This window comes from Eleutherodactylus coqui, chromosome 1, assembly GCF_035609145.1.
Source record: "Eleutherodactylus coqui strain aEleCoq1 chromosome 1, aEleCoq1.hap1, whole genome shotgun sequence".
NCBI classification, from domain to species: Eukaryota; Metazoa; Chordata; class Amphibia; order Anura; family Eleutherodactylidae; genus Eleutherodactylus; species Eleutherodactylus coqui.
In genome coordinates, this window is record NC_089837.1 from 188,917,814 (window position 1) to 188,978,761 (window position 60,948).

Below are 60,948 nucleotides of genomic sequence, written 5' to 3' on the forward strand. Positions count from 1 at the left end.
TATAAATACATTAGGGGAAATTACAAGAATCTCTCCCATGATCTGTTTATACCCAGGACTGTGATGGTAATGAGAGGGCATTCTCTACATCTAGAAGAAAGCAGGTTTCATCACCAACATAGTAGAGGGTTCTTTACTGTAAGAGCAGTGAGACTGTGGAACTTTCTGCCTTAGGATGTGGTGATAGCAAAATCCATATAGGAGTTTAAGAGGGAACTAGATGTCTTTCTAGAGCACTAAGATATTACAGGACATAGACATTAGGTGACCAGCGGGGTTGTTGATCTCAAATGTTAATCCAGGGATTACTCTTGCTGCCATTATGGAGTCAGGAAGGTTGCCTTCCTCTGGACCAACAAGGAAAGGATTGAAACAGGCTGAACTAGATGGACATTGTAGTGACGGATCTCAGTGCTGAAGAGCTGGCTGCTTACTTCAAAAAGAAAATTGATGACATCCATCAGGACATAACTTCCCAATCCCAGACTAGCCCTGACCCTAGTCTTGTCAGCACTGCATCTAGCTCCTGCTCACTGTCTGTACTCAGACCAGCGACAGAGGAAGAAGTCTCCAAATTGCTCTTCTCTGCTCGCCCCACCATTGCGCTAGCGATCCCCTCCCCTCACACCTCCTCTGTTCCTTCTCCCCGGTGGTCATCTCCCATCTCACCACTATATTCAACCTCTCTCTGACCTCTGACATCTTTCCCTCTTCTTTCAAACACGCCATCATATCCCCACTGCTAAAGAAGCCGACTCTGGACGTGACTGATGCTGCCAACTACCGACCCATCTTAAACCTCCCCTTCATCTCCAAACTACTAGAACGCCTAGTTTACTCCCGCCTTGTAAGCTACCTATCAGAGCACTCTCTCCTAGACCCCCTACAGTCTGGCTTCCGACCTCAACACTCGACAGAAACTGCCCTTACAAGGGTATCCAATGACCTACTGACAGCCAAATCGAGGGGCGATTACTCCCTACTGATCCTCCTCGACCTTTCCGCAGCATTTGACACTGTTGACCACAAACTCCTCCTCAGTATGCTACGCTCCATTGGCCTAAAGGACACTGCTCTCTCCTGGTTCTCCTCCTACCTATCTGACCGCTCTTTCAGTGTCTCCGTTGCTGGCTCTATCTCCCCTCCTCTTCCTCTTGCTGTTGGGGTCCCCCAGGGCTCGATCCTCGGCCCCCTTCTCTTCTCTATCTATACAGCCCCTATTAGACAAACCATCAGGAGATTTGGTCTCCGATACAACCTGTATGCTGACGACACTCAGCTATACACCTCTTCCCATGATAACTCTGCACCTTTACTCCAAACATCACCAATTGTCTGTCTGCTGTCTCTAACACCATGTCCTCTCTCTACCTAAAACTAAACCTCTCTAAAACTGACTTACTGGTATTTCCACCCTCCACTAACCAACCTCATCCTGACATCTCCATCTCAGTGTGTGGCGCCACCATAACTCCTAGACAACATGCCCGCTGCCTTGGGGTCATATTCGATTATGATCTCTCTTTTACCCCCTACATCCAATCTGTCGCCCGAACATGTCAGCTGCACCTCAAGAACATCGCAAGAATCCGCTCTTTTCTCACTGTGGACACGTTAAAAACGCTTACTGTTGCCCTCATCCACTCCCGGCTCGATTATTGCAACCCGTTGCTGATCGGCCACCCCTGCACCAGACTCTACCCTCTCCAATCCATCCTAAATGCGGCAGCCAGGCTCATCTTCCTATCCAGCCGCTACTCGGACGCCTCTGCCCTGTGCCAGTCACTGCACTGGCTGCCCGTTAAATACAGAATTCAATTTAAACTCGCTACCTTCATCCACAAAGCCGCCCTATATCGCCTCCCTCATCTCAATCCATCAACCAGCCCGGGCTCTCTGCTCTGCTAACGAAATCAGACAATTCGAACTTCTCATTCCCACCTCCAAGACTTCTCCAGAGCAGCACCAGTCCTCTGGAACGCACTACCAAAGGCTACCTGAGCAATCCAGGACTCGCAGAACTTCAGGAGTGCTCTAAAAACGCACCTCTTCAGGGAGGCATACCGCATTCCCTAAACAAACCCCTCTGTACTCCACCTGATAACATGCTCCCTGACCTATTGACTGCAATCCCTGCTAGCCATCATAAACCGCTCCTGCAGTCATACTGTTTCTGCCGTCACACGGCTAAATGTCTGACCATTGTCTATGTGTATAATATCGCTCACTCTCCACCTCGCCACACCGTGCACATCTCCAGCCCCTTTACCTTCTGTATCACCCCACTATTCGTACTATGTAAGCTCGTTGGAGCAGGACCCGTACCCCTATTGTTTCCATCAATTGATTACAATGTAACCGTGGTTCTGTAATGTTTGTATTGTCTTTCTGTATCCCCTCTGTCTATGTAAGCGCTGTGGAATATGTTGGCGCTATACAAATAAAGTTTATTATTAAGTTTATTATTATCATTGTCTTCATTCAGCCTAGCATACTATGTTACTATGTTACAAGGTGATATCTGGAGATGAAAGGCAGCTCATCATGCTATCAGCATATGTTAATCCTCCCCAACATCCACCACATATATGGCACCCACAGACTGTGGAGGGGTGTGGGTGACAGCAAATGCTAGCGGTGGTGGCTCTGCTACTCCCACTTTCACAGACGCAACAAAAACGCAAAATGTGGGGAAACACCACATTGTGAACTGTATTCTGCATTTGGTGTTAGGTGCTACCCATGAAATTGGGCAAGGTAGGATGGTGGTTTGTAAAGTTCAGAATGTCAGTCCGTATGTAGGCCAAGACCCACTCGGGACAAAACAATAAGTAAAAATGTAAAATCTAAATAAAAAGGGAAATTGTCCTTTCTCCCTGAAGTGTAGTAAGGTACCTCAGTGCAGATGTTGTCAGTGATGGGAAGGGACTCCAAGGAGGCAGGTTGAACAGTAAAACAATGGAAGGCTTTTATTAGCAGAGAGAGAGATATATGATGGATAGCGCTCCAAGAAATGGATAGGAAATGGTTGCCAAAATATACAAGGAGTGTATATAAATAAGAAAAGAAACTATAAAACAATCGTATAAAGGAGGTCACTCACTCCGTGACGCCGGGCCCGTGTGTAGGGTGCCCGTGCGTCAAAATCCGAGATGGCATGTCAGTCCACAGTGAAGGTAATGATTCCTCGCACCGGTCACAAGAGACATCTTGAGGAGAGCGTCTTGGTTACTCCCAGCAATGAAAAAACACACCACGGGATAAAAGACAAGCCAGTAAAAAACAAAAAATTAACCAGCGCTCCGGTGTTTCGGAAGATGACAAATGATGCAGAAGTGAATATTGGAAAATGAAGTTGTATGGTTATGAGTAGAGATGAGCGAACGTGTTCTTAACGAACACTTACGCACCCGAACACCGGCTTTTCCGAGGACTTCCGTGTTCGCGCGTAAGTATTCGGGGGGCGCCGGGGGGCGGGGAGAGGCGCGGCGGCGCGGGCGGCAGCAGCGGGGAACAGGGGGGAGCCCTCTCTCTCTCCCTCTCCCCCCCACTCCCCGCCGCAACCCCCCGCGCTGCCACGGCGACCCCCGAACTTTTTTCGCCCGAACACGGAATTCCTCGCGAAGTTCGGTGTCCGGGCGAAAAGGGGCGGAGCCGAACACGTTCGCTCATCTCTAGTTATGAGTATTGCTTACTTTACAGGGGTGCTAATGATTAAGCACTCCTGAATCCAAGATGGCAGGCAGAATTCAGAAGATATATACGGAAATTCTTTTATTGCGACGCGTTTCGGCCGTAATCTCGACCTTTCTGAAGCATGCTTGAGAAAGGCCGAGATTACGGCCGAAACGCGTCGCAATAAAAGAATTTCCATATATATCTTCTGAATTCTGCCTGCCATCTTGGATTCAGGGGTGCTTAATCATTAGCACCCCTGTAAAGTAAGTAATACTCATAACCATACAACTTCATTTTCCAATATTCACTTCTGCATCATTTGTCATCTTCCGAAACACCGGAGCGCTGGTTAATTTTTTGTTTTTTACTGATTAGCAGACAGAGAGAGAGAGAGAGAGATTTTCACTTAGGGACAGTTACACAAGTTGCATTACAATTACTTAGGGTAGATGATTGTAATTGAATATTAGAAGCACTCCTTGACCACATGGCTTTCTATTCCAGCTTTTCTCTCTCTGGGTTGTCTATAGCATTTCTCTTTACTCTCTCTCTATCACTTGCTTTATCCTCCGGACTGTTAAATTCTTCTTTCTATCTCCTTCTTTATTCAACCACTCTCTCTTGTTGTCTTTCTGTTCTTCCCCCTCACACTTTTCTTTCCTCCTTCCCACCACACTGGCTTTCTCTTGATGTTCCTTCTTCTCCTCCCTCAAACCCTTCTCCAAGACTCTCATGACTTGACTCTCCCCAAGCTCTGCCCACTCTCACCTTTTATCTGTCTCCTCTCACCCAACCCGTGATGAGGTATGATCCTCCAATCACAGGGCCTTTCTTCCTACCACCTGACAAATGACTTCTGAGGCTTTTGCTAGGTCGTGGAAACCCAATGAAAATAGGGGAGCTGTCAATCATTAGAACAGTGGTGAAGTAGACTATGAATGGAAAAACACAACGTTTAACACTTATTTAACTCTTACAGCAGTAAACACAGTTGACCATGACGTGACCATATACAGTTAGGGCCAGAAATATTTGGACAGTAACACGATTTTCGCGAGTTGGGCTCTGCATGCCACTGCATTGGATTTGAAATGAAGCCTCTACAACAGAATTCAAGTGCAGATTGTAACGTTTAATTTAAAGGGTTGAACAAAAATATCTGATAGAAAATGTAGGAATTGTACACATTTCTTTACAAACACTCCACATTTTAGGAGCTCAAAAGTAATTGGACAAATAAACATAACCCAAACAAAATATATTTTTTTCAATATTTTGTTGCGAATCCTTTGGAGGCAATCACTGCCTTAAGTCTGGAACCCATGGACATCACCAAACGCTGGGTTTCCTCCTTCTTAATGCTTTGCCAGGCCTTTACAGCCGCAGCCTTCAGGTCTTGCTTGTTTGTGGGTCTTTCCGTCTGAAGTCTGGATTTGAGCAAGTGAAATGCATGCTCAATTGGGTTAAGATCTGGTGATTGACTTGGCCATTGCAGAATGTTCCACTTTTTTGCACTCATGAACTCCTGGGTAGCTTTGGCTGTATGCTTGGGGTCATTGTCCATCTGTACTGTGAAGCGCCGTCCGATCAACTTTGCAGCATTTGGCTGAATCTGGGCTGAAAGTATATCCCGGTACACTTCAGAATTCATCCGGCTACTCTTGTCTGCTGTTATGTCATCAATAAACACAAGTGACCCAGTGCCATTGAAAGCCATGCATGCCCATGCCATCACGTTGCCTCCACCATGTTTTACAGAGGATGTGGTGTGCCTTGGATCATATGCCGTTCCCTTTCTTCTTCAAACTTTTTTCTTCCCATCATTCTGGTACAGGTTGATCTTTGTCTCATCTGTCCATAGAATACTTTTCCAGAACTGGGCTGGCTTCTTGAGGTGTTTTTCGGCAAATTTAACTCTGGCCTGTCTATTTTTGGAATTGATGAATGGTTTGCATCTAGATGTGAACCCTTTGTATTTACTTTCATGGAGTCTTCTCTTTACTGTTGACTTAGAGACAGATACACCTACTTCCCTGAGAGTGTTCTGGACTTCAGTTGATGTTGTGAACGGGTTCTTCTTCACCAAAGAAAGTATGCGGCGATCATCCACCACCGTTGTCTTCCGTGGACGCCCAGGCCTTTTTGAGTTCCCAAGCTCACCAGTGAATTCCTTTTTTCTCAGAATGTACCCGACTGTTGATTTTGCTACTCCAAGCATGTCTGCTATCCCTCTGATGGATTTTTTCTTTTTTTTCAGCCTCAGGATGTTCTGCTTCACCTCAATTGAGAGTTCCTTTGACCGCATGTTGTCTGGTCACAGCAACAGCTTCCAGATCCAAAACCACACACCTGGAATCAACCCCAGACCTTTTAACTACTTAATTGATTACAGGTTAACGAGGGAGACGCCTTCTGAGTTAATTGCAGCCCTTAGAGTCCATTGTCCAATTACTTTTGGTCCCTTGAAAAAGAGGAGGCTATGCATTACAGAGCTATGATTCCTAAACCCTTTCTCCGATTTGGATGTGGAAACTCTCATATTGCAGCTGGGAGTGTGCACTTTCAGCCCATATTAAATATATAATTGTATTTCTGAACATGTTTTTGTAAACAGCTAAAATAACAAAACTTGTGTCACTGTCCAAATATTTCTGGCCCTAACTGTAAGTACTGTAGTGACCCTAATCCAGGTGACTACACATACAGTATGTACAGTGGATATCTGGTGTCATTGTATAAAGCAGACTCGGGAGCCAAGTCAGCTCTATATGCCGCAGGTGTTGACTGTCTTTCACAGGTGATGTCTGGCTGTGACAACTAAGGTTGGAGATAAATATGATCCTGTCAGTTAACCCTTTAGATGCCTTTGTCAGTTCTGACAGCAGTATTTAAATGGCCTGAACGTTATGCCTGCAATGAGATCTCGGTCTGCCATTAGCTTACCATGGTACCTGAAGCCTCGTAAAAGATTTTGAAAAGGTTTCCAATACGTTATATGATTAGCAAAATGATACAATTGAAAATACAAATTGTCTTGCAAGAAACAAGCCCTTGTGGATATGTCTGTAAAAATTGCAAAGTTATGATTTTTTGAAAGTGGAAATGGAAAAATGAAAACAAAAACAAAAAAAAAACACAGAAAGAAGGGTTTAAAGAGGTTGTCCAGCTGCAATCTATTTATGACCTGTTCACAAAGTAGCAGCCCAGGTTGATATTGCAGGCACTGTTCTGATCAAACTTCTCTGGATACTGATACATACAGTGTGTTGCGTGTGTGTGGCGTGCATGTATGCATATACTGTATGTACATATAACAGTTTTACATTTTATTTTGTTTTGGTTAATCTATATATTCCCTTAATTGCCTGTATAAGGAAAGTGATACGTTTTATTAACCAAAACAAAATGAAAAACCTCAAATGACAGTACAAATTTGAGAAGTAGTTTTCTGAGCCCACTCCTGTGGCAGGAAACGTACCAAGATACATCAACACCTTCTCGCTTGCTCCTGTGGAACAAGGAGCTTGAAAAAAATAATTAAATTCAGTTAGAACAAAACAATTCCAGCATATATCTTTGTAATAATTAAAAATTGAATTTTGCCTCTCTGAGACAGTGAAGTTTTACAATGCAGACTGCAATCAGTGTGCACATGCAGTTTTAAGTAAGGCTTTTCATGGTGGCCTCACAAGGGAGTATGCACAAACACATGTGCAATGGCATGATTTTAGAGATGAGCGAACGTACTCGTCCGAGCTTGATATTCGTGCGAATATTAGGGTGTTCGGGATGCTCGTTACTCTTAACGAGTACCACGCGATGTTCGGGTTACTTTCACTTTCATCTCTGAGACGTTAGCGCGCTTTTCTGGCCAATTGAAAGACAGGGAAGGCATTACAACTTCCCCCTGTGACGTTCAAGCCCTATACCACCCCCCTGCTGTGAGTGGCTGGGGAGATCAGATGTCACCCGAGTATAAAAGTCGGCCCCTCCCGCGGCTCGCCTCAGATGCCTTGTGAGTTAGCTGAGGGACAGTGCTGCTGGTGCCGGAGCTGCTGTAGGGAGAGTGTTAGTAGTGAGTGTAGGCTTCAAGAACCCCAACGGTCCTTCTTAGGGCCACATCTACCTGTGTGCAGGCTGCTGTTAGCAGTGGATATATTTTTTTTTTCCTCAAAATCGGCTGTGCAGAGCATTGCACCCTGCATTAGGGACAGAAGTGGTGGTTAGGCAGGGAGAGTGTTAGGAGTGAGTGTAGGCTTCAAGAACCCCAACGGTCCTTTCTAGGGCCACATTTAACCGTGTGAAGTACTGTGCAGGCTGCTGTTAGCTGTGTTGCATTTTTTTTTCTTTCTCAAAATCGGCTGTGCAGAGCATTGCACCCTGCATTGATACTACAGGGACAGAATTGTGTAGGCAGGGCCAGAAGACATATATTATTGATTGCATATAGTCAGTGGGCCTTTTCTTTTTTAAAAAAAGGGAAAAAGTATATTTGGCCTGCCTCTGTCAGTCCTCAGGGCTCTAGGTACGTGTGTGCTGCGCGGAGAACGTAAAAAAATCAGACGCAGCCAGCTACGTTTTACAGCAGGCTTGCGCCACTTTCTTTCCTGCCTGTGAAATTCCTTGCTCTGCTCTAGTTAATAACTCTGCAACACTAAAGTTCTGTGACACATTTGCAGGGGCACAACACAGTTATTATTCATTGAATAGACGCAGTGGGCCTTTCCTTTTAAAAAAAGTGAAAAAATTATATTTGGCCTGACTCTGTCAGTCCTAAGGGCTCTGGGTACGTGTGTGCTGCGTGGAGAACGTAAAAATAATCAGACGCAGCCAGCTACGGTTGACTGCAGGCTTGCGCCAATTTCTTTCCTGCCTGGGAAATACCTGCTCTGCCATAGTTAATAACTCTGCAACACTAAAGTTCTGTGACACATTTGCAGGGGCACAACACAGTTATTATTCATTGAATAGACGCAGTGGGCCTTTCCTTTTAAAAAAAAGTGAAAAAAGTATATTTGGCCTGCCTCTGACACTCCTCAGGGCTCTGGGTACGTGTGTGCTGCGCGGAGAACGTAAAAAAATCAGACGCAGCCAGCTACGTTTTACAGCAGGCTTGCGCCACTTTCTTTCCTGCCTGTGAAATTCCTTGCTCTGCTCTAGTTAATAACTCTGCAACACTAAAGTTCTGTGACACATTTGCAGGGGCACAACACAGTTATTATTCATTGAATAGACGCAGTGGGCCTTTCCTTTTAAAAAAAGTGAAAAAATTATATTTGGCCTGCCTCTGTCAGTCCTAAGGGCTCTGGGTACGTGTGTGCTGCGTGGAGAACGTAAAAATAATCAGACGCAGCCAGCTACGGTTGACTGCAGGCTTGCGCCAATTTCTTTCCTGCCTGGGAAATACCTGCTCTGCCATAGTTAATAACTCTGCAACACTAAAGTTCTGTGACACATTTGCAGGGCCACAACACAGTTATTATTCATTGAATAGACGCAGTGGGCCTTTCCTTTTAAAGAAAAGTGAAAAAAGTATATTTGGCCTGCCTCTGACACTCCTCAGGGCTCTGGGTACGTGTGTGCTGCGCGGAGAACGTAAAAAAATCAGACGCAGACAGCTACGTTTTACAGCAGGCTTGCGCCACTTTCTTTCCTGCCTGTGAAATTCATTGCTCTGCTCTAGTTAATAACTCTGCAACCCTGCAGTTCTGTGACACATTTGCAGGGCCAGAAGACATATATTATTGATTGAATATACGCAGTGGGCCTTTTCTTTACCAAAAAAAGGGAAACATTCAATTTGGCCTGCCTCTGACAGTCCTCAGCGTTCTGGGTACGTGTGTGGTGGGTGCAGAACGTAAACAGAAATCATACGCAGCCAGCTACGTTTAACAGCAGGCTTGCGCATATTTCTTTCCTGCCTGGGAAAAATCACCGCTCTGCTGTAGTTAATAACTCTGCAACCCTGCAGTTCTGTGACACATTTGCAGGGCCAGAAGACATATATTATTGATTGAATATACGCAGTGGGCCTTTTCTTTACCAAAAAAAGGGAAACATTCAATTTGGCCTGCCTCTGACAGTCCTCAGCGTTCTGGGTACGTGTGTGGTGGGTGCAGAACGTAAACAGAAATCATACGCAGCCAGCTACGTTTAGCAGCAGGCTTGCGCCAATTTCTTTCCTGACTGGGAAATCAAATCACTGGTAATACACCATGCTGAGGGGTAGGGGTAGGCCTATAGGACGTGGACGCGGGCGAGGACGCGGAGGCCCAAGTCAGGGTGTGGGCACAGGCCGAGCCAGTGCGGTGGCCAGGGGTAGAGGCAGGGCCAGACCGAATAATCCACCAACTGTTTCCCAAAGCGCCCCCTCGCGCCATGCCACCCTGCAGAGGTCAAGGTGCTCTACGGTGTGGCAGTTTTTCACAGAGACGACCGACGAACAGTGGTGTGCAACCTTTGTCGCGCCAAGATCAGCTGGGGAGGCACCACCAACAGCATGCGCAGGCATATGATGGCCAAGCACCCCACAAGGTGGGACGATGCCCGTCCACCGCCTCCGGTTTGCACCACTGCCTCTCCCCCTGTGCCCCAACCTGCCACTGAGATCCAACCCCCCTCTGAGGACACAGGCACTACCGTCTCCTGGCCTGCGCCCACACCCTCACCTCCGCTGTCCTCGGCCCCATCCAGCAATGTCTCTCAGCGTAGCGTCCAGACGTCGCTAGCGCCACAGTTTGAGCGCAAGCGCAAGTACGACGCCACGCACCCGCACGCTCAAGCGTTAAACGTGCACATTGCAAAATTGATCAGCCTAGAGATGCTGCCGTATAGGCTTGTGGAAACGGAGGCTTTCAAAAGCATGATGGCGGCGGCGTCCCCGCGCTACTCGGTTCCCAGTCGCCACTACTTTTCCCGATGTGCCGTCCCAGGCCTGCACGACCACGTCTCCCGCAACATTGTACGCGCCCTCACCAACGCGGTTACTGCCAAGGTCCACTTAACAACAGACACGTGGACAAGCACAGGCGGGCAGGGCCACTATATCTCCCTGACGTCACATTGGGTGAATTTAGTGGAGGCTGGGACCGAGTCAGAGCCTGGGACCGCTCACGTCCTACCCACCCCCCGAATTGCGTGCCCCAGCTCGGTGGTGGTATCTGCGGGGGTGTATGCTTCCTCCACTAAACCACCCTCCTCCTCCTCCTATGCAACCTCTGTCTCGCAATCAAGATGTGTCAGCAGCAGCACGTCGCCAGCAGTCGGTGTCACGCGGCGTGGCAGCACAGCGGTGGGCAAGCGTCAGCAGGCCGTGCTGAAACTACTCAGCTTAGGAGATAAGAGGCACAAGGCCCATGAACTGCTGCAGGGTCTGACAGAGCAGACCGACCACTGGCTTGCGCCGCTGAGCCTCCAACCGGGCATGGTCATGTGTGACAACGGCCGTAAGCTGGTGGCAGCTCTGCAGCTCGGCAGCCTCACGCACGTGCCATGCCTGGCCCATGTGTTTAATTTGGTGGTTCAGCGCTTTCTGAAAAGCTACCCACGCTTGTCATACCTGCTCGGAAAGGTGCGCCAGCTCTGCGCACATTTTCGCAAATCACACACGCACGCTGCCACCCTGCGGACCCTGCAACATCGGTTTAATCTGCCAGTGCACCGACTGCTGTGCGACGTGCCCACACACTGGAACTCTACGCTCCACATGTTGGCCAGACTCTATGAGCAGCGTAGAGCTATAGTGGAATACCAACTCCAACTTGCGCGGCGCAGTGGGAGTCAGCCTCCTCAATTATTTACAGAAGAGTGTCACCGGTCCCCAGTCAAGGCTGAGTTGGCGGGAGCACTGTAAAAGGATGGTGAGGGAGTACGTAGCCGATTGCAGCACCGTCCTCGGTGACGCCTCTGCCCCCTACAACTACTGGGTGTTGAAGCTGGACACGTGGCCTGAACTCGCGCTGTATGCCCTGGAGGTGCTTGCTTGTCCTGCGGCTAGCGTCTTGTCAGAGAGTGTGTTTAGTGTGGCTGGGGGAATCATCACGGATAAGCGTACCCACCTGTCAACCGACAGTGCCGACAGGCTTACACTCATCAAGATGAACAAAGCCTGGATTTCCCCAAACGTCTCTTCTCCACCAGCGGACAGCAGCGATACCTAAGCAATACGTAGGCTGCACCCGCGGATGGAAGCATCGTTCTCTCTCACCATCCAAAACGGGGACATTTCTGCTTCATCAATCTGTGTATAATATTCCTCCTCCTCCTCCTCCTGCTCCTCCTCCTGAAACCTCACGTAATGACGCCGAACGGGCAATTTTTCTTAGGGCCACAAGGCTCACTCATATAATTTTTCTTAAAAATTTTTATACGTTTCAATGCTCTTAAAAGCGTTGAAACTTTAACTTGAACCAATTTTTCGTTAAACTGGGCTGCCTCCAGGCCTAGTTACCACTTAAGCCACATTAACCAAAGCGATTAATGGGTTTCACCTGCCCTCTTGGTTGGCCATGGTCAATTTTTCTGATGTACATTAGTACTGTTGATACAGCAATTTTTGTGGGCCCTCGCCTACAGTGTAATCAAATTAATTTTTAGCCCACCTGCATTACAGCTGACGTTACATCCGCTGTGTTGGGCAATGCAACGGGATATTTTTATGTTGCGCCGGTGGCTTCCTGGCACCCACCCATGCTGTGGGTCCACAGAGAATTATAAATGCATCTGTTTCCACTTCTAAAGAACCCCAGTCTGACTGGGGCATGCAGTGTGGGCCGAAGCCCACCTGCATTAAGCACGGCATTACTACCTCAGCTGTGTTGGGCAATGCAATGGGATATTTTTATGTACCGCCGGTGGGTTCCAGGGAGCCACCCATGCTGTGGGTCCACAGGGACTTGTAAATGCATCTGTTTAGACTTCTAAAGAACCCCAGTCTGACTGGGGCATGCAGTGTGGGCCGAAGCCCACCTGCATTAAGCACGACATTACTACCTCAGCTGTGTTGGGCAATGCAATGGGATATTTTTATGTACCGCCGGTGGGTTCCAGGGAGCCACCCATGCTGTGGGTCCACAGGGACTTGTAAATGCATCTGTTTCCACTTCTAAAGAACCCCAGTCTGACTGGGGCATGTAGTGTGGGCCGAAGCCCACCTGCATTAAGCACGACATTACTACCTCAGCTGTGTTGGGCAATGCAATGGGATATTTTTATGTACCGCCGTTGGGTTCCAGGGAGCCACCCATGCTGTGGGTCCACAGGGACTTGTAAATGCATCTGTTTCCACTTCTAAAGAACCCCAATCTGACTGGGGCATGCAGTGTGGGCCAAAGCCCACCTGCATTAAGCACGACATTACTACCTCAGCTGTGTTGGGCAATGCAATGGGATATTTTTATGTACCGCCGTTGGGTTCCAGGGAGCCACCCATGCTGTGGGTCCACAGGGACTTGTAAATGCATCTGTTTCCACTTCTAAAGAACCCCAGTCTGACTGGGGCATGCAGTGTGGGCCGAAGCCCACCTGCATTAAGCACGACATTACTACCTCAGCTGTGTTGGGCAATGCAATGGGATATTTTTATGTACCGCCGGTGGGTCCAGGGAGCCACCCATGCTGTGGGTCCACAGGGACTTGTAAATGCATCTGTTTCCACTTCTAAAGAACCCCAGTCTGACTGGGGCATGCAGTGTGGGCCGAAGCCCACCTGCATTAAGCACAACATTACTACCTCAGCTGTGTTGGGCAATGCAATGGGATATTTTTATGTACCGCCGGTGGGTTCCAGGGAGCCACCCATGCTGTCGGTCCACAGGGACTTCACAATAGGGAGTTGTACCTGCCTGTGTCTATGAATTAAAAACCGCGGTCTGACTGGGGCATGCAGACACCTTGACAGAATGAATAGTGTGTGGCACATAGGTTCCCCATTGCTATGCCCACGTGTGCAGCTCCTGATGGCGGTGGCACAGGATTATATTTCTCATTGCTTCTGTACAGCATTGTGGGCTATCGCCCCGCCCCTTTTAAAGAGGGTCGCTGCCTAGCCATGCCAACCCTCTGCAGTGTGTGCCTGCGGTTCCTCCTCATGGCAGACGCACTTATAAATAGACATGAGTGTGGCGTGGCATGAGGGCAGCTGAAGGCTGCGCAGGGACACTTTGGTGTGCGCTGTGGACACTGCGTCGTGCGGGGGGGTTGGGCAGCATGTAACCCAGGAGAAGTGGCAGCGGAGTGTCATGCAGGCAGTGATTGTGCTTTGTTGGAGGTAGTGTGGTGCTTAGCTAAGGTATGCATTGCTAATGAGGGCTTTTCAGAAGTAAAAGTTGTTGGGAGGGGGGGGGGGCCCACTCTTGCCGGTATTGTGGCTTAATAGTGGGACCTTTGAACTTCAGATGCAGCCCAACATGTAGCCCCTCGCCTGCCCTATCCGTTGCTGTGTCGTTCCCATCACTTTCTTGAATTGCCCAGATTTTCACACATGAAAACCTTAGCGAGCATCGGCGAAATACAAAAATGCTCGGGTCGCCCATTGACTTCAATGGGGTTCGTTACTCGAAACGAACCCTCGAGCATCGCGATAATTTCGTCCCGAGTAACGAGCACCCGAGCATTTTGGTGCTCGCTCATCTCAACAGGATTTTTACTCTGCAAAAAGTTGTGCTATCGCACGTGTATCTGCGTATCTCACAGTACTTTCTTCCCTGCCGGGGACTGTTCATATTGGCCACGGACACAACCACACTGGGATTTTAAAGTCTGTGCAGCCTAATTAGTTAGTCCCTGGAGTTTTTGATTTCCCTACGAAATTGTGCAGTGCATTGTGCAGTTGCGCAGGGATCAGGTGTTACCTCCATAGCCTCCAATGGTGCCTTTTATGCGTAAATGCGCACTGTAAAAGAGCATGTCGCGTTTTTTTTGTTTGTTTGTGTGCGCAAAATGCATGGGAAAAAGTGCAGGTAAGGATGAACCTCACTGCTTTGTATGCACAAACATGCCTGTGTAAGGCCATCCTGAAGGTAAACTGATCTAACAACTTTTTTTTTTTTAATCCCTTTTTAAAAGACCACAAAATACTGATGAGTGCATGAATACAAGATGGATTCTGGAGAATTATTTTGAGAAAGGATATATGTCATAAAATATTACATCAAACTTCCAACTTTTCCACTATAATTCACTTTCTTTCAACTGCACACAAAAATCTACAATACAAATACTATGTAGAAAATCTGCAATCTATTCCACAGCAAAAATGCAAATCTGCTTCAAGATCCACACAATTTGGTCTTGTTGATATCTGCAGAAAAAAAAATTCTGCAGCAAATTCTATTGCATGGAGACTATGGTATATTGATCTTTTGCAAGGATAGAACAATCTATTGTGTTGATGTAGGTTTTTAGGTTTGCTGTACTTTGGTGCCACCTAGTGGCCAAGTTGAGAATACTTGTCTTTGTATTATTTTACTGTGGATGTTCTTATTGGCAGGAGAGAGCACATGATGGGCAGTGCCAAAACAGGAAGAGGTCTTAGGACCTGAGTTTAGCGGAAGCCGCTGGTGAGAGCAGACATATTTTGCCACCATTTGTTTGGCTCCTGCACCAGGGCCTCCAATACGGCCACTAGTCCGATGTTCAGCCTATGGACAGCCTTGTAGGAACTTGGAGCATCTCCAATTAAGAAGGAAAGACGCGGCGGTTGTACACTGGTCAGAGAACCAGTTTGTATTGCTCCTGTGTGGTGCGGCCCACCATGTGCTCTCTGCCCATACCCACAGCTGATTTCAGAAGATACAGCGCTCACCTCTGAAGTCTTCGGGTGTCAGCTTGCTCCTTCACCTGGCACCCAATGTAATTCAAATCTGATCAGCAGGAGTCTCAGCAGCGAGAGTACAATTTTGGTGCAACCCCTTAGTGACAAAGCCTGATTGCGCCATAGTGACGCAAATTTTGGAAATCTGACGTGTGTTACTTTGACATACAATAACTCCGTAAAGGTGTTGCATATCCAAGTGATTCTGACATTGGTTTTTTGACACATATTGTACTCCATTTAGGTGGCAAAAATAGTCCAATAGAATTTATGCATATTTATTAAAAGCGCCAAAATTGGGGAAATTTTGATTTATTTCACATTTTCAATTGCAATATCTCAAATATGTGCAAACGTAATATAGAATTTTTTTGCTAAGATATATATTTCTATTCACTTTATTCTGGACACACATTTGAAAAACGTTTTTTTCCCATTTAGGAGACAAATTTAAAATTGATTATTGAGGAACACTTTGTTTTCCTACACCAAGCCAAGATTGCAAAGGCTCATAGACGTCAGAATGATAGATACCCCCACAAGTGACCCCATTTTAAAAACCACACCATGGGGTGTCATGAGTATTTTTACCCCACAGTTTTTTTCAGGAATGAATGCAATTTAAAGTTTTTTTTTATTTTAAAGGCAGTTTTTTGTGCGGAAAACAAATTGACTCCCTAAAAATAATCCCCCCCCCCCTTCCTCCACGCCCTTTTTGGTGTTCCCTAGATCTTAGATAAATTTAATAATGTAAATTTTGTGGTATGTCCGAAGACAAAGGGAATTACAGAGGCTGCTTTGGATGGGCACATGGGGCAATTAAACCTGGTATCCCTCCTCCTCCCATGCTTTTTTGTAGGGTATTTCTTGACCTCATCGGCCGGGACGGGGTGTAAAAAGTGGAGCTCTGTGAGGCTTTATAAGCTTGATAAGGTGCGATGGTCTCAAACAGAAGGCGCTCAACAAGCTGCTCCTGGAACTACAGGAAGGTGAACATCCCCCGGGCGTCTTGTAAATTACGGATTACAGGTAGCGGTCTGATTAACGCTGGGTTCACACGGCCATATGTGGAATCAGCTTGCGGATGCCTGGAACGGATCCCAGCTGTGAGCCCAGTGATGGCCTTGTGTACGGCCGCGTAATGTAGTGCGCCTAACTGCGTACTCACACAGGCGGTCATGTGCAGTACACCTTTTTTTTGTTTGTATTTCCTACATCTTTGCTTAGCAATGACTCAGGTACCCGAAGCCCGTACAAAACTGCATATGGGCTGCAGGTATTTCTGCGAGCTCTATGTTGTGGATATCCAAGGTAAAATAGAACCTGCTGCATTGTTTTCTGCGAGTGTAATACTAAATCCCAACCCATTAATGTGAACGGAAGTGTGATATATTGCTACCTGTTTATCATGTGACTGGGGACCACTAAACGAGGCCACCGGTCACTGCTTCAGGCTATCAGCTACCTTTGGTACCTGCGATCAAGGAGATTTAAAATTTCCCGGGCTCCCCGGCTCCTGCAAATGTGTCTGGCATTTTGCCGACGGGTGCGTGCACAGAATCCGGGTAAGGTCCTGAAGAAGGATCACGTTGGGGTTCAAATATGGAGGCCTCCGGTAAAAAGTTTCATCTCCTCTCATCAATCGCATCGGTGAGGGTAGATGAAACTTCAACTTAGCTTTAATGTGATCACCATTATCCACTGGATAATGGCAATCATGTGTCCAGGAACTGCATATCGTGGGCCCTCGTGACATCTCCAGGCTGTCTGCTACCTTTGGTAGCCAAGAGCAGGGAGTTTTGAAATTTCCTAGGCAATCCTCGACTTTTGCGCATACGTCTGCCATTTCGCTGAAGTGGGACAAATCTAGGGGACATTAGTTACGTAATTTCATCGGGGGGATGGGGGGGGGGTATTTTCAGCTACCCCCATCGATCTGATCCATAAGGGCAGCTGAAACTTTAACTTTCTTAAACTTTTTAAAAAAAAACTTTTCTATGATCGCCAGTATCTATTGGATATCGGCAATCACGAGCCCAGGGACGGATCACTGCAGTCCCTGGTGACATTTCCTGCCTCCCGGCTACCTTCAGGAGTTTTCAAATTTGCCTGGGGCTCTTGGCCATCTGCATATGACATCATACGTCTGGCACGCATGCGCAGAAGAGTGGCATCAGGGCCCGGAGGACCAGATCACCACAGGACATCACAGAGGTGGGGTGAGTACTCTCAGCTGCTTCAGTGGATTCAATCCATCAGGGCAGTGCATCACCCTAGAGCTAATGTGAAGAGCTGGGAGGGATAAGTGCTGTCTCGTCAAGGTGGCACTTACAAGGCTTTGGTCCCAGAGGGATCACACGTAGCCAAGGCCAGAGCAGGATCGCAGGCCAGCTTCGACACCCCTATGATAGGGAATGCTGATAAGCAGGATTTGGGGAGTAGTAGTACTTATCACTCATGACGCCACCATTTCCACACACCGATATTCTATGCGGTGAAGAAATGAACACAGAGTCTTGCGAATGGCACCTCGGATCCCCAGGAATGGTTAGGGCCCGGTATAACTTTTACTGAAGAATACCTTGTATAACAGGTAATGCAGGTACAATTCACTTTAGAACATTAACAGGCTATAGCTCAAAGGTAGGGATGATACATAAGATGAACATGGTCCTACAGTCCATGTTATCTGTATGTCACCTGTCCTGGATTAGGAGAAGTCCAGAGGAGGAAGGGGGGTAGGGGTCAGTCCACAGACTCTCTGGCAGACAATTATTAAAGAAGACTGAGCCAATAGACACCCCGCACGGCAGACGCATGGGTGTCATACTTTATTGTGACACCCATGCATCTGCTGTGCGGGGTCTCTATTGGCTAAGCCTTCTTTAATAATTGTCTGCCAGAGAGTCTGTGCGGTAATCCTAACTATAGACAGCTGCACAGGAAAAGCCTGTAGTGTGAACGGGTACCTGTTTGGAACTTTTGTAGGGCTCTTTCTCTCCGTCTGTTGACGGGACTCACTCCTCTCACATCCACACATCAAACGCTACGGGATATTGCTCCTCTTCCTCCATCTTCACCTACATGGAAGCTGAAGGTGCTTCCATGCGGCTTTGTGTAAGCACTATTGTAACTCCTGAATATGGAATCCTCTTCCTGCTCTCAAACACTCTCATTTATAACCTCACTTGTACCACATGACAAGACAAACTGATACATTTACATGAAGGCAGTGATTTTATTAACATTAGCCTCTCAAGCGCCGTAGCTGTGCAACACACACTGGATGTCACAGGACAAGCTTTGCACAGTGCATCTACATAGGACAAAGCATGTACAACATTTATGGAGGGGACCAGGATGGTGTTCTGGACCACTATAGCAGCTGAATCATTTTTAAAACAAGAATGTTTAAGTAGAGGTCTCTTAGGCTGGTGACACAGCAGTGTTTTTCAATGCAATTTATGCGTCCGCAATACAGATGTGTGTTCCGACCTGACCACGGGTCTTCTGTCCCAAACTCCAAGCATCATGTGAATCTACTGTATGACGCTCAGAGTTCTGGTCAGGAGACCCACGGTCCGACTGGGACATATGCCCATATCATGGATGCATAAATGCTCCTGGAATATGCTATTATGTCACTCGATCTGTTATCAGTAATGGAGATGAGGACGAGAAGACAATGATCAATAGCAGTGATTGAAAAACATCCATTTCTTTGTCTTGCGTTAGACAGGCATACAGAGTATTACTCTACCTGGCTGCAGCATTGCAGGAATGCTACGGTCTTTAGTAATAATGAGCAAAATACAGCTTTCAGATCAATTGAAGAATAGCCAACACTGCAATTCAATAGGGCTTACTATATTACAAGTAACTTGAGGTGGACAGCGAGAATCAATAAGGAAGACAGATCATAATGGTGTAAATCATCTGCTCATCTCTTCAAGTCAATAGTATGGGAGTTTAATGAAGCAGAAACCCTGTTAATAGAAATGCTTACAATTATCAGAGTATTGCTTCCCACTAATGGCCAAGGTAAACTAAAAGGTAATATGCTTTGTGTTTTTGATAGCATAAATCAATCTGCAAATTCAATGGATTTGACTTTTGTAACTTAACATAAGAGCTAAAACTAAATGGGGAAATTTAGTTTGCAATCTCTTTGGAATATTAGTATTAACAACACTTTCTAATTTTCTTGTCCTCTATGCGTTCTTTATTTCTTCTTTTATGCTTCCCTTAGGCTGGCTTCACATGGAGAAAATTAAGCGAGATTTGTAAGTTGAGATGCACAAATTTTGCACGAATATAAAAAAAACAAATTGCGGCATGTCCTATCTTTGGGCGTGCTCTCACATTGCATCTCCAATTGTTTTCCATGAAGCTGGCAGCAGCATAGCACCATGTGCTAGAGGCATATGATCAGGTGTTGTAGTGGCCTAGGATTAATGGGGCCCCTCTATAATGTTATGTGTTTGTCCTGTGCAATGGTATTGTCAGTGTCTTCTATGTTGTATGTATTTGATGTGTATTGTACCTCTGCAGCACTGAATGGGTTAACGTCTGGGTTATGTCTGAGAAATGCATTGTGTTGTATGTCATGTAACCTCGTGATATACATGTGTTTGCAAAGTGGATGCAAGAGAGGATGAGGATGGGATGGAGTCAGCAAGAGGAGTTAGCAAAAGTCAGTCTGCTTCTAGTCAGTGAGTGAGCCGCACAGATACCCATCAGTCAGTGTGTGTATGTGAAGAATTGAGGAAGCTGAGCAATTCCCTACTGCTTTGCCAGGCCCTATGCTGCCTGGAATGTGTCAGTGCTACTACTAAGCAGTGAGTGAGGAAGGAATAGTTGCTTGGCAAAGGAAAGCACAGGAAATGTGAGTGTGTACCAGTAGAGAGTTGGAGAGAGTGAAAGAGAGTTGCCGAGAGGGGAATCACACAGATAATTGCGACTGTGGATCATCCGGATTACCCCAAGTATTCTCCCTGTCACACCACCTTCTCTTGTTGTATCTGTGCCAATCTACTGTTGAACCATTATCAAGTTACAGTAAATGGACATTACCGACCACACCCGTTTGTCCAGAAAGTTATTCTTGTGTATGGACTAAGTTATTTCCTACAAGGAGTTTCACCGCAAAAGGAAAAAACGGTGGTGTCACAAGTGACAAGAAGATTCAAGGTAACCGCTACTTACCCTTTCCCTGTGACGTCCCCCAACAGTAACTTGGACAGGTTCTGAGCTACCCTCAGGGAAAAGATGGTAGAGCCACCTGTGACAGAAATCCCTTATCTACCCCGCCATCTCCTCGGCTGTGGGCCCGCTCCTTGGACGCTTCAGTGTAATGTGGGATATCCCCATTGAAAACATTGAAAGAAACTCCCTGAAGTGATGCAAGGCAGTTTTGAGATAAAAAACGCCTTGCATCTCCGGGGAAATTACATGTTAGCGAGCACAATATCGGGCCGTGATTAACGGCCCGACATCGTAGTTGGCTATGTGAAGTTAGCCTTATTGTATAGAAATTCTACCAATTAATTTTTTGATGCCACATTAGGATTTTTTAAGATGGCTGCTCTTTACTCACCAATAGAAACTGCAGCTCGCCCCACAAAAAGCAAGTTATCACACAACAAAATCGACAAATATAGAATAGGACAAGGAGCATTAAGAAAAAGATTTTTTTTTAGTATTATAAGTAAAAAACTATATACTGTGCAATTGCGTTTTCTTCAATTTTACTCCACTTAGAAAAATTTTTAACATTTTTGAGTACATTATATGTTACAGTAAACTAAACCATTATAATCTCCTCTTACAAAAAGAGACCTTGAACGGCTATGTTGATGGAAAAATGATAAAGGTCAAATTTTTTGGGGAAAAAATGCTGTATCTTCAGACGGTTAGGCTGGGCTCACACATGTTTGAATTGCTTATTGCGTTTAAGATGTTCATGCGTATGCTAAGGGGTAATGTGCAGACAGTGAAACGCATTAACTTACGCAGTTTTGCTCACACTTGCATGTAGGAATTGCGTATTATGTAAATGCAAAAAAAACACAGTATGTTCTATTTTACCACGCATTACTCACGTAAGAGCACCATTGATCTCTATGGGCATGTTCAGAACGCAGTCCATATGCAATTTACAATGGATATAAGTGTGGGTTTTTACGCACCTTGGTAGTTGACCAGATAACAAATGGTATAAAAAGAAAGCGGGAAATTGTGATTAGGCAGTGCTAGATAGGTAATGAACAACACTTCCATTCAGCCTGTTATCTGTACTGTAGGCTATAATAGGAGCCATGACTTTTGATATAAGCGCACTTATTGCTGCCATGCAGGACTATCCTGTTTGGGACACAAATAGCTCTGATTACCAGAAGAGGAATGTGGAAGACAGGGCCTGAGATGAGCTGGCATGCTAAACGTACGGCGAGCAGTGGACCTTAGCCTCTACCAGCCGCAAAAAGGATTTATGTGAGTATTGTTTTGCCCTTTTTTCGACAATTATTTTTGATGGTTATTTTTTATTTTTGCTTAGTAAATTGTAGGCTAGCCTTCTTTACAGTACCATTAATGTAGTTGGTGTTTTCGGTGCAGAGACAGAAAAAAGATTTTTTTTTGTCATATTACATTTGGAAATAAGAGGATATTTAAATTACGATTACTGTTGTTCTGTTTATCAGAACAAATATTGCATTATGCTGCACAATTATCTATCCTCAAAGAATCTTAATAAAAAGAAACCGATCTTTGTTGTACAGCCAAGGATTGGTTTTTAAAAAAGAAAACTATATTTTTTACGCAGATTTTATATATTTACTATTTTTGGCAATCAAAAGAGAAAAGGTCAGTTGTAAGCCGTAACACTAATGTGAACAGAGCTCACATACTAATTTTAAAGCAAGAAACAATTATATCTGATTCTGGTTTGTTCTTTCTGTTGCAGTGTTTCCCAACTCCAGTCCTCAGGCACCGCCAACAGGTCATGTTTTCAGGATTTCCTCAGTATTGCCTCAGACATTGCCCCAGGTGTTCAGACTGGAGTTGAGAAACACTGCAGTAGATGAGCTCAAGAGTAAATGCAAAGTGCCTGGGACTAGTTCTGGAGGGAATACACCAAGAAGGGCAAATCTATGGCTGCCAACTTGGTTACAACCGGACTGGGTGTGGATATTTTCTCTGTTGTTTATTGCTGGAACGAATCTCTAAGGGAGACTATGACTGGTAGAAGAAAGAAGAATGGACCACACATTGATGGGGTCTAGAGAAAGGTTAAACCTCTGTGCTTTCCCTGCACGTTCGACACCATGATGTCACATCTGAATCATGAGCTACTCCATCACTCTGAGCAAGTACTGTGTGATATAGTGTCTTCTGTTTGATTTGCCCCAGGGTCCAACACTGCTGTGACCTGGTTTGTACTGGGCTGCATGGTATGGGCCTGTTATAATCCAGACCAACAGGTCAACGTACCCATGTCTTCCTCACTGCGAGCCAGACTATTCATTTCTCTGTTACCTGTGACTACACAAAGCGGAGTACAGCAGTTATATTTATTTCTTCATGTTTTCTATCTTATTCCCCTATCCCTCATAGGGTTAACTAGTGGCCGAGGTACAAGGTGAAGTTTGTCCTTATCAGGACAGTTAATCTGCTGTTTAGGCGGGTCCCCTCCGTGTTTTAGTTTATTAGGGAGAGTTTGTTCCCTTTTATGTGGTTATTTTTAATGTTTTGTACTGTTTAGTATGTAGTAGCATAGTTTTTTCAGGTTACGTATCCAGAGCATCTCGTGCAAGCACGGCAACATGTACATATATGGTGTACCAGAAGTCATGGAAAATAATAGAGGTACACATTTTCTTAGTCTTCTACTCATTCAGACCTGTGCCTGATCATCAGAATTAAGGGAGTTGAGTCCCTGTGAAGTTCTGTTTGATAGGGCCCCTGTAATAGGCCTATGTTATGTGTGCTGCTGGGATCTGTAGGGCTAGGGTTCCTAGCAGCATTGCTGCACAGGTGAGGGCTAATTGAGCTGGCTGGGTGTTGTATTCTCCAGCAGCCAATCCCCTTTAGTCTGCAGCACATAAAAATTTTATTGATGAGGATTAGAGATGAGCGAGCACCAAAATGCTCGGGTGCTCGTTACTCAGGACGAAATTATCGCGATGCTCGAGGGTTCGTTTCGAGTAACGAACCCCATTGAAGTCAACGGGCGACCCGAGCATTTTTGTATATCGCTGATGCTCGCTAAGGTTTTCATTTGTGAAAATCTGGGCAATTCAAGAAAGTGATGGGAACGACACAGCAACGGATGGGGCAGGCGAGGGGCTACATGTTGGGCTGCATCTCAAGTTCCCAGGTCCCACTATTAAGCCACAATAGCGGCAAGAGTGGCCCCCCCCCCAACAACTTTTACTTCTGAAAAGCCCTCATTAGCAATGCATACCTTAGCTAAGCATCACACTACCTCCAACAAAGCACAATCACTGCCTGCATGACACTCCGCTGCCACTTCTCCTGGGTTACATGCTGCCCAACCCCCCCTGCACGACCCTGTGTTCACAGCGCACACCAAATTGTCCCTGCGCAGCCTTCAGCTGCACTCATGCCACACCACCCTCATGTCTATTTATAAGTGCGTCTGCCATGAGGAGGAACCGCAGACACACACTGCAGAGGGTTGGCACGGCTAGGCAGCGACCCTCTTTAAAAGGGGTGGGGCGATAGCCCACAATGCTGTACAGAAGCAATGAGAAATATAATCCTGTGCCACCGCCATCAGGAGCTGCACACGTGGGCATAGCAATGGGGAACCTATGTGCCACACACTATTCATTCTGTCAAGGTGTCTGCATGCCCCAGTCAGACCGCGGTTTTTTATAAATAGTCACAGGCAGGTACAACTCCGCAATGGGAATTCCGTGTGCACCCAAAGCATGGGTGGCTCTCTGGAACCCACCGGCTGTACATAAATGTATCCCATTGCAGTGTCCATCACAGCTGAGGTAACGTGCGATTAAATGCAGGTGGGCTTCGGCCCACACTGCATGCCCCAGTTACAACTCCCTGTGGACCCACAGCATGGGTGGGTGCCAGGAAGCCACCAGCGGTACATAAATATATCCCATTGCATTGCCCATCACAGCTGATGTAACGTCAGCTTTAATGCAGGTGGGCAAAAAATTAATTGGATTACACTGTAGGCGAGGGCCCCAAAAAATTGGTGTACCAACAGTACTAATGTACCTCAGAAAAATTGCCCATGCCCAACCAAGAGGGCAGGTGAAACCCATTAATCGCTTTGGTTAATGTGGCTTAATTGGTAACTAGGCCTGGAGGCAGCCCAGTTAAAATAAAAATTGGTTCAGGTGAAAGTTTCAACGCTTTAATGAGCATTGAAACGTATAAAAATTGTTTACAAAAATTATATGACTGAGCCTTGTGGGCCTAAGAAAAATTGCCCGTTCGGCGTGATTACGTGAGGTTTCAGGAGGAGGAGCAGGAGGAGGAGGATGAATAGAATACACAGATTGATGAAGCAAAAAGGTCCCCGTTTTGGATGGTGATAGAGAACGATGCTTCCATCCGCGGGTGCAGCCTACGTATTGCTTAGGTATCGCTGCTGTCCGCTGGTGGAGAAGAGAAGTCTGGGGAAATCCAGGCTTTGTTCATCTTGATGAGTGTAAGCCTGTCGGCACTGTCGGTTGACAGGCGGGTATGCTTATCCGTGATGATTCCCCCAGCCGCACTAAACACCCTCTCTGACAAGACGCTAGCCGCAGGACAAGCAAGCACCTCCAGGGCATACAGCGCGAGTTCAGGCCACGTGTCCAGCTTCGACACCCAGTAGTTGTAGGGGGCAGAGGCGTCACCGAGGACGGTCGTGCGATCGGCTACATACTCCCTCACCATCCTTTTACAGTGCTCCCGCCAACTCAGCCTTGACTGGGGAGCGGTGACACAGTCTTGCTGGAGAGCCATAAAGCTGGCAAAGGCCTTGGAGAATGTTCCCCTTCCTGCGTTGTACATGCTGCCTGATCTCTGCGCCTCCCCTGCTACCTGGCCCTCGGAACTGCACCTTCTGCCACTAGCGCTGTCGGATGGGAATGTTACCATCAGTTTGTGCACCAGGGCCCTGTGGTATAGTATCACTCTCGAACCCCTTTCCTCTTCGGGTATGAGAGTGGAAAGGTTCTCCTTATACCGTGGGTCGAGCAGTGTGTACACCCAGTAATCCGTAGTGGCCAGAATGCGTGTAACGCGAGGGTCTCGAGAAAGGCATCCTAACATGAAGTCAGCCATGTGTGCCAGGGTACCTGTACGCAACACATGGCTGTCCTCACTAGGAAGATCACTTTCAGGATCCTCCTCCTCCTCCTCCGGCCATACACGCTGAAAGGATGACAGGCAAGCAGCATGGGTACCCTCAGCAGTGGGCCAAGCAGTCTCTTCCCCCTCCTCCTCATGCTCCTCCCCCTCCTCCTCAACGTGCTGAAATATAGACATGAGGGTGCTCTGTCTATCCAGCGACATACTGTCTTCCCCCGCCTCCGTTTCCAAGCGCAAAGCATCTGCCTTTATGCTTTGCAGGGAACTTCTCAAGAGGCATAGCAGAGGAATGGTGACGCTAATGATTGCAGCATCCCCGCTCACCATCTGGGTAGACTCCTCAAAGTTTCCAAGGACCTGGCAGATGGCTGCCAACCAGGCCCACTCTTCTGTAAAGAATTGAGGAGGCTGACTCCCACTACGCCGCCCATGTTGGAGTTGGTATTCCACTATAGCTCTACGCTGCTCATAGAGCCTGGCCAACATGTGGAGCGTAGAGTTCCACCATGTGGGCACGTCGCACAGCAGTCGGTGCACTGGCAGATTAAACCGATGTTGCAGGGTGCGCAGGGTGGCAGCGTCCGTCTTGGACTTGCGGAAATGTGCGCTGACCCGGTGCACCTTTCCGAGCAGGTATGACAAGTGTGGGTAGCTTTTCAGAAAGCACTGAACCACCAAATTAAAGACATGGGCCAGGCATGGCACGTGCGTGAGGCTGCCGAGCTGCAGAGCCGCCACCAGGTTACGGCCGTTGTCACACACGACCATGCCCGGTTGGAGGCTCAGCGGCGAAAGCCAGCTGTCGGTCTGCTCTGTCAGACCCTGCAGCAGTTCGTGGGCCGTGTGCCTCTTCTCTCCTAAGCTGAGTAGTTTCAGCACGGCCTGCTGACGCTTGCCCACCGCTGTGCTGCCACGCCGCGCAACGCCGACTGCTGGTGACGTGCTGCTGCTGCTGACACATCTTGATTGCGAGACAGAGGTTGTGTTGGAGGAGGAGGGTGGTTTAGTGGAGGAAGCATACACCTCCACAGATACCAGCACCGAGCTGGGGCCCGCAATTCTGGGGGTGGGTAGGACGTGAGCGGTCCCAGGCTCTGACTCTGTCCCAGCCTCCACTAAATTCACCCAATGTGCCGTCAGGGAGATGTAGTGGCCCTGCCCGCCTGTGCTTGTCCACGTGTCCGTTGTTAAGTGGACCTTGCCAGTAACCGCGTTGGAGAGGGCGCGTACAATGTTGCGGGAGACGTGGTCGTGCAGGGCTGGGACGGCACATCGGGAAAAGTAGTGGCGACTGGGAACCGAGTAGCGCTGGGCCGCCGCCTCCGTTTCCACAAGCCTATACGGCAGCATCTCCAGGCTGATCAATTTGGCTATGTGCACGTTTAACGCTTGAGCGTGCGGGTGCGTGGCGCGTACTTGCGCTCAAACATTTGCGCTAGCGACCTCTGGACGCTGCGCTGAGAGACATTGCTGGATGGGGCCGAGGACAGCGGAGGTGAGGGTGTGGGTGCAGGCCGGTAGGCACTCGTGCCTGTGTCCTCAGAGGGGGGTTGAATCTCAGTGGCAGGTTGGGGCACAGGGGGAGAGGCAGTGGTGCAAACCGGAGACGGTGAATGGCCTTCGTCCCACCTTGTGGGGTGCTTGGCCATCACATGCCTGCGCATGATGGTGGTGGTGGCTCCCCAGCTGATCTTGGCGTGACAAAGGTTGCACACCACTGTTCGTCAGTCGTCAGGCGTCTCTGTGAAAAACTGCCACACCTTAGAGCACCTTGGCCTCTGCAGGGTAGCATGGCGCAAGGGGGCGCTTTGGGAAACAGATGGTGGATTATTCGGTCTGGCCCTGCCTCTATCCCTGGCCACCGCACTGGCTCGGCCTGTGCCCACACCCTGACTTGCGCCTCCGCGTCCTCGCCCGTGTCCACGTCCTCTAGGCCTACCCCTACCCCTCAGCATGCTGTATTACCAGTAGTGCAGAAACAGAACGCTGTAATTAAATGTGCCGCTTATTGGCCTGTGGTTGGACGCTGACTTCGCTTACGGAACGCACAGCCGAGGCAGGAAAGAATTTTGCACAAGCCTGCTGTAACACTTAGCTGGCTGCGTATGAATTAGGACAACTACCCCGAGCAGAGACCCAGTACACTTGTGGACAGGAATACAGCGGTAATGTAAGAGGCAACACAGAGGCAGGAAAGAATTTTGCGCAAGCCTGCTGTAACACTTAGCTGGCTGCGTATAAATTAGGACAACTACCCCCAGCAGAGACCCAGTACACTTGTGGACAGGAATACAGCGGTGATGTAAGAGGCAACACAGAGGCAGGAAAGAATTTTGCGCAAGCCTGCTGTAACACTTAGCTGGCTGCGTATAAATTAGGACAACTACCCCCAGCAGAGACCCAGTACACTTGTGGACAGGAATACAGCGGTGATGTAAGAGGCAACACAGAGGCAGGAAAGAATTTTGCGCAAGCCTGCTGTAACACTTAGCTGGCTGCGTATAAATTAGGACAACTACCCCCAGCAGAGACCCAGTACACTTGTGGACAGGAATACAGCGGTGATGTAAGAGGCAACACAGAGGCAGGAAAGAATTTTGCGCAAGCCTGCTGTAACACTTAGCTGGCTGCGTATGAATTAGGACAACTACCCCCAGCAGAGACCCAATACACTTGTGGACAGGAATACAGCAGTGATGTAAGAGGCAACACAGAGGCAGGAAAGAATTTTGGGCAAGCCTGCTGTAACACTTAGCTGGCTGCGTATGAATTAGGACAACTACCCCCAGCAGAGACCCAGTACACTGAGGACGGTCACAGGCAGCCCAAATAGATTTTTTTTCCCAAATGTTTTTGGAAAGGCCCACTGCCTATATACACTAAATATGTCTTCTGTCCCTGCCTCACCACTACTGGCCCTGGACAATGTAAAATTACTGCAGGACGCAATGCTCTGCACGGCTGATACACAAAGAAAAAAAAAAAGTGCAACACTGCAAAAAGCAGCCTCCACACTACTGCACACGGTAAGTTGTGGCCCTAAGAAGGACCGTTGGGGTACTTGAAGCCTAAAATAACTCCTAACGCTCTCCCTATAGCAGCTCCGGCACCAGCAGCACTGTCCTTGATCTCTGTCAGAATGCATCTGTGGTGAGCCGCGGGAGGGGCCGATTTATATACTCGGGTGACACCTGATCTCGCCAGCCACTCACTGCAGGGGGGTGGTATAGGACTTGAACGTCGCAGGGGGAAGTTGTAATGCCTTCCCTGTCTTTCTATTGGCCAGAAAAGCGCGCTAACGTCTCAGAGATTAAAGTGAAAGTAACTCGAACATCGCGTGGTACTCGTCTCGAGTAACGAGCATCTCGAACACGCTAATACTCGAACGAGTATCAAGCTCGGATGAGTACGTTCGCTCATCTCTAGTCACTAAGAAATAGGTTCACGATAGGTTCCTGATGAGCCGATCAAACGGCTGAAGCGCGTTGAACCAAGAACCACGAGTCATTCGCACCACTTTGGACCACGAATTATGAATCATTAATACCGCTTTAGTCCTTACACTCTTTATATTAGTGTTACTCTTGGGCGTGAACCCGGTTGAGTCATTGACCTAAGAAACTGCAAATAGATTCACCTGGGCCTGAGAATTGATGACCAGTATATACCATTTTGTGTTCTAGAAGAGGCCTGGTTTCGCCTTATCTTTGGGCCCTTCTAGGTATATAAATAGTCTGATTGAAACTATACAATCCTAAAGTTATTTTGAGGAGTCAATTTGCAGGAGTAAATTTTTGTGTTTGTATGTCTTTTAGCCTAGTTCATTTTAATTGTAGACAATAAAGGTTATATTTTAGAACCATACCTGTAAAGGTGCCCAAATAGTCTTTGATTCTCCTATCACGGTGAATTATCTTATTAGAGCGGGGACTCACAATCCTTGACCTGGGCTAGTGAGCTTACGTATTCTGGCCATAATACAAGACAGTACCTGTGCATACTTATTCATATTACCATCTGTTTTCTCAGTTGTAGTATATTTGGTAAGTATTTTGCCATCTTGCTTATATGCTTGTTTGTATGCATGTTTGGTAGATGTTTTGTTGTCTGTTCAAGTGCATATTCTTTCCATTTCTGATCCCAACTCCTTTTCCTTACAAGAGTATCCAATGACCTACTGACAGCCAAATCAAGGGGCAATTACTCCCTACTGATCCTCCTCGACCTTTCTGCAGCATTTGACACTGTTGACCACAAACTCCTCCTCAGTATGCTTCGCACCATCGGCCTAAAGGACACTGCTCTCTCCTGGTTCTCCTCCTACCTATCTGACCGCTCTTTCAGTGTCTCCTTTGCTGGCTCCACCTTCCCTCCTCTTCCCCTTGCTGTTGGGGTCCCCCAGGGCTCGGTCCTCGGCCCCCTCCTTTTCTCTATCTACACAGCCCCTATTGGACAAACCATCAGGAGATTTAGCTTCCAATACCACCTGTATGCTGACGACACTCAGCTATACACCTCTTCTTGTGACATCTCTGCACCTTTCCTCCAAAACATCACCGCCTGTCTGTCCGCTGTCTCTAACACTATGTCCTCTCTCTACCTAAAACTAAACCTCTCTAAAACTGACTTACTGGTATTTCCACCCTCCACTAACCTACCTCATCCAAACATCTCCATCTCAGTGTGTGGTGCTACCATCACTCCTAGACAACGTGGCCGCTGCCTTGGGGTCATATTCGACTCTGATCTATCATTTACCCCCTACATCCAATCTCTCGCCCGAACATGTCAGCTGCACTCAAGAACATCGCAAGAATCCACTCTTTTCTCACTGTGGACAGGCTAAAAAAGCTTACTGTTGTCCTCATCCACTCTCGGCTCGATTATTGCAACTCGTTGCTGATCGGCCTCCCCTGCGCCAGACTCTACCCTCTCCAATCCATCCTGAATGCGGCAGCCAGGCCCATCTTCCTGTCCAGCCGCTACTGGGACGCCTCTGCTCTGTGCTGGTCACTGCACTGGCTGCCTGTTAAATACAGAATTCAATTTAAACTCACTACCTTCATCCACAAAGCCCTCCACAGCACAGAGCCCCCCTATATTGCCTCCCTCATCTTAATCCATCACCCAGCCTGGGCTCTCCGCTCTGCTAACAAAACCAGCCAGAGCGCCCCTTTAGTTCGAACTACTCATTCCCGCCTCCAAGACTTCTCCAGAGCACCACCAGTCATCTGGAATGCACTACCAAAGGATGCCTGGGCAATCCAGGACTCGAAAAAACTTTAGGCGTGCTCTAAAATTGCACCTCTTCACGAAGGCATACCGCATATCCTAAACAAACCCCTCTGTACGCCGCCTGATAAAATGATCCCTGACCTACTGACTGCAATCCCTGCTAGCCATCATAAACCATTACTGCAGTCATACCGTTTCTGCTGTCACACGGCCAGATGTCTGACCATTGTCTATGTGTATAGAATCCCTCACTCTCCACCTCGCCATACCGGGCACATCTCTAGCCCTTTACTTTCTGTATCATCCCATTACTTGTAGTATGTAAGCTCGTTGGAGCAGGACCCTCACCCCTATTGTTTCCATGAACTGATTACTATGTAACCATGGTTCTGTAATTTTTGTATTTTTTGTCTTTCTGTATTCGCCCTGTCTATGTAAGCTCTGCAAAATATGTTGGCGCTATACAAATAAAGTCTATTATTATTTTCCCTTCTCCTGTCATAAAATTGGTTGCATTTGTGCAGGTCATTGTTTCTACGGCCTGCACAGACATAAGAGTATAAAAGGGTTTTTCATAAATTATTTCTTATAAATAGACTATATAAATGTCCTTTTTTTTCATGCAACTTATTACTTCAGGGAAGAATAGGTTGGTACTTTCATAGGAAAGTCAGCAGCCACCTCTGGTTTTCCCATTGGTGTGCACTGATCTCTAGAACTCTTTAATGACTGTCAAACAATTGTCATGCTACATTAAAGTTGTAATGTTAGTGGAGTGATAAGTTTTAAAAAAAGTTTGCAAATCTAGAAAAAAAACACAAAAGCAATATTTAGCAAACAAGCATTTAGTTTATTATCAGATTACATTACATTTGTGTCACTAAAAGCTGAAATTTAGAAAAATGCTTGGAAAATAGTTAAACAGAATATAGACATTCATTTTCAATTGCTACATCTCTATGATTTAGATGAAGTACAGTCGTATATTAGAGTTTCTGAAGTTGAAGCACAGGTAAGATCCAACACCTTATAGCACAAGGCATTTAATTTTCTGCTCAAAAATTATGGTTTATTAAAGGCAATCCACACAAGCTGTTAGCCGGAAATTATCGGTATCAGGGCTGGTAACTGTTGGCCAATCAAACATAAGGTAATTATTTTGCGTCTATGACCTCCTTTAAGGCACATTTACATGGCACGATTATTGCTTAAAAAGGGAGGAAATTGAGCAATAATCGTCCTATGTAAATGTAAAAAATTTGTTTACTATGCATTCACTTCTCGTTATCGCTGCCTTTCTGTCAGCATGAAACACATTACTGAATCATGGGATTCTCACTGAGTGTAAATGCTCCTTGCTTCACATAGAAGGTGAAGCACTGAGCAAAAAGCCTGTAATTCAGCTGTGTTTAATGGTGATATCAGCACTCGTTTAATGGTGATATCAGCACTCGTGCAGTCGTTTAGACGACTCTTATCCCATCTAAATGGGACATTCACTTTGTTTGCGAGCTAGGATAATTGCCATACCTTCGTGATCAACTAGGTCAGTGGTAACCTTTCTAGACAAGTAATCATCTTTCTCAATGACAAAACCTGCATTAGTCACTGACTCCCTTATAAAATCTCTATCTACTGACAGAATGAAGAACTTATGCTTCCCCAGCATGTAGTGGCTCATATTCACTGCTGAGAACAGCATTAGCTGCCCTCCAGGTTTCAGACAGCATGTGAATTTCTTCAGGTTTCTTTGGTAGTCTTCCTTAGTTTTACTAACTATGTTTAATATCCAGAGACTGAGGACGCAATCAACTTTTGAAAAAAGTTGATGATTTAAAGAACTATTTTCAAAGTTATCCCATTTAATAATTCCTTTAATAGTTTTTCTTAATTGCTCTTCTTTTTCTTGCCATTTGTCTCTAAAATGAAACAAAACATTTAGAATTTCAAAGTATATATCAGAATTTTCTTCAGGATAACAATCATACAAATATGCAATTCTGTTATTTATCATTCTGAAGGTGTCAAATTTATAATCTAAATATCTACAAATCACATTGGGAAAAACAGACATAAGTATGAAAAAAGGATAATCTGAGAAACAAGGCCCTCAGACTTGGTCAGTATGTGATGCTCCAGTTATTTTGCTCGTGGTGTTTCATAGCAGGAGTAACATAATTTAATTATATTAGCTGCTCATTCACACTACAATAATAATAAAAAAAATTCTAAAACAACTGAGTATTTTTTATGCAGTTATACAAAGTAAAAGATCAACTATTTTCCTATTACAAAAAGTTTTAAAAATATTGACACAAAACATTTTTTGTAATAAAATGTAAAAATACTTTTAAATGTTCATGTGAACATTTCTGTACATTACCTACTCAGTCAGCGTTAAATGTGACTTAGTAGTCAATTGTTAGTGAACTAAAGTATTCATTCAAAAAATCCTCAAAATGAATGTGAGGGCATATTTCACATAAAAAACACCCCAAAATACATGTTTTAATGAGAGTTTTTTTTTTTTTTGTGTTACTATAAAATTTGTCTTAGGGCTTATTTACACAAGTGTATATTGCTTCTATCTACACAATTCCCTCCTTCCACTCATCAGCTATCTGCATCTCTCCTCCACTCCGGCATTTGCAATGGGAGTGGGCGGGACAGGGGCAGAGGAGAGAGGCAGAGAGCCAGTGAGTGGGAGGGAAGGGGGGAACTGTTTAGATGGAAACATCTAAAGCCTAAACCCTGGGAAGGAGAGGGGGTCTTGTGATTTTTCCCTTAAAATGCTCCTTACCAGGAGTATGAACTTTGTGGAAAGAATCCCCAGGTTGTGTCTTTAGAGGAGTAGCTAATAGAACGGCTCTACATAAGGCCTCATGTCTACGGGCGGATTTGATTTGCAGAATCCGCACGGATCACCCACAAAGAAGATCCACAAATCAAAGTGCCCATAGGGAAGCATTGGCATCAGCAACTGAGTTTAAGCATGCAGATTTGATTTGCGGACCGTTTCGTGCGGAAAACAAATCACAGCATGCTGCATTTCAGTGCGGATTTCATGCAAATTGGTTCAATAGAAGTCAAAAGGTGCGGACGAACTGCAGTGCATCTGCAATACAATTGCGATGCACTGCAGATTTGAAGGTTAAAATCAATTAGGGAGGTGGAGAAAAGGCTGGGAGGTGGGGCTGTGGATATTTTTCCCGCGGGGATGATCCGCAGTGCATCCGCGTACAGTTGCACAGAAAAACCATTGCATCCACGATCTCCGGCAAGCTTTTAAGATAGTTTGAGCAGGCCATCCACTGCGGAAATCCGCATGCAGAATGCAATCCACCTGTAGGCATGAGGCCTAACTATTAGGGCTCAGTCAGATGAGCAAATTTTTCACATATATATATAGGCGCGTTTTCAAAACAAAACTATAAGAACTAATGCTCCCCAATGAAAGCAGTCACATGTCCATTTTTTAGAAGCGGAAAAAATTCACACCTGCAAAAGATAAGACATGTGAGTGCAAATGGACCTAGTCACGTGATTGTTTCTACACATGATGTGTTTGTTTTTTTTTCCCGGGCCTATAATGCATGGAAAACTCACTTCTCTGACTGAGCCCCTAGGGATGTGTATCTCAGTCTTTTTGTGAAAATATTTTTCATTGCAATGCATATTTATATGGCTACATGCATATTACATGTGCAATATCTAAATGTGTTTTCAAAAAGGTAACTGGAAAGTAACTCTACCCGCTTCCTTCAATCTCGCAGACTTTTTGGAAGACAAAGGACCAGTCAGTGGCATCTTCTTCCTTTTGCAGCCATTTCTTAAAGTGGTCTATATTACAATCTGTGAAGTCCACCACATATATCTCCTTAAAACAGTTGCTGGCTGAAATTAACTGGTAGATTGCTCCTCCTAGGCTTATATCAAGTAAAGTGTCTCCTTTTACTTTTCCTGTGGTGGAGAATAAAACAGATAAGAAATAAGCAAAAAGACCCAGTGGAACCAGGCAGAAAAATTACACAAAATAACAAAATGCCCAAAAGGCAAACCAAGCCAACTACATTTCCTCAATAAATGTAGGGGTTGATAAAACATAACTTATTAACTTTTGTGATTGTTCTCAGTAAGAGAAACGACGTAGTCTTGTAGATATGATACCTTTTAATGGCTAACAAAAAGACATGATGTAATAATAGCGAGCTTTCGTACCAACATCATGTCTTTTTGTTAGCCATTAAAAGGTATCATATCTACAAGACTACGTCGTTTCTCTTACTGAGAACAATCACATTTTGCTCTACTGGCTAACACGGTACCAGATCTTTGTTTTCATTATTAACTTTTAGAACACCATAGAAGAAAAAAATGTTAAAAACCTATGTTGGCATAATAACTTAATTTAGGTGATACTGATAGGGTATCGTAGCCTTATGTATCAGGTCTGCCTAATTGTATATACGATGTGCCAGAGAAGAATACACAAGAAACAGACAAGATGGCTTTTCAAGCTTCTCTTCTTCTGAAGTACACGTATTAAGTACACGAAGAACAATTCATTATAACCTGTATTTTTTTTTCTTGTTACTGCTGACAGTCATTTTGTGAATGGTAAAGAGTGGCTGAAGGTATGATCTGCTTAAAATATTCTAGGTAACTTTCACACCCAGATAGAGTCCCCTCATTGTTTTATGCACCACTGTGTAGCATATGGAAATAGATATACTCTTGTTACTGCACACTGGTGTACATGCAGGGGTCACGATTGCGACCCAGCCCCTAAGCCAGGGGGGCCCAGATGGCCTCCTTTCCACATGCTGACTGATCGCAGAGTTACTTTGACTAAGGTCTCTACACAGGCTGGCAGCTTCTCCTGCACACCAGCGCTTCCTCCCAGACTCCTCCCCATCTTTTTCTCCTGCACTGAGATCATCAGAGGGGAGGAGACTGAGCGGAGGTCTGGGAGGTAGCGCTCGTGTGCAGGAGAAGGTGCCGGCCTATGCAGAGACCCTAGTGAAAGTAATTCTGTGGTTAGTGAGCAGAACGTCCTGTGTGATGGGGGGGGTGGGGAGAATGAGGAGTGTTCGGTATGATGGGGAGAGTGGGGAGGAGAACAAAGGGCATCCTGTGTGATGGGGAGTGGGGGGGGGGCAAGGGGTGTCCTGTGTGATGGAGAGTGTGGGGAGTAGAACGAGGAGCATCCTGTGTGTTGAGGGGCATCCTGTATGATGTAGAGTGGTGGGGGAAATTGGGGGTGTTCTGTGTGATGGGGAGTGGGGGGAGGAAAACGAGGGGCGATGTGTGATAGGGAGTGGGGGTGTAGTGGCCCAGAATGTATATTATTGGCCCCACCATAAATGCCATACATGTAATGTCTTGTGTAGATGAACTGTGCAGAAACTGTCTTGTCATTTGTTATGTGTATTGCACAGCTGCAGTGGATGAAGAGTTAATGTCTGTGAATGTATCCATCCCATGTCATGTGGTATGTTTGGAGTCTATAAATATGAGTGATTAAGTGTGATAACGGGTGTCTAATTCTTCTTCAGAGTTTGGTCATCAGGAATTCTTCTGAGTGCCAGCCACATGAGGATACCTTTAACCCTCATGTGGTAAAGAGAATAGAAGAAGAAAGTTATCTTCAGGACATCAATGCAAAAAACCAGTAGCGAATGAGGAGAGAGTGTGAGAGAGAGTGAGTACAAAGGCTAGCCCAGACTACGATGCAGAGGTACTATGTCCAGAGCATATCTGTGGAGAGTCTGCCCCTTCCCTTTTTCCAGAAGCAGTCCTGGACAGATAACTAGGACTGTCGGCCCGGTGTCATCCTGAGTATACCCCTTCCAGGAGTGGTTCTGTACAAGTCCTAAGGATTGTAGGTCCAGCATCATCCTGAGTTCTTCCCAGATCAAACTTCTCTGGATTGCCTGCATAAGTGTCTTACTGTACTTTGTGAAGTGTTCCAGTGATTACAGTAAAGTTTTACCCCACCCTGACTGTTCCCAGGGACTGAGGTACTAAGTTTAAAAGTGTGTGGACTCTGCTTATTACCGCTGACGTCCTTTACCGGTGGGAAAGGAATGATGGCGTCACCTATGACAATCTAAAAATCTCTGTAAATGTTTATTGGCCATCTCTATCCTAGGGTTGTCTGGATGTGGCGATATGGCCTAGTGGCACTTGGGCTGAGGTCGCGTGTAGCCCTCTGGGATGTAGACTGCTGAGTGCCGTTATGACCCGTGACAGTTTTACCCTCCCAACTCCTCTGCGTGGTCCTCGTGCCCCGAGCAGACCCTCTGGGTCACTGCACGGGGAGGACAACGAAGAGTGTTCTGTGAGATTGTATCATTGTAATAATGCCGACCCACAGAAAAATGTATCATGCCATTTATGCTGCATGATTAGTGTTGTAAAACATGGCAGAATTGGTGTATTTTCTCTCCCAGGCCTATAAAAAAAAGTGAATAAAAGTTTTACAATGCATTTTATGTACATACAAAATATACCAATAAAAAGTACAGTTTACCACACAGAAAACAAGCCCTCATACCGCCATGTTGATGGAAAAATATAAAAGCTATGGCTTTTGAAAAGTGTAGATGAGAAACCCCCAAAAATCAGTGCATCCTTATAGCCAAAATAAGCCATGCCCTTAATGGGTTAAAGAGCAGAAGGAGGGAATTGTTAGCAGTGTGTGGCGGTGTTGGGAAACCATGTAGCCAAACATGTCTGTTCTGAATTCTTCCCTAATGGTGGCCTGGAGGGCTAGAGATGAAAACTGAAAGTGACCGTCACTAGCGATCACTGTAGGTAACTGCACGGTAATCACTATCATTGGGCTGGCATTTGACCATTACATGCAGATTTCACTATTAGAGGTATACTAGAACTGAGTCGCCTTATTGATGACTAAGGGCTCAATGCCACAGCCGTAAGCGTATAACGCTGTGAGAGACCACCAGCATTTCACACATTTTCCAGCCATGCACGCTGCCTGAACTGCATATGGCTTCGTGTGGCACTGTGCATGCCTGTGTATGCACAGTGGGATTTTTTTTTCCTGCTCTGTTCAGAGTGACAATGTGTATGGAATAAATGCATTGCGTTTGGGCAGCGTATCATATGCAGCCCATACAAGTGTACAGGGCTCAGATTGTATGGTACGCAGAGAAAAAGAGCATGCTGTGATTTATTTCTCTTGCATATCTACACGCAGTCCATGGACTTTCATTGACTCAATTCACTTCGTATCATGTGTGCATGCAACACACGCATGATACGCGGTGGAAACCTGGTCGTGGACATGAGCCCCAACATGTTATAAAAGTTAGCTAATGTTGTCTTTATTGTATATATTATAATTATACTGTCTCCAATGCATGTATATATATATATATATATATATATATATATATATATATAATCTCTATCTATATGGATATGGATATAGATATATTTATTTTTTCTTTCTTGGGGAAGCCTTGAGACTTGTGTTCTGGATATTTTAAAACTCTAGCAAAACTTCTGATTACTAATGACCTATTGATGGATCATTTAAAGAAAAAAACAATGATGTAGTTAAAAGTGATGTACAAGGAGTAGCTGTGAAAAGGAGTGTTAATTATGATACCATAGGGTCAGAACACAAAGTACATTACAGTCTGCTTCATATGGGGATGCATAGTCTCAGACTCATCACTGTGCCACTCATGACTCCTGTCTACTTCTTGACATGCCTACAATGCAGACAAAATAAGGTGGCCTAATTTGAAAAATTATGTTTTATTTTCATTATCTGGATAGCCAGATTCTTGTGCATCACTTGCCTGGGAAGATATGGCAACAATATGTAGTGGAAGAAAGCAAGCTGGTGGAGATTGTGTGATGTTCTGGGCAACGTTTTGCTGGGTACTATGCTGGTCCTGGCATTCATGTGAATGTAATTTTGACATACTGCCTACCTAACCATAGTTGAACCAAATACACCCCTGCATGGCAGTAGTGTTGCCTAATGACAGTGGCCTCTTCCATCAGGTTTGAGAAACAAAAGCTTTGAGATGTTCAATTATCCTCCAAATTTAAATCTGATCAAATATCTGGGTCATGTGATGGCAGCACAAGTCCAATACATGGAGACCCCACCCCAGACCAAGACTTAAAAAGTAACTGCACTTTTTAAAAACACTTCACATGACAAGCCAATATCAACAATAATGATAACATAATTGCCCCACTCCCGACCTCACTTTGCCATCATGCCCCACACAGGTTTATGCCCAGAAATCCCTGACTATGGTGCCTGCGAATAAAACTATGTTCCTGATGTTGGAGCTGATGGCAACTAGGTGAGCTGTCGCTCACGGCTGGCACCCTGGAGGACAATCCTCATTCTCTGGGTGTTGGAGCCTCCCGGACCAAAGTACGATGTGGCCCGAGGATAACATGTCACTTTTCCTTTCAGGACTCAGTATCTGTGTTCATGACCTGTGATTTCCCTCCCGCTGGTCCTCATCTATCTCCACATAGAAACAGTAGGAAAAAGGCACTCTAGAGGATGACATACTCTCACCACTGCTGAAATGTTCCCGTCTGGAAAACGACTAGAGTTCAGCAACCCATTTCACAGAATCTATCACCAATAACACAGCAGGCCCACCCCCTGGACCACCGACTGTTAGCTTAGCTGCCCAAGACTCCTTTCCACCATCCAAGGGTCCTGTTATCATTCCTAATTTAATCAGCTACCATATCTTCTGCTGCCAACTAGACACCACCTCGCTATCTAAAACATCCTGTTTATGTGCTCTGCTAAGCAAGCTAGGACCAACAGCGATGCTCAGGGTTGCAGCCCCAGTAAAGTGCTATGATCTCTTGGCTGCCTGCGCTAACCCCCTCCCCCGCCCCCCAGGTTCCTGGTGGCACGTGGCCAGGAGCATCTTGTGCCTGCACATCTCCACTCCTGCTGCCTTGAAGTAAATAGACACCCTCTGCATTTCAAACTTGTTTTGGACAATAGACTTGAGGGACTCCAAAGCTACTCCATGAAGTCTTCCTGATTTTTAATGCTTCACTACTTCAGTGTCCCAGGTTCTATTTTCACGGATCTGGTAAAAAGAAATACGTGTTTCTATCCATTCTACCAATACTAGATTACCACTTGACATTATGGATCTGAGAAGATGTATAGTTGCTAAGAAACTATTGAAAAAATAATGAAGAAACTTCATACTAGAACAAAATTGAAGTATGTACACTGAAGCAATGCTTCTAAGATAGAATAGATCTGTAATACAGGATATTATGGAGTATGCCTAAATTGTTCTTATGAATTTGCATGGAATTCGACAGTGCCAGGGCTCTGGTTGTTAACCCACTGTACTAACCAACCAAACCTGGCTTTTAGACCAGACCAGGTATGGCTGGCAGCTGACCCCAGTGGTCAGAGGTACCGAAGCAGGGAAATCCTGGATGGATAACTTGCCCTTAGCTAAGAAGGAAGATGGGATGACCGTTGCCTATAAATGGGGTAGGCTTCCTGATAAGAACGGCCCCGCACTGGAACCTTGGGGTTGACTATCCTTGACAGGAAACAGAGACAGTGTACACAAAGCACAGAACAGTACTGACTACCACAGAAACAGGAATGATGAACAGACTGGACAGACTCACACAGGCTAAAGCATAAGGCAAAGAACATACAAAATAAACAGATACAGGTACAGGATCAAACAGACAAAACTGATCTGAAACAGGCAACCTAGAAATGCTGAGTGTTAGAGACAAACACATACCAAACACTTATCAATTCTGAGGCAAAGAGGGAGGGTCCCCAACTAACTTAAATAGAAAGGTAATTGCTATTTAAGCTGCAGCTGGGTTGTGAGCATTGAGAGGGGTTAACTCCCTCATTGTTGATATAAAATAGAACAAAGAGTACATTAAAACAGCAGAAGCAGAGCAAAGCCTGTGTCTGCCCAGAATAACAAGAAGGCGGCAGACACAGATAGCAGACAGGAAAAAAAAACGTCCGTATGCCTCTGTATGAATTTTGAAACATTTAGATGTCTTAAGACCCTCAACCATCTCTATTGGTGTGCTACTATGGCTCTGTACAATACAGCCAGTTATTTAATTTTGTGCATGTGGTCTTAGTTTCCAAAAAATGCTTGAAGTTCTAATTGACTAAAAAGTTTTCATAAATTGTGCACTCATTATACATGGTACAGTTTTACCACTGCTCTGCTCTGCTTTCCCTCTGCAATTCTGACTCTTTTGAACATACGTGTTTCGTTGCCACAGCAGCCAACGTTTCGAGCAGATATCACTTTTAGGATATAAACCCTGCATTTATATAAACTTATTTCTTGGGTACAAATGTGCCAGTCCGTACCTTTACTGTGTTGAATATTTTTGCAAGATATGTTGCACAAGATGACCAACTATTAAAAAGCATAATATTTCGATATTGTGTAATAAGTTTCCCATCCTATATCCGTGTGTATGTGGCCACCTAGTGGTTGTGATGTGTTTTACAGTCTGTTAAGGATTTTACTAGTATGTTGCCATATTGTTTTGGATTGCTTTCATGAGAGCTTAACAATTTTAAAATGAAGTGAAATGAAAGAAATACCATTGCATCATTTTGGTGGGTTTAGTTTTCACCATGTGTAAAATGCTGTAAAAATCTAAGTAAAAATGTGCACTTTATTCTGCAGATCAGTATAATTATAGTGATACAGAGTTTACAGTTTCTGTTTTACTACTTAGTAAAGATTAATATGAAAATATCAAGTATTTTTTAATTGTAAAAAATTTATTGCACCTATTTTTCATTTTTAGTCCCAGTAGGGGACTTGAAGCTGTAATTCTTTGATTGCTTGCACTATATACTGCAATATGTCAGTATTGCAATATATCATACTTTTACAGGCATCCTATTAACCATATATATTCTTTGAATGTTCCTGGATCATACCCTTCGCTCAGTTTCTGAATTTTGTATGCACTTTTTTTTGGTTGTTGACTTCCAATTCCGACCCTAATGCTATCTTTGTGACTTCATCTCTTGTATTCTGCTCCCTAGTACTGCTGCCATATGACTTTCAGCTGTGACTGTACATAAACCTTTCCTTTGAATGCTTGCTCCTCTGGCATAGTTATCACCAACTGAAAACTATCCTGGAGACCATGACCTTGGGAATACCTTGAATTTATGCAGACAATATACAATGTACTATATAATGTTTAAACAACTTTTATTTAGAACTAAGTAAACATTCTGTTTATTTAACTTTATTTTTAACTATTTTATATTACCAATTTTAATAGGTAAAAGCTATGTCCTTATAAGCTAATGAGTGAAAAGTATATACAATATGATTTTTTTCATTATAACAAAACTAAAAGAAATCAATCATTTTTATATGGGTATTTAAAAAAGGGAAATGCATAGATACCTGAACAAAACAGTTCATGCAGTACTCTTACTGGATGTATGACGCTTTCCTCTATTATAGGGACATTTCCATGAGAAAAGTAAGTCTCGTGAAGCAATTTCGGATCAAATTCTTCATCATGATAATGCTTGTGAGTGCTACAAGCCATTCTTGCTAGTCGGAATTCACTGTGGATGTTGGCTTCTGCTGTCACACTTATATATGTAAAAATAAACAATTTGAATCTCATGATTAACAATATTAGAATATCATAAGGCTAACTGTGCTAATACACATGGTACTAAGATAAACATTTCTGTGTATATTTCTATTTGCTACTCACATGCATGTGACATTTTATTGACTGTTGATCAGCAGCTCAAGTAAATGAGGTTTGGCATGCAGGAATGTGTCTCACATAGCAGGAGCATAAATAAGTTTGCAGCAGTGAAGTAGCCCCCATCAGGGGAGTAACTATAGGAGATGCAGAGGATGTGGTTGCACCCGGACCCAGGAGCCTGTTCCATATAGGGAGCCCAGTATTATGAATAAAGCATTATAGTTGGGGGGCCCGTTACAGATTTTGTATTGGGCCCAGAAGCTTCACGTTATGCCTCTGGCACCTATCATTAATTTTTAGGCTATGGTCACATATAATGAACACGACAGTACCAGAAAAGGTATTCTGTCACCATGTTCATGAAGTTTGACTCGGAGTAGAGGTGGGCCATGCCAGCATGTCCCGGTCCGCATGATGCAAACTTAAACCGCTCTCCGTTTACGTATAGGAAGACAACTGTCACCCTACATGCTGTAGGCAGGGAGAAGCTGGCTCAGCCTATCTCTGAGTCAATCTTCATGAACCTGGTGGCAGAATCCCTTTAACAAATCTCATTCACATGCTGCAAATAAATATCCGAACAGAAATTAAGCTGTGGTGCAGATTTTAAATTGGCCAATTTCTTTCAGATTTTCTCCTTAGTGTTACTTCACTGGGACTTTACCCTAGTAAGGCTTAGCTTAGGCCCAGAAAGCATATTTTCCAACATTCTCAATGTTGGCAAGAGAATCCCACAAACTGTACTGCAAAGGGGTGGGGTTTCAGCAAACGCTGCCCAAGAGTGGGTGTTTTTCATTATTCCTTCATTAATTGCTTTGAATCTGGCATAGGTGTCACTAAGTATGAGTATTGTGTTTTCATGACATTTGCTTGGGAAAGCTTTCTAGGGTCCAGGATAGGCCTATCTGAAGTAAAAGCCAAGTGAGTAATCAAATTACAGTATGAAAAAAAATACTGAGGCATCAATTTATATAATACAAGTTTATTCAAAAAGAATCACACAGATGTACAGTAAGGGCTCCTGCACACTTACGTTTTTCTTGCACGTTTTTTACATGCAATATTGCTGCGTTTTTTTCACGCGATTGTCAATGGGACTTTCTAATGTTAAAAATGCATCGCAAGTTTGTGCTTTGCAATTTTTGTGCAATGCGTTCTTAATATTAGAAAGTCCCATTCAAAATCGCGTGAAAAAACGCAGCGATATCGCGTGAAAAAAAACGTGCAAGAAAAACGCCAGTGTGCAGGAGCCCTAAAACTGATTTATTCACATATGACAAACAAAAACCAGAATCATATTAAAAGATAAAAAAGCTCTTTACATTTTTAATGCACCTTACAGATGTTCAGCGTGGGAACCATTAGTGACACACTAGATGTCAAATTGGTAGCCCAGCTGTGGTCAGACACATCACAGCATTTCCTCTGTTATCAATTCCACTTCAGCAAAGATGCTTTGTTTTAGGTTCTATGGTACTGAATCACAGAAAAATGACCATGTTACTCACCAATGTACTGATCAGTGTGGTTCACTTCTGGGGTGCAGAGTGTGGTGTCCTGCAGGTGACTGAGACACAACACTGAGGGGCTGGTAGGGTAGAGATGGCACATGTCATGGTGGCTCTACCAAACTCTTCCCCAGAGGGATGCGTATGGCCTGAGCCAAGGCAACGCTAGGCCTCTTCCAAGCAACGCTGGGACAGAAGTTACCTGTATATGTGTAATGGACTGAAGATAGAAGTTGTCACTCGTGACACCACCATTTCTTCACACCGTTAATTCTCTGGCGGTAGAAATAATCCATGCAGTGTTTACTTTAGATAACTTAATCACTGGGAATGGACAGTGACTGGAACTTTTACTTCTTGTTTGCACAAAATACAGCTTCGAACACCAGTGCAGGAAGACAGTTTAGAAGACTGTCAGGGAGGAGGACACAGGGTGAAACCAGGTCTACAGTTGAGCTTTCTGTATGACTCCGCTCCTGGACACACACACTCTGGGACATAGGAGAACACTGGAGGGAGACACAACACTACGCAGCCACTCACTTGAGATTAGTAGTTTGGACTCTGCATGGCAGCTCCTTTCTCAATTCACACTTTAAATAGGGATCCTGGAATTGGGGACATCAGGATACCTCTCTTCAGCTTCCATTCTCTACACCACATGAGAGTTGAAAGTACCCCCATCTGGCTGGCCCTCTCTCCAGGAACCCAGAAGAATAGAATGCACTGCACACAGAAGAAATCGACTCTCTCAGACTCACTCCTTGCAAACACATATGTAGGGCAACATCACGGGACTAGACAAACTTGTAACATTTTCCAGACATATCCCAGCCACTCTCAGACATTAACCTCTTACATGCTGCAGCTTTGCAATACACATAACTCAATACATGGTCATCTTTCTGTAATTTTGCTAAATTTTCCCCTTTTCTGTGACTTCTTTTGAATGCTAGTGTAGGAACTCACAAAAAAATGAGGATCCTTGACATGAGCTTGTGTATTTTCACCAAAATATTAACTACTATCTTGTATATATCAGTATTTTTGTATCCTGCATTGTGGCTTCATATGCTGGATGAGCCCGGGGTGTCCATGCCGCTGTAGCTCACTTCTGTGGTGTAAGTCAGTCTACTGAATTGAAAAATGGCAAAATTAATAGGCTGTAAGCATATATGGTGCACTACATGTATCAATTGGCCTGGCTTCCTTTGTATGCTTTATGTATATGCAATTTAAGTTCTAAGAAGCTGCTCCCCTTTGTGTAAAATAGACATGTGAATGCTTATTAGTACCTAGCACTTTTGCAACATTCCTCCATTTAGCACTTTGGATGCCTACATTCATCAGTATCTCTTGTAAGAGGCAGTATGACTTTGAATACTGGGGAAGTCTGGGGTGTTGGTGCCAATGTGCTTCACTTCTGGAGTGTAGGGCAGTCTGCTGAACTGAAATTTGGCATTATTGATGCATCTGCACGGTGCACTACAGGTCTCAATTGGCTTGGCACCCTTTATATATGCAGGTGTAAACCTAAGTCGCCAAACAGGGTGGCCATGTGAGCGGTTGTACTTTGTTCCTGTGATATGCTCCTCCATTCAGCATTTGGACTGTCTGCATTTGAGGGAAGTGTTGTTTTTGCCTGCCCATTATTAGTACATTGGTAACTAACATGGACATATTTCTGTGCTTTTGCTAAATTGTACCTTTAATGTGACATCACTTAAATCTCTAAGGTTAATTACAAATCTGAAGACCCACAAAGGATATAAACTATATTATGTTGGTATTGTGCTAAAAAAACATTGGGAAGAGATTCAGCCAGTTTTCCCATACCTAATCAATGTGTGGCAGCAGGGCCACATACAAGAAAGCCACCAAGGCGTCTTACAGGCCCAAGAAAATTCCCCCCCCCCCCCCACACACACAGAAAAATAAAAAAAAAGCAAATGCAACACTAGAGCAATCAATGCCAGTCAGCTGCTGCCAAAGCAAATAAAGTCTTGGGGTGCATTAAAAGAGGCATAGGGGCGAGGGATGAGAACATTATTCTTCCACTATACAAGGCACTTGTCAGACCCCACATGGAATACTGTGTACAGTTCTGGATACCGCTGCTCAGGAAAGATGTTGCAGCGCTTGAGGAGGTTCAAAGAATGGCGACTAAGTTAATAAACGGAATGAGGGGACTAGAATACCCAGAGAGAATGAGGGGACTAGAATACCCAGAGAGGCTATCAAAGTTGAGATTATTTACCCTGGAAAAAAGACGGTTAAGGGGCAATCAAATAACTATGTATAAATACATTAGGGGAAATTACAAGAATCTCTCCCATGATCTGTTTATACCCAGGACTGTGATGGTAACAAGAGGGCATTCTCTACATCTAGAAGAAAGCAGGTTTCATCACCAACATAGTAGAGGGTTCTTTACTGTAAGAGCAGTGAGACTGTGGAACTTTCTGCCTTAGGATGTGGTGATAGCAAAATCCATATAGGAGTTTAAGAGGGAACTAGATGTCTTTCTAGAGCACTAAGATATTACAGGACATAGACATTAGGTGACCAGCGGGGTTGTTGATCTCAAATGTTAATCCAGGGGTTACTCTTGCTGCCATTATGGAGTCAGGAAGGATGCCTTTCTCTGGACCAACAAGGAAGGGATTGAAACAGGCTGAACTAGATGGACATTGTGGTGACGGATCTCAGTGCTGAAGAGCTGGCTGCTTACTTCAAAAAGAAAATTGATGACATCCATCAGGAAATAACTTCCCAATCCCAGACTAGCCCTGACCCTAGTCTTGTCAGCACTGCATCTAGCTCCTGCTCACTGTCTGTACTCAGACCAGCGACAGAGGAAGAAGTCTCCAAATTGCTCTTCTCTGCTCGCCCCACCATTGTGCTAGCGATCCCCTCCCCTCACACCTCCTCCGTTCCTTCTCCCCGGTGGTCATCTCCCATCTCACCACTATATTCAACCTCTCTCTGACCTCTGGCATCTTTCCCTCTTCTTTCAAACACGCCATCATATCCCCACTGCTAAAGAAGCCGACTCTGGACGCGACTGATGCTGCCAACTACCGACCCATCTCAAACCTCCCCTTCATCTCCAAACTACTAGAACGCCTAGTTTACTCCCGCCTTGTAAGCTACCTATCAGAGCACTCTCTCCTAGACCCCCTACAGTTTGGCTTCCGACCTCAACACTCGACAGAAACTGCCCTTACAAGGGTATCCAATGACCTACTGACAGCCAAATCGAGGGGCAATTACTCCCTACTGATCCTCCTCGACCTTTCCGCAGCATTTGACACTGTTGACCACAAACTCCTCCTCAGTATGCTACGCTCCATTGGCCTAAAGGACACTGCTCTCTCCTGGTTCTCCTCCTACCTATCTGACCGCTCTTTCAGTGTCTCCGTTGCTGGCTCTACCTCCCCTCCTCTTCCTCTTGCTGTTGGGGTCCCCAGGGCTCGATCCTCGGCCCCCTTCTCTTCTCTATCTACACAGCCCCTATTAGACAAACCATCAGGAGATTTGGTCTCCAATACAACCTGTATGCTGACGACACTCAGCTATACACCTCTTCCCATGATAACTCTGCACCTTTCCTCCAAAACATCACCAATTGTCTGTCCTGTCTCTGCCTAAAACTAAACCTCTCTAAAACTGACTTACTGGTATTTCCACCCTCCACTAACCAACCTCATCCTGACATCTCCATCTCAGTGTGTGGCGCCACCATAACTCCTAGACAACATGCCTGCTGCCTTGGGGTCATATTCGATTATGATCTCTCTTTTACCCCCTACATCCAATCTCTCACCCGAACATGTCAGCTGCACCTCAAGAACATCGCAAGAATCCGCTCTTTTCTCACTGTGGACACGTTAAAAACGCTTACTGTTGCCCTCATGCACTCCCGGCTCGATTATTGCAACTCGTTGCTGATCGGCCACCCCTGCACCAGACTCTACCCTCTCCAGTCCATCCTAAATGCGGCAGCCAGGCTCATCTTCCTGTCCAGCCGCTACTCGGACGCCTCTGCCCTGTGCCAGTCACTGCACTGGCTGCCCATTAAATACAGAATTCAATTTAAACTCGCTACCTTCATCCACAAAGCCCCCCTATATCGCCTCCCTCATCTCAATCCATCAACCAGCCCGGGCTCTCTGCTCTGCTAACGGAATCAGACAATTCGAACTTCTCATTCCCGCCTCCAAGACTTCTTCAGAGCAGCACCAGTCCTCTGGAACGCACTACCAAAGGCTATCCAGGCAATCCAGGACTCGCAGAACTTCAGGAGTGCTCTAAAAATGCACCTCTTCAGGGAGGCATACCGCATTCCCTAAACAAACCCCTCTGTACTCCGCCTGATAACATGCTCCCTGACCTATTGACAGCAATCCCTGCTAGCTATCATAAACCGCTCCTGCAGTCATACTGTTTCTGCCGTCACACGGCTAAATGTCTGACCATTGTCTATGTGTATAATATCGCTCACTCTCCACCTCGCCACACCGTGCACATCTCCAGCCCCTTTACCTTCTGTATCACCCCACTATTCGTACTATGTAAGCTCGTTGGAGCAGGACCCGTACCCCTATTGTTTCCATCAATTGATTACAATGTAACCGTGGTTCTGTAATGTTTGTATTGTCTTTCTGTATCCCCTCTGTCTATGTAAGCGCTGCGGAATATGTTGGCGCTATACAAATAAAGTTTATTATTAAGTTTATTATTATCATTGTCTTCATTCAGCCTAGCATACTATGTTACTATGTTACAAGGTGATATCTGGAGATGAAAGGCAGCTCATCATGCTATCAGCATATGTTAATCCTCCCCAACATCCACCACATATATGGCACCCACAGACTGTGGAGGGGTGTGGGTGACAGCAAATGCTAGCGGTGGTGGCTCTGCTACTCCCACTTTCACAGACGCAACGAAAACGCAAAATGTGGGGAAACACCACATTGTGAACTGTATTCTGCATTTGGTGTTAGGTGCTACCCATGAAGTTGGGCAAGGTAGGATGGTGGTTTGTAAAGTTCAGGATGTCAGTCCGTATGTAGGCCAAGACCCACTCGGGACAAAACAATAAGTAAAAATGTAAAATCTAAATAAAAAGGGAAATTGTCCTTTCTCCCTGAAGTGTAGTTAGGTACCTCAGTGCAGATGTTGTCAGTGATGGGAAGGGACTCCAAGGAGGCAGGTTGAACAGTAAAACAATGGAAGGCTTTTATTAGCAGAGAGAGAGATATATGATGGATAGCGCTCCAAGAAATGGATAGGAAATGGTTGCCAAAATATACAAGGAGTGTATATAAATAAGAAAAGAAACTATAAAACAATCGTATAAAGGAGGTCACTCACCCCGTGACGCCGGGCCCGTGTGTAGGGTGCCCGTGCGTCAAAATCCGAGATGGCATGTCAGTCCACAGTGAAGGTAATGATTCCTCGCACCGGTCACAAGAGACATCTTGAGGAGAGCGTCTTGGTTACTCCCAGCAATGAAAAAACACACCATGGGATAAAAGACAAGCCAGTAAAAAACAAAAAATTAACCAGCGCTCTGGTGTTTCGGAAGATGACAAATGATGCAGAAGTGAATATTGGAAAATGAAGTTGTATGGTTATGAGTATTACTTACTTTACAGGGGTGCTAATGATTAAGCACCCCTGAATCCAAGATGGCAGGCAGAATTCAGAAGAGATATACGGAAATTCTTTTATTGCGACGCGTTTCGACCGTAATCTCGGCCTTTCTGAAGCATGCTTGAGAAAGGCCGAGATTACGGCCGAAACGCGTCGCAATAAAAGAATTTCCGTATATATCTTCTGAATTCTGCCTGCCATCTTGGATTCAGGGGTGCTTAATCATTAGCACCCCTGTAAAGTAAGTAATACTCATAACCATACAACTTCATTTTCCAATATTCACTTCTGCATCATTTGTCATCTTCCGAAACACCGGAGCGCTGGTTAATTTTTTGTTTTTTACTGATTAGCAGAGAGAGAGAGAGAGATCTTCACTTAGGGACAGTTGCACAAGTTGCATTACAATTACTTAGGGTAGATGATTGTAATTGAATATTAGAAGCACTCCTTGACCACATGGCTTTCTATTCCAGCTTTTCTCTCTCTGGGTTGTCTATAGCATTTCTCTTTACTCTCTCTCTATCACTTGCTTTATCCTCCGGACAGTTAAATTCTTCTTTCTATCTCCTTCTTTATTCAACCACTCTCTCTTGTTGTCTTTCTGTTCTTCCCCCCTCACACTTTTCTTTCCTCCTTCCCACCACACTGGCTTTCTCTTGATGTTCCTTCTTCTCCTCCCTCAAACCCTTCTCCAAGACTCTCATGACTTGACTCTCCCCAAGCTCCGCCCACTCTCACCTTTTATCTGTCTCCTCTCACCCAACCCGTGATGAGGTATGATCCTCCAATCACAGGGCCTTTCTTCCTACCACCTGACAAACGACTTCTGAGGCTTTTGCTAGGTCGTGGAAACCCAATGAAAATTGGGGAGCTGTCAATCATTAGAACAGTGGTGAAGTAGACTATGAATGGAAAAACACAATGTTTAACACTTATTTAACTCTTACAGCAGTAAACACAGTTGACCATGACGTGACCATATAAGTACTGTAGTGACCCTAATCCAGGTGACTACACATAGAGTATGTACAGTGGATATCAGGTGTCATTATATAAAGCAGACTCGGGAGCCAAGTCAGCTCTATATGCCGCAGGTGTTGACTGTCTTTCACAGGTGATGTCTGGCTGCGACAACTAAGATTGGAGATAAATATGATCCTGTCAGTTAACCCTTTAGATGCCTTTGTCAGTTCTGACAGAAATATTTAAATGGCCTGAACTTTATGCCTGCAATGAGATCTCGGTCTGCCATTAGCTTACCATGGTACCTGAAGCCTCGTAAAAGATTTTGAAAAGGTTTCCAATACGTTATATGATTAGCAAAATGATACAATTGAAAATACAAATTGTCTTGCAAGAAACAAGCCCTTGTGGATATGTCTGTAAAAATTGCAAAGTTATGATTTTTTGAAAGTGGAAATGGAAAAATGAAAACAAAAACAAAAAAAAAAACACAGAAAGAAGGGTTTAAAGAGGTTGTCCAGCTGCAATCTATTTATGACCTGTTCACAAAGTAGCAGCCCAGGTTGATATTGCAGGCACTGATCAAACTTCTCTGGATACTGATACATACAGTGTGTTGCATGTGTGTGGCATGCATGTATGCATATACTGTATGTGCATGTAACAGTTTTACATTTTATTTTGTTTTGGTTAATCTATATAGTCCCTTAATTGCCTGTATAAGGAAAGTGATACGTTTTATTAACCAAAACAAAATGAAAAACCTCAAATGACTACAAATTTGAGAAGTAGTTTTCTGAGCCCACTCCTGTGGCAGGAAACGTACCAAGATACATCAACACCTTCTCACTTGCTCCTGTGGAACAAGGAGCTTGAAAAAAATAATTAAATTCAGTTAGAACAAAACAATTCCAGCATATATCTTTGTCATAATTAAAAATTGAATTTTGCCTCTCTGAGACAGTGAAGTTTTACAATGCAGACTGCAATCAGTGTGCAAATGCAGTTTTAAGTAAGGCTTTTCATGGTGGCCTCACAAGGGAGTATGCACAAACACATGTGCGCTGGCGTGATTTTTACTCTGCAAAAAGTCGTGCTATCGCACGTGTATCTGCGTATCTCACAGTACTTTCTTCCCTGCCGGGGACTGTTCATATTGGCCACGGACACAACCACACTGGGATTTTAAAGTTTGTGCAGCCTAATTAGTTAGTCCCTGGTGTTTTTGATTTCCCTACGAAATTGTGCAGTGCATTGTGCAGTTGCGCAGGGATCAGGTGTTACCTCCATAGCCTCCAATGGTGCCTTTTATGCGTAAATGTGCACTGTAAAAGAGCATGTCGCGTTTTTTTTTGTTTGTTTGTGTGCGCAAAATGCATGGGGAAAAGTGCAGGTAAGGATGAACCTCACTGCTTTGTATGCACAAACATGCCTGTGTGAGGCCATCCTGAAGGTAAACTGATCTAACAACTTTTTTTTTTTTAATCCCTTTTTAAAAGACCACAAAATACTGATGAGTGCATGAATACAAGATGGATTCTGGAGAATTATTTTGAAAAAGGATATATGTCATAAAATATTACATCAAACTTCCAACTTTTCCACTATAATTCACTTTCTTTCAACTGCACACAAAAATCTACAATACAAATACTATGTAGAAAATCTGCAATCTATTCCACAGCAAAAATGCAAATCTGCTTCAAGATCCACACAATTTGGTCTTGTTGATTTCTGCAGAAAAAAAAATTTCTGTAGCAAATTCTATTGCATGGAGACTATGGTATATTGATCTTTTGCAAGGATAGAACAATCTATTGTGTTGATGTAGGTTTTTAGGTTTGCTGTACTTTGGTGCCACCTAGTGGCCAAAGTTGAGAATACTTGTCTTTGTATTATTTTACTGTGGATGTTCTTATTGGCAGGAGAGAGCACATGATGGGCAGTTCCAAAACAGGAAGAGGTCTTAGGACCTGAGTTTAGCGGAAGCCGCTGGTGAGAGCAGACATATTTTGCCACCATTTGTTTGGTTCCTGCACCAGGGCCTCCAATACGGCCACTAGTCCGATGTTCAGCCTATGGACAGCCTTGTAGGAACTCGGAGCATCTCCAATTAAGAAAGAAAGACGCGGCGGTTGTACACTGCTCAGAGAACCAGTTTGTATTGCTCCTGTGTGGTGCGGCCCACCACGTGCTCTCTGCCCATACCCACAGCTGATTTCAGAAGATACAGCGCTCACCTCTGAAGTCTTCGGGTGTCAGCTTGCTCCTTCACCTGGCACCCAATGTAATTCAAATCTGATCAGCAGGAGTCTCAGCAGCGAGAGTACAATGTTGGTGCAACCCCTTAGTGACAAAGCCTGATTGCGCCATAGTGACGCAAATTTTGGAAATCTGACGTGTGTTACTTTGACATACAATAACTCCGTAAAGGTGTTGCATATCCAAGTGATTCTTTTTTTTTTTTTTTCAAATCAAGATTTTTATTGGATTTTCGTAACACAAGTATACACAATAGACAAAGATTATGAACATAATCAACGTCAAGCCAAGCTCTTAGGACATATAACGAATAATTCTGGCTGGTATTGTTAAGCAAATTATAACATCGGTTCAAACAAGTACCATATATTTAGCTTGGTATGAAGAAATCAAACATCATGACATACAAGGACAGACAGGTGAATGGGAGAGGGGAGGAAGGAGGGGATGGGTCGGGGAAGAAAGGGGGTCAGGGTCCCCGGGGGCCATCCGCCCCAGAGGGATGGGGGATCTCGGTATGAGCTGCTTCTCAAATATCGCCAGTCCTTACCTCCTTACCGATACTGCAGCCATTACTCCGCTTCTCCTCTCAATACCCTCTAAGGAGTCAACGTGGCGCGGATGTCACTCCATTGCCCCCAAGTCCCCAAAAATTTATCATGAGTTTCTTTAGACCAGCCGGAAAGTTCTTCTAAACTATAGGTCTGATCCATTCTGTCCTTCCATTGGCTCAGGAGGGGAGGGTTTTTTTGCAGCCACTTTAGAGGGATAAGTGCTTTGGCAATATCAATCGCTTGTGCTAGCAATTTGTGCTTAATTGGGTTAAAGTCACTCGAGGGCCTCCACAAGAACAACACCTCTGGGGTGAGTACGAAATTTGGGGTTATCCTTTGGAGAGATTCTGATTAGAGATGAGCGAACGCGTTCGTCCGAGCTTGATATTCGTGCGAATATTAGGGTGTTCGGGATGTTCGTTATTCGTAACGAACACCATGCGGTGTTCTGGTTACTTTCACTTCCTTCCCTGAGACGTTAGCGCGCTTTTCTGGCCAATTGAAAGACAGGGAAGGCATTACAACTTCCCCCTGCAACGTTTAAGCCCTATACCACCCCCCTGCTGTGAGTGGCTGGCGAGATCAGGTGTTCGCCTAATATAAAAGTCGGCCCCTCCCGCGGCTCGCCTCAGATGCGGTGTGAGTTAGATGAGGGACAGTGCTGTTTATACCGGAGCTGCTGTAGGGAAAGAATTGGTAGTTAGTGTAGGCTTCAAGACCCCCCAAAGGTCCTTATTAGGGCCACTGATAGCTGTGTGTTGGCTGCTGTTAGCAGTGGGATTTTTTTTTTTCTCAAAATCGCCTCTGCAGACCGTTGCACCTGGCATTAGGGACAGAAGTGCTGCATAGGCAGGGAGAGTGTTAGGAGTGAGTGTAGCCTTCAAGAACCTCAACGGTCCTTTCTAGGGCCATATTTATCCGTGTGCAGTACTGTCCAGGCTGCTGTTAGCTGTGCTGCATTTTTTTTGGGCTTCTCAAAATCGCCTCTGCAGAGCATTCCACCCTCCATTGATACTGCAGGGAAAGAATTGTATAGGCAGGGCCACAACACAGTTATTATTCATAGAATATACGCAGTGCTGCCTGTTGGTGGGAAAAAACTGAAAACAAATCTATTTGTCCAGCCTCTGTCCGTCCTTACGCCTGTGGAGACGTGTGAGCTGCGTGAAAAACATTGCTAAATCATACGCACCCAGCTACGCTTTACTGCTGGCTTCGCCATTTGCTTTCCTTAATTGGGAAAAAAATACCTGCTCTGCCAGAGTTATAATAACTCTGCTACCCTCACGTTCTGTGACACATAAGCAGGGACACAGCACAGTTATTAAACTTCTCATGTTCATTGAATATACGCAGTGCTGCCTGTTGGTGGGAAAAAACTGAAAACAAATCTATTTGTCCAGCCTCTGTCCGTCCTTACGCCTGTGGAGACGTGTGAGCTGCGTGAAAAACATTGCTAAATCATACGCACCCAGCTACGCTTTACTGCTGGCTTCGCCATTTGCTTTCCTTAATTGGGAAAAAAATACCTGCTCTGCCAGAGTTATAATAACTCTGCTACCCTCACGTTCTGTGACACATAAGCAGGGACACAGCACAGTTATTAAACTTCTCATGTTCATTGAATATACGCAGTGCTGCCTGTTGGTGGGAAAAAACTGAAAACAAATCTATTTGTCCAGCCTCTGTCCGTCCTTACGCCTGTGGAGACGTGTGAGCTGCGTGAAAAACATTGCTAAATCATACGCACCCAGCTACGCTTTACTGCTGGCTTCGCCATTTGCTTTCCTTAATTGGGAAAAAAATACCTGCTCTGCCAGAGTTATAATAACTCTGCTACCCTCACGTTCTGTGACACATAAGCAGGGACACAGCACAGTTATTAAACTTCTCATGTTCATTGAATATACGCAGTGCTGCCTGTTGGTGGGAAAAAACTGAAAACAAATCTATTTGTCCAGCCTCTGTCCGTCCTTACGCCTGTGGAGACGTGTGAGCTGCGTGAAAAACATTGCTAAATCATACGCACCCAGCTACGCTTTACTGCTGGCTTCGCCATTTGCTTTCCTTAATTGGGAAAAAAAATACCTGCTCTGCCAGAGTTATAATAACTCTGCTATCCTCACGTTCTGTGACACATAAGCAGGGACACAGCACAGTTATTAAACTTCTCATGTTCATTGAATATACGCAGTGCTGCCTGTTGGTGGGAAAAAACTGAAAACAAATCTATTTGTCCAGCCTCTGTCCGTCCTTACGGGCGGTGGAGACGTGTGAGCTGCGTGAAGAACAGTGCTAAATCATACGCACCCAGCTACGCTTTACTGCTGGCTTCGCCATTTGCTTTCCTTAATTGGGAAAAAAAATACCTGCTCTGCCAGAGTTATAATAACTCTGCTACCCTCACGTTCTGTGACACATAAGCAGGGACACAGCACAGTTATTAAACTTCTCATGTTCATTGAATATACGCAGTGCTGCCTGTTGGTGGGAAAAAACTGAAAACAAATCTATTTGTCCAGCCTCTGTCCGTCCTTACGCCTGTGGAGACGTGTGAGCTGCGTGAAAAACATTGCTAAATCATACGCACCCAGCTACGCTTTACTGCTGGCTTCGCCATTTGCTTTCCTTAATTGGGAAAAAAAATACCTGCTCTGCCAGAGTTATAATAACTCTGCTACCCTCACGTTCTGTGACACATAAGCAGGGACACAGCACAGATATTAAACTTCTCATGTTCATTGAATATACGCAGTGCTGCCTGTTGGTGGGAAAAAACTGAAAACAAATCTATTTGTCCAGCCTCTGTCCGTCCTTACGGGCGGTGGAGACGTGTGAGCTGCGTGAAGAACAGTGCTAAATCATACGCACCCAGCTACGCTTTACTGCTGGCTTCGCCATTTGCTTTCCTTAATTGGGAAAAAAATACCTGCTCTGCCAGAGTTATAATAACTCTGCTACCCTCACGTTCTGTGACACATAAGCAGGGACACAGCACAGTTATTAAACTTCTCATGTTCATTGAATATACGCAGTGCTGCCTGTTGGTGGGAAAAAACTGAAAACAAATCTATTTGTCCAGCCTCTGTCCGTCCTTACGGGCGGTGGAGACGTGTGAGCTGCGTGAAGAACAGTGCTAAATCATACGCACCCAGCTACGCTTTACTGCTGGCTTCGCCATTTGCTTTCCTTAATTGGGAAAAAAATACCTGCTCTCCAAGAGTTATAATAACTCTGCTACCCTCACGTTCTGTGACACATAAGCAGGGACACAGCACAGTTATTAAACTTAGATAATTCATTCACTAGAGGCAGTGGGGCCTTTCGTTTTCCAAAAAGGGCAAAAATTATATTTGGCCTGCAGTCTTGCGCCAATTTATTTCCTGCCTGTGAAATCAAATCACTGGTAATACAGCATGCTGAGGGGTAGGGGTAGGCCTAGAGGACGTGGACGCGGCCGAGGACGCGGAGGGCCAAGTCAGGGTGTGGGTACAGGCCAAGCTCCTGATCCAGGTGTGTCGCAGCCGACTGCTGCGCGATTAGGAGAGAGGCACGTTTCTGGCGTCCCCACATTCATCGCCCAATTAATGGGTCCACGCGGGAGACGGTTATTAGAAAATGAGCAGTGTGAGCAGGTCCTGTCCTGGATGGCAGAAAGTGCTTCGAGCAACCTATCGTCTACCCGCAGTTCTGCGCCGTCCACTGCTGCCAATCCGAATCCTCTGTCTGCTGCTCCTCCTTCCTCCCAGCCTCCTCACTCCACTACAATAACACCTGCTCAGGAGCGGGAGCACTCCCAGGAACTGTTCTCGGGCCCCTGCTTAGATTGGGCAGCAGCGGTTCCTCTCCCACCAGAGGAGTTTATCGTCACTGATGCCCAACCATTCGAAAGTTCCCGGGGTCCGGGGGAAGAGGCTGGGGACTTCCGCCAACTGTCTCAACAACTTTCTGTGGGTCAGGAGGACGATGACGATCAGACACAGTTGTCTTGCAGTGAGGTAGTAGTAAGGGCAGTAAGTCCCAGGGAGCAGCGCACAGAGGATTCGGAGGAAGAGCAGCAGGACGATGAGGTGACTGACCCCACCTGGTGTGCAACGCTTACTCAGGAGGACAGGTCTTCAGAGGGGGAGTCAAGGGCATCAGCAGGGCAGGTTGCAAGAGGCAGTGCGGTGTCCAGGGCCAGGGGTAGAGGCAGGGCCAGACCGAATAATCCACCAAGTGTTTCCCAAAGCGCCCCCTCGCGCCATGCCACCCTGCGGAGGCCGAGGTGCTCTAAGGTCTGGCAGTTTTTCACAGAGACGCCTGACGACCGACGAACAGTGGTGTGCAACCTTTGTCGCGCAAAGCTCAGCCGGGGAGCCAACACCAACAGCCTCACCACCACCACCATGCGCAGACATATGATGGCCAAGCACCCCGCAAGGTGGGACAAAGGCCGTTCACCGCCTCCGGTTTGCACCCCTGCCTCTCCCCCTGTGCCCCAACCTGCCACTGAGATGCAACCCCCCTCTCAGGACACAGGCACTACCGCCTCATGGCCTGCACCCACACCCTCATCTCCGCTGTCCTCGGCCCCATCCAGCAGTGTAGTTCAGCGCACCGTTCAGCCGTCGCTTGCGCAAGTGTTCGAGCGCAAGCGCAAGTACGCCGCCACGCACCCGCACGCTCAAACGTTAACCGTCCGCATCGCAAAATTCATCAGCCTTGAGATGCTGCCGTATAGGGTTGTGGAAACGGAGTCCTTCAAAAGTATCATGGAGGCGGCGGCCCCGCGCTACTCAGTTCCCAGTCGCCACTACTTTTCCCGATGTGCCGTCCCAGCCCTGCACGACCACGTCTCCCGCAACATTGTGCGCGCCCTCACCAACGCGGTTACTGCCACGGTCCACTTAACTACGGACACGTGGACAAGCACAGGCGGGCAGGGCCACTACATCTCCCTGACGGCACATTGGGTGAATTTAGTGGAGGCTGGGACAGAGTCAGAGCCTGGGACCGCTCACGTCCTACCCACCCCCAGAATTGCGGGCCCCAGCTCGGTGCTGGTATCTGCGGAGGTGTATGCTTCCTCCACTAAAGCACCCTCCTCCTCCTCCTCCTCCTCTGTCTCACAATCAAGATGTGTTAGCAGCAGCATGTCGCCAGCAGTCGGTGTCGCGCGGTGTGGCAGCACAGCGGTGGGCAAGCGTCAGCAGGCCGTGCTGAAACTACTCAGCTTAGGCGATAAGAGGCACACGGCCCACGAACTGCTGCAGGGTCTGACAGAGCAGACCGACCGCTGGCTTGCGCCGCTGAGCCTCCAACCGGGCATGGTCGTGTGTGACAACGGCCGTAACCTGGTGGCGGCTCTGCAGCTCGGCAGCCTCACGCACGTGCCATGCCTGGCCCACGTCTTTAATTTGGTGGTTCAGCGCTTTCTGAAAAGCTACCCACGCTTGTCAGACCTGCTCGTAAAGGCGCGCCGGCTCTGCGCACATTTCCGCAAGTCCCACACGGACGCTGCCACCCTGCGCACCCTGCAACATCACTTTAAGCTGCCAGTGCACCGACTGCTGTGCGACGTGCCCACACGGTGGAACTCTACGCTCCACATGTTGGCCAGGCTCTATGAACAGCGTAGAGCTATAGTCGAATACCAACTCCAACATGGGCGGCGCAGTGGGAGTCAGCCTCCTCAATTCCTTTCAGAAGAGTGGGCCTGGTTGGCAGACATCTGCCATGTCCTTGGTAATTTTGAGGAGTCTACCCAGGTGGTGAGCGGCGATGCTACAATCATTAGCGTCACCATTCCTCTGCTATGCATCTTGAGAAATTCCCTGCAAACCATAAAGGCAGCTGCTTTGCGCTCGGAAACGGGGGCGGGGGAAGACAGTATGCCGCTGGATAGTCAGGGCACCCTCCTGTCTATTTCTCAGCGCGTACAGGAGGAGGAGGAGGAGCATGAGGAGGATGAGGAGGAGGGGGAAGAGACAGCTTGGGCCGCTGCTGACGGTACACCGGCTGATTGCCTGTCATCCTTTCAGCGTGTATGGCCTGAGGAGGAGGAGGAGGAGGAGGAGGATCCTGAAAGTGATCTTCCTAGTGAAGACAGCCATGTGTTGCGTACAGGTACCCTGGCACACATGGCTGACTTCATGTTAGGATGCCTTTCTCGTGACCCTCGCGTTGCACGCATTCTGGCCACTACGGATTACTGGGTGTACACACTGCTCGATCCACGGTATAAGGAGAACCTGCCCACTCTGATTCCCGAAGAGGAAAGGGGTTCGAGAGTGTTGCTATAGCACAGGACCCTTGCGGACAAGCTGATGGTAAAATTCCCAGCCGACAGCGCTAGTGGCAGAAGGCGCAGTTCCGAGGGCCATGTTGCAGGGGATGTGCGTAGATCGAGCAGCATGTACATCCCAGGCAGTGCAACAGTCTTTAAGGGCCTGGCCAGCTTTATGGCTCCCCACCAAGACTGTGTCACCGCTCCCCAGTCACGGCTGAGTCGGCGGGAGCACTGCAAAAGGATGGTGAGGGAGTACGTAGCGGATCGCACGACCATCCTTGGTGACGCCTCTGCCCCCTACAACTACTGGGTGTCGAAGCTGGACACGAGGCCTGAACTAGCCCTGTATGCCCTTGAGGTGCTTGCTTGTCCTGCGGCTAGCGTGTTGTCGGAGAGGGTGTTTAGTGCGGCTGGGGGAATCATCACAGATAAGCGTAGCCGCTTGTCAACCGACAGTGCCGACAGGCTAACACTCATCAAGATGAACAAAGGCTGGATTTCCCCAGACTTCTGTTCTCCACCAGCGGACAGCAGCGATACGTAAGCAATACGTAGGCTGCACCCGCGGATGGAAGCTACGTTCTCTCTCACCATCCAAAACGGGGACATTTCTGCTTCATCAATCTGTGTCTAATATTCCTCCTCCTCCTCCTCCTGCTCCTCCTCCTGAAACCTCACGTAATCACGCTGAACGGGCAATTTTTCTTAGGGCCACAAGGCTCACTCAAATAATTTTTCAGAACAATTTTTATAAGTTTCAATGCGCTTAAAAGCATTGGAACTTTAACTTGAACCAATTTTTCGTTACACTGGGCTGCCTCCAGGCCTAGTTACCACTTAAGCCACATTAACCAAAGCGATTAATGGGTTTCA

The 60,948-nt window shown here is 45.8% G+C and overlaps 1 protein-coding gene across 1 annotated transcript; it reads right to left on the bottom strand.

The window, feature by feature from the left end:
* Positions 1-31,901: 31,901 nt before the first annotated feature.
* LOC136628712 (nicotinamide N-methyltransferase-like) lies at positions 31,902-42,717 on the bottom strand. Its single transcript, XM_066604815.1, has 3 exons — positions 42,535-42,717; positions 34,825-35,032; positions 31,902-32,991 (listed from the first exon to the last, which is right to left on the bottom strand). The coding sequence occupies exons 1-3, from the start codon at positions 42,680-42,682 to the stop codon at positions 32,556-32,558; spliced, it is 792 nt and encodes a 263-aa protein (XP_066460912.1). The 5' UTR covers positions 42,683-42,717; the 3' UTR covers positions 31,902-32,555.
* Between the last annotated feature and the right edge of the window lie 18,231 nt (positions 42,718-60,948).

Coding starts and splice junctions, on each gene's coding strand:
- LOC136628712 (XM_066604815.1), bottom strand. CDS start 42,682: ATGGCTTGTAGCACTCACAAGCATTATCATGATGAAGAATTTGATCCG. Junction 35,033..42,534: donor GCATGAACTGTTTTGTTCAG/GTATCTATGCAT, acceptor TCTCCACCACAG/GAAAAGTAAAAGGAGACACT. Junction 32,992..34,824: donor TGCGAGATTGAAGGAAGCGG/GTAGAGTTACTT, acceptor GTTTCATTTTAG/AGACAAATGGCAAGAAAAAG.